At 43.6% G+C, this 66,268-nt stretch overlaps 2 protein-coding genes and 1 long non-coding RNA gene across 13 annotated transcripts in view; 2 read left to right on the top strand and 1 right to left on the bottom strand.

Moving 5' to 3' along the window:
• The first annotated feature begins 11,810 nt into the window (after positions 1 to 11,810).
• Positions 11,811 to 18,063, top strand: Fezf2 (FEZ family zinc finger 2). Of its 2 annotated transcripts, XM_005076390.4 has the most exons (7): positions 11,811 to 12,051; positions 13,272 to 13,483; positions 14,246 to 14,501; positions 14,852 to 15,739; positions 16,034 to 16,168; positions 16,339 to 16,471; positions 17,402 to 18,063. In XM_005076390.4, exons 4-7 carry the CDS (start codon positions 14,903 to 14,905, stop codon positions 17,662 to 17,664), a joined length of 1,368 nt encoding a protein of 455 aa, XP_005076447.1. In that variant the 5' UTR covers positions 11,811 to 12,051; positions 13,272 to 13,483; positions 14,246 to 14,501; positions 14,852 to 14,902; the 3' UTR covers positions 17,665 to 18,063. The 2 variants fall into 2 exon arrangements, with proteins under 2 accessions (XP_005076447.1, XP_040603512.1); XM_040747578.1 differs by having other exon boundaries at positions 13,272 to 14,501.
• A 6,920-nt stretch (positions 18,064 to 24,983) lies between these two features.
• Positions 24,984 to 37,554, top strand: LOC110342080. Of its 4 annotated transcripts, none has more exons than XR_002384072.1 (5): positions 24,984 to 25,151; positions 32,832 to 33,056; positions 34,308 to 34,418; positions 35,338 to 35,403; positions 37,287 to 37,554. It is a non-coding gene; the product is annotated as an uncharacterized LOC110342080 (long non-coding RNA). The 4 variants fall into 4 exon arrangements; XR_002384071.1 differs by having other exon boundaries at positions 24,984 to 25,413; XR_002384069.2 differs by lacking the exon at positions 32,832 to 33,056.
• A 24,150-nt stretch (positions 37,555 to 61,704) lies between these two features.
• Positions 61,705 to 66,268, bottom strand: part of CUNH3orf14 (chromosome unknown C3orf14 homolog) — an 18,010-nt gene continuing 13,446 nt past the window's right edge. For 6 of the 7 annotated variants that reach the window (XM_040747575.1, XM_040747572.1, XM_040747576.1 and 3 more), the window contains 2 exons: positions 63,275 to 63,397; positions 61,705 to 62,990 (listed from right to left, as the gene is read on the bottom strand). In XM_040747575.1, the coding sequence (XP_040603509.1) occupies positions 62,802 to 62,990; positions 63,275 to 63,397 (312 nt within the window). In that variant the 3' untranslated portion in view covers positions 61,705 to 62,801. Of the gene's footprint in view, positions 63,398 to 66,268 lie in introns of all 7 variants that reach the window. The other variant, XM_013117990.3, reaches the window with a different exon arrangement.

Here is a 66,268-nt window from a genome sequence, read left to right as displayed (position 1 = left end):
TCAGGAAGGAAAAAAAAAAAAAAACAAATTTTAGGCCACCAAGGCAATATACTGAGACTATGCTCCCCTCCTCACCAAAAAAAGTAGCTAAAAAATTGGTTGTTAAAGCATCTCCATAACAATAACATCTGGACAAGAAAAAATGTGTACTTAAAGGGCAAGTACTAGCATCAAATACAGGAGTGAAAGTAAACTATTATCCTTCAACCTCTGTATGTGTCTGTCTACCAGGGAGACAGTATTATCCAGTAGTGTTTAGTTAAAATAGTTAAAACTTAAGAGGCCTTGCGCTTGAGTGGAAGAAGGGAAGTAGAAAAATCACACAAGGATTCTTAGTATTTGTGACTTTGGTAGTAATAGAAATCACAGACATTTTCAGAACTTTACAGTTGCAGTGTGACCTTTGATGTGATAGCCCAACACTCATTAGTGTTTCTCAGTTACCATCCTTAGTATACCTCTCACTGGATCTCATTTAGTGTATAAAGAACGAAGCACACCAAACAGATATCTGCATGCCATGCTCAGCACTATTCACAGTGGCCAAGATATGGAAACAACCTTAGTACCCATGAGTGAGTGAATAAAGAACATGCAGTGTGTGTGTGTGTGTGTGTGTGTGTGTGTCTGTCTGTGTGTGTGTGTAGCACCATTCAAACATAAAGAAAATTTTGTCATTGTCTATAATTAATAGACCCTAAGTACATGATGTTATGTAAAATAAGCTAGGGAGATATGCATTCTAAAACCTCACTATATGTTAAATCTAAAGAGCTAAACTCATTGAAGAAGAAAGTAAATGGATGGTGACAGGGTGAGAAAATGGGGAGATATTGCTCAAAAAAAAACAAATTTTTCAGATAAAAAGAACGAATACATTCTAAAAGTCTAATTTTTTTCTTTCCAAAAAGCAGCTCATGTGCCACACATTGTCCACTATGGCACACATTTAGTTTCCTGACTTAACATCCATATCAATGTGATTGGTTCCACACACTTTTATTTCTCTAAGAGTTTAACAGTTATATCAATATGATGTCTTTTGGAATTTTGCTATTTTATTGTTTTTCAATTATTATTCTGAGATGAAATCCACAGTCTTACCAAACTCCCAAAGGGATCCATGATGAAGTAGCAGATAACTACACACACACACACACACACACACACACACACACACACACAGAAACATCTATCAAAGACATTTCTTTTCCTCATCACAATCCTTGCTGTAGCCAATGACTCTTTTCTTTTTTCTTTTTATAATTTTTATTTAGAAACAATCTTATTTTACATATCAATCCCCCATTCCCTCTTCCTCCCATCCTCCTATGCCCCCACCAATCCTCCCAACCCACCCCCCACCAATGACTATTTTCTTAATTCCCTTATGTATACTTTGCCTTTCTGTAAAGAAATATCAAACCATCAAACTGGCCAAGCTATTTCAGCAAATCATAGTTTACAGTTTATTTTAGAGAATAATTATAGAATATATTTTTGTGTTTCTAGTTGGAGTAAGATAGTTAGCAGCCAGGGTAAGAGGTCTCAATTCACCAGCTTCAAGTTTCCACTACACCATTTCACTGCAAGTGACCAAAGAAAATCACTAATACCCACCAAATCTGATTCAGGCTACGTGAAGACATAGCTAACTGGTCTACCTACCTTATATGACTACATTGCTGACATGATCATAATAACAATTGCTAAAAATTACTAAGTTCCTATAGTAGACAGCTGTTAACACTTTCTGGAAAAGAACATTCCAAAAATTTATGGGACAGAGAAGCTAAACATTTTTAAATAGTATATTATGTTGTTGAACTTACATGTTGTTATTTACGATTATTACATCCAAAAAGCTAAAACAAAGCACTGATCTCATAAGCCTGTAGTTGACTAGTATTAAGTGACTTATTCCTTTATGCTTTCTAGGTGAACTTCACAAACACTGAGCAAAAGAGGATGGCAGTCATGCCCAAGCATGCTAAATGAGCAGATGCTTGGATTTAACTTAACAGTAGGGATAGAGTCTCACTGCTGTGGTTCCTCTTTCATTCCCTAGTAAGTTCCTATTTATAGGACGTGAGATTCCTCCTCTGTATCACTTGATACCACATCAATCCCCACCCTAAGTAATCTGTGGAGGTGGAGGTGGCAGGGAGAAAGGTAGAGGATGCTCTAAAGGCAAATGCCTTTGTAAAAGCCAAGGAATAGACAGTCTGAAAACTTCACTTGACAACTGTGGAGCAAAGGGAAGCACCACGGTACATTCTGGAATTTTAGAAAAGGAAAAGTCAGCCTACCTGTTCACTAGTCAATAGCTGAGAATCACAGCTTCTGCTAGGCAATGTCTGGAAAGTATTGGGGAAAAGGTCTGTTTTGGGGAATAGCAGATGTATGATGTGTATACACGTGTATATACACTCATGCAAGCACTCAGAGACCAAAGGATATTGTATTCTTCTCTCACTCTCCATGTGTTTTTTCCTATTTCTTAAAAAAGATTTATTTTATTTTAGAGTATCATTGAGCAATACTATTTTAAGGTGTATGACTTTTGTTTATGCTGCAATTGTTTAACTCTGTGAAGTTGTGTTACTGTGCCTGTCTAAAACACCTGATGGTCCTAATAAGGAGCTGAATGGCCAATAGTGAGGCAGGAGAAAGAACAGGCAGGCCTGGCAGGCAGAGTGTAAATAGAAGGAGAACAGAAGAGCAAAAGAACAAGGAGAGGAGGACTTCAGGGGTCAACCACCCAGTCATCCAGCTACCCAGCAATCCACTGAATAAGAGTGAAATTTACAGAAGTAAGACAACAGGAAAAGCCCAAAGGCAAAAGGTAGACATCCATCCAGCCCCAAGATCTAAATTTTTAAACCAATGGGAGTCCTGCCCAGTTCTTAGACACTAAATACACATGGGTGTGTAGGAAACCAAAAGAAGCAACACAAAATACAGTGCTACAGAGATTAAAAGTGTGAATGCCAAAAGAATAAAGAAGAGAGAGGGCCTGGGAGGTAGCTCTATTGTAAAGTCTTCACATTGCATGTATGAGGACCTGAGTTTGATCTCCCAACTCACATTTAAAAAACTAGACATGGTGAGCTGCACACCTATAATCTCAATGCTGAGGGAACAGAGACAGATGAATCCCTGGGGCTCGTTGACCAGAAAGCCTAGCCTACTTGATGAGTTCCATGTTCATTGAGAGATCCTGTCTCAAAAAAACAAAGGTAGATGGCTTCTGAGGAACAACAGCGGAGGGTGTCTTCAGGTCTCCACATGCATGTGTGTTAACGCATGTTCACACATGTACATGAACAAACACACTAAAAGAACATAATTATTTCAATCATTTTATCCTTCAGCAAACTAAGTACTCTTTACACAGGTATTGGGTACAACATCAGGGTCCAAGGCTGAACATGAAAAACCCTTGCACTCAAAGGGTGCATAGGCCAGGGTCCTTAAAACACAAGGAATTACTGTTGAGAAAATATTGAAGGAAGAAAGACAGCATCCTAAGAAGTGGGTCTTTAAAATCATCTGCACCACAAAAAATTTGTCATCCAAGCACAGACTATGGGAAACACTATGGAACCAAACAACAACATTCTTTAAAGCAGTAAATTTCAAAGGAGAAAAGAAATGGAGCTGAACCTCTAAGTTAGAAATGACCGTGAGTGTGGTGGATGGCTTGCAAGTATAACACCAGCACTCAAAAGGTCAAGGCCAGAGGGTCACTGTGAATTCTGGGCCTGTCTCAAAAAATGTAGGAAACTGAAGAAATTTCTCATTCAGTGGGTGAAATGCTTCACACTCAAATATGGTGACCTGAGTTTAATCCCTGAATCCATGTAAAACCAGACATGGTAACAAATATCATCTCAAGTTTCCAGAGTAAGATGGAAGGTGGACTCAGGACAATAGTCTCCAGAAGCTTCTGAGGTGGCAAACAACAAAGAGACCTTATCTCAAACAAAGTGGAAAATAAGGAACAACATCCAAATAAGTACTCTGAATGCCATATACACAGTATGGTTACACAGGCCAACACACATACAGACACACATACACACACACACACACTATACAAATGTGAATCACACAAAGACTTATACACACACAAAGATTTGTTTTCACAAAAGAAGGAACACACCAAAACTAGGTAGATAATAGAGATAGAGAGATGATAGATAGATAGATAAATAGAAAGACAGACAGACTTGAAAGTCAAGACTATTAATTATAATTTATGATGATCTTTCCAAGGTAGTGATTTAAACAAAGGACTTTTTAATATTACATGTACAAAAAAATTAGAAAACTGAACACTGTTAATATTAAAGAATTCCTGCTAGTACTTTAAGAGTCCTTAAATTATATTTGGATGGCACAGTACTACACCTGGAACTTGCATTAGAATAAAAATGAGCCAGAAGAGGGTGTGGGTATCTACCAATGGGTCTAACTGGAGCCAGATGAGACTATGGTTTCTTTATGTGACTGTCTATTGTTTGGTGAATGTTGATATGATTTGATTATTTTTTTAACCACCAGGAGAGACTGGGCGGTTTCTAAAAGGTCACGAAAGCATATCGTTCTCTGGCTAAGAAGGAGCTCAAATTCAGGAAGAAGTTGACCTACTATAAGAAAGAAAATTCTCCTATGCACTTTCTCATCTGTCTGTGCAGTGTGGGTAAGACCCACTTCTCATTCCCGCTACTTCTTAACCTCCTTCCAGTCATGGTGTGAGGCTTGAGCCAACCTGGCGGTTCTTATTCCTGTATCCCTCCAGGACAGCCAGAATGCACTTGTCTGACTGAGCTAGAGTATAGCTGGGAGTCCTTTGGAAGAACACCTTGACTTCATCAGCTTCAGGTTCCTTTTCGCCAGACTAAAGTCACAGATTAGCACATACGTGCAAGACCTAGGACCAAAGGTCTGGATGAAGGAGCCAGTTCAGCAGCCACTGCTAACAAATGGGATGATGACACTTCACCAGAGCTGCTTGAAGTGTGTAGCAATCTGGAACCTTGTGGATATCAAGAAAAATGACTGTGCTCCCTTTCTCTGGGACACCCTTTCCCATACGTCTTCCTCTTTTCTGTCACCTTGGTCTGCAACATCATTCCAAGTTCTCATGAGTTTGGCAACCAAGACTGCCCTGGGAAGAACACGAAGGAAGAAATAGCAATGGGATACCATGTGATTTCTACCAGATTAGTAAAATGTTTTAAATGATTATGCTGAGTGTTAGTAAAGGTTCTGAGAAAGGACTGTCACGTCCTGCTGGTTGGAATGGAGATAAATATGTATCCCTTCAATAAAGGGCATTTTGTCAGTTTGTATCTAAAGCTTTTAAAATATAGATATCACTCGCCATAGTAATTCTACTTCTGGGAATTTGTCCTATGGGAATTAGCTATGCATAGAATTCATGTGTGAGAATGTTCCTGACGAAACCATTGCAGAAAAAAATTATAAATAACCTAAATATCCAAAAGAAAAGGACTATTTAACTCATGTTGAAGACGCATAGTAAACTTCTAGAAACATTAAAAATGTGTCTTATTAGCATATTTAAGACAGAAAAATGTTCGTGCTATGTCAAATGAAAAAGATTGTAGAGATGCACATATCATCTGATGCCAATCTTTTAAAGGCATAGAAAGAACAGACACCAAAGAATTGTCAGAGATTTGGGGAAAATAAAATTATGTGCAACTTTAATTTCCTTCTATCTTCTTTTCCAAAAGCATCATAAATTAATTTTTAATCATAAAAGAAACAATTACCTTAATCACAAAATAAGAGAGCAGAATAAGGAAGTTTGACTTGTTTCCATTGACCAGTGGCCAGTGGTCAGCGACTTCTGTGGAAATTCTCATTTAGTCTTCACAGAGTTGTGCTGAGACAGGTGCTCCTCTCCTGATGGGCATGAGCACACTGGCTCTCCAGAAGTTAGACATTTGCCTGTGGACACACAGTCAACTGCTGAGCCAGTTTCTAACGTCATGTGATTTGAGAGCCATTATCTAAAAGGCACCTGTCCCGGTGGATTCCAGAAGAGGTTTTCAGCTTGAATCATTTAGTCCTAGGAGACATGAGTCTACCCAAAACATGGTTTCTTCTCTACAAAAGAACCAGGTTGTGGGCAGAGGAAAAGTGAATCTACTTATCCATAGTGAAGATGTCTGAAGAAAAGGTCTTGGATCATGTCAGACTGTAACCTGCTGAAGAAGTTTCTTAGATATTTTTTCTTCATGTAGGGAATTCTTTAGTTGCCCTTTTCTGGCCAACTTCACCATTTAGGACTCTCGTATCACTCTAGCCACACTCATTATTCATTCCTCCAGACTTAGCATTTCATCTGGTATTTATGCATGCTAACTGATTGGATGACAGAGACCCACATGAAGGAAGGAGATCAGGACCTCTAGGTAAGCATTGTTCCCATGACACATTTTCAGTGTGGCAAGTTTCCAGACAAATGTGCTTGGCTGACTAAGAAAGGAATTCTACTGCCTTTAAATTTTTCTGGACAAGAAAGTTATCTTCTTAGTCTTCCTGAAAAGGGTACCTGTTTGCTTCTTCCTTGTCCCTATGTAAGTTCAACAGGTATTGGGTACTGACATCCATTTTGAAATGATGACATCAGATTTGCAGCTCATGCATCTGGCAGAATCCACCATGAATCGCTACAGGAGTGGGCGGTTAAAAAGTACTTTGTTTGGTTTCTGTATTCCAAAGCTTTTTTTTCCTTCTAAAATAAACTTCCCCATCCTCCCTGAGAGTAAAACTGCTCATTCTGCTAACTGGGTCACTTGCCAGAGAGCCAAGATTCTGTCTGTTTTTTCTCTGGCCTTGTGTAGGGCCAAACCCCAGTTAGTTGGGCTCTATAGACTTGCCAAGGCTCTCTATTAATGTTAGTTCCTACAAATTCCCCATCATCCAGTGTTCTCTTACAGTCACCTTATTCTTCCACCTCTGCAGGCAAACTGCCAGGGCATCTATGGAAAGTCTGAGGCAGTCCCTAGCCTAAGCAGGCACCTGGAGCCCTAGACGAGAAGAAGGTCAAGATTACAGCTACCATCTCCTGCTGAAGCTGGGGGTGAAGAAGAAACATTTTGAATGAACACCTCAGGTTCAGCATGCTTAGGCACTCAGCAAGTTCCATGGAAGGATGGGTCATAACCCAACTCCAAAGACAACCATGACAGAATCGAATACCGCTGACTTGTGTAAGTTGGTATACAAACCAAGTAGCTGATACGATGTTCTGGTCTAGAGGAAGAAACTAAAGAAACGTTAGTTGAGAGGCAGGACTTTTTTGGAAAATTGGGAACTGAGAGCTATCAGACAAATTCGTCATGATTTTTTTTAGCAGACACACAAATGTGATAAGTATGTATAGAAATGTAAACAAATATATGATTTAACAGATATGTCAAAGTATAAAATACTTAAAGAGAAGCAGAAAGTTCCATATATACTATCTGGTAAATATTCATAAACCAGCAAGCACCTTGGTCAAGAAACAGGATCTTTATCAGCACCCCAGAGCCCCTTCATATCCTCAACTTTTGCTTATTTCAAAAATTTTTAAGTTAAGTGTTTGGATCCAGCCTCTTTTGCATAACATGTATTTGTGAGATCATTCATGCCATTAGATATTTCAGTACCTAGTCATTCTTAGTGATGTATACTATTTTGTTTTGTGACTATGCCACTACTTGACTATGGGTTCTTCTGATAATAGTTATTCACACTATTTCCAATTTAGGGCTGCAACAAATTTTGCTTACATGAACCTTTGTAGTGCATGTCTCTTAGTGGCTGCAGATTCACATTTCTGTTGGGTTCACAGGTAGGCATGCAACTGATAGATCATAAGTAATACAAATAGGTAACCTTGATAGACACTACTAAGCAGTTCTCCAAAATGCTTTATCCCAATTTACATCCTCCAGCAGTACTGACTTGCTCATCTTTTGGAGTTGTTTGTTGCTTGTTTTTTTTCATGCTTTTCATGAGTTCAGGCTTCTCAAAGAACCTCTTAGCCAGCTATGTGAACTTGTTCTCGTTAAATTGCCTCCAGGAATCTCAACTTCTGTATCTTTATGATGAGGTTGGGATTAAAGACGTTGATTTCATGGGTGCTATGAGAACTGACTGGCATGGATGCCTAACGTAGTGCTGCATATGACAAAGGACAACAGTCCTAACTAATTATCTACTCACTGTTATCTTGACATCATACCCAAAGAGGTGGGTCTCTGTAACAGGGACAAGGATGGAAGAGGAAACAGGTTCATTCTGGGCGGACCTCTATTCAGGGTTTCCAATCTCTCTCTGTGTAAGTCAGACCACAAATGCCCAGCAAAGCAGAAAACAGGTGTGGAAAAACTAGGGTAGGGTTAAACATGTGAGAAACAGAAAAGAACTTTTCCTTTTGAATGTGAACCTAGGAAGTTAAAGACAGAGAGAGAGAGAGAGAGAGAGAGAGAGAGAGAGAGAGAGGAGCAAGGCACCAGCTAGTTAGGCAAAATCGGCTGAGGTCCCTGTGCAGTATGGCATCAAGTTCTGTCCACACAACCTTGTGAAGCATAGAAGTTTGAGGAACTCTAAAATCCCTTCCTCTTATCCTTTGCTCCCTTAAGTTGCTTAACTCCTGCTCTTAGCTCTTAACGCTAATACTTTTGGGCAGGCTCCACCGAGAAGTTTAACCAGCTGCCAAGTTAAATAACTAAAGGGGGGATCCTAAGTCATCTTCCCAGGGTGCAAATCCACATCTTCCGACTACACTGGGCCTGTCACTCACCAGACATTTTTTTAATTTCATGTATGAGTACACATATGTGTCTATAATGCATTTAAAATATATCATAGTTGTTGTTCATAAGTTTTTATTTCCTTTGGCTTGCATAGCAAAATCAAGTCTTTAGAAAACTCAGGTGTAAAAGGAACGTTCCTTTGCTGTGCCTAGAAAAATGACACGTCCGCTTGCAAAATGCTGTGCCAAGTACTGGATTAGATTCCTAATCAAATGGCATTTCTAGAATGTTGGTAGAATATACACACGCATGCATATACACGATATGCATGCATATGCATGTATATGATATGCATATATATGTTTGTGATTATATATGCATCCAGGGCAGAGAGGAGAGTGCACCAAACCTACACATAGCAACTACAGATACGCTCTTAGGGGAGATTCCCTCTGGCCTGGAAGTGCCCAGATTTCAGAAGACAAGAAAATGTCTTCGGCTGTGATCACCAAGGTGTTGGAAGGATCCTGGAAACCCACATAGGTTTGTAACACTGCTTCACGCCCACTATCTGCCTCAGGCCGAAAGCCGGGAGAGCCCTGGCTAACCTGCAGGACTCCCGGGGTCTAAAGTAGAAACTGTCCGTGGGTATATTGAAATGTGAAGGCCAGGCTTTAAGCGCTGCTAAACAGCTGTTGGGTGCAGAGGACCGGGTGTTGTGGCACTCTAACTCAGCACGGTAGCACCCAAAGGGGGAGAGCAGTTAGACACCGCAGCAGCCTATCCTTGGTGGCCCAGGCCTGGGACTGTGGGACACCTGGTACCCGGGAGCTCTCCAGATACTCAGGCCCTGTCTTTCTAGGCCAGGGCACCTAGGGCTCTTTGTCTCTCAAGACTGAGAACAAACGCTCACGAAGGCGGAGGCCCCAGCGCCTTGCACAAGGCAGCCACCGGCAAGCCTGTTCAAATGTTTTCAATAAGATGCTCCCTGGGGTGAAAAGGAGGAGAGCAGAACAGTTTCCTTCAAAAGATAATGTATTTTAAGCAGCGGTTAACACTGGTCACCATGTAAACCATATTTTAAATGGAGGGAAGGAAGGAAAGAGAAAGGGGTGGGGAACTAGGGAGTGAAACACTAAGTTTTTAAGGTTTGGGTTCGCTAAATAAATACGAGAGCGGAGCAATGACGGCATCAAATCTGCTCTGCTCTGCTCAGAGCATTTCCTCAAACTCAGTACGCCCCCCAGAGTGTGTTGCCCTAGTGTGAGGTAACTTACTGCGACCTGTTAAGTTTTGCAGTCACTGGAGAAAATAGTATTAATAATTTGAAAAGTAAGTGTCCCTTGCTGTCCAGAACCAAGAGACACCAGCCACCTAGACTAGATTTGCAGCACCTTTTCGGAATGCATTCTCTTTCTAGGCGCCAGAAGCGGTGTGAACGTGTGAGCTTCTATACAAGAAAGGGATTTTCCTCTGAGGTTGCCTGCATTCCGGGAAGGCATCTGCTAAGTGATTTGTCCTAAAGTGTGGGCGATTTCTGGCATTGATTTTTCTTTCTTAAACAGAAGTAATTATTACAGTGGTCCAAGTTAGTGACCATAAAATGGCAGAGGGAAGGTGCGGAAGGACAGGCAAAGCCTGTCATATTTAATATTCTTCCTACCAGAGAAGCTCCTGTAAAATCAATAGGTAGCAGCCAGCTGTGCTTAAGCCTGCGATTTCAATTAAAACACTGCATTTGGACTTTGGAGTTGGGCACACATCCCTAGTCAGTAGAGTGCACATCGCAAAGCTTGGCCCCGGGGTGTGGCATCATCACATGACCTGAGATTTCTCAGTCAGACAGAGGCTATGGAAGGTCCCATAGCGCTGGAGAGGTATTGGGCTTCTGGATCGGTTATGAAAAACCGATGTGCCCTAGGCCTCACCCTGGGGTTTCCTTAGTAGTGCCTAAGCAAGACCAGATGGCAAAGAAGCAAGAGCTGAGGCCTTCCACTGGGCAAAACCCTGTTGGTCCAAGAGCTGTGTGTGTGGTGGGCTGGTTCACTGGCTGCAGGCCTTCTGGAACCTCGTGAATCCAGTCCCTGGGGCCAAGAAAGTAATGCCAACATGTACATCTTTCAGAGGTCCAGATAGACCTCCTCCTGGTTAGGTATCTGCAGCCTCTCTCTTGCTCCCTTGGTACCAACAGTGGAGCTTGTGACCTATCTGGATTTGAAAAGCATGGTAAACCTAAAGTCACCCCTTATTGAGAAACTGTCGTTTCCAAGAAAAGGTTTTTTTTTTTTTTTAAGTACGAAGTTTCCCCAGATTGTTTTACTGGCATGGAACAACAAGCTTGATCAATATGCTTAGACCTGCGACCTCCTATAGAGCTCACATAGAGTTATGGGGAATCCTCCCCTACACAGAAAACCTGTAGGTTAAAAAGATCATCCCTAATCTCACAAAACTTCACCAACTCGCTAAAATTCTGAACCTTTAATTTCTATAGTTGTCTCAGCTTTCCTAAAAGAAAATCAGTCCTTTAAAAACTGGCATGTCCTGGGAAAATGAATTTGGAGGCTTGGGGGCAGCAAGAATCTCAGCACCCCCTCCACCATGCATGACATTTCCCCATTCTATTATCCTGCCTGAAATCATCTCGTTTACAGAAAATATTTGTTTGCACTATTAGTTGGTACTGGAGCTAATTACTCGATGTGTTAACGTGAAGTAATATGTATAAAAGTAGGATCAGTGTTTATTGTGTGGGTGAGCTGTTGAGCGGTGCTTGAATAAACTGCAATTAGGGTTAGATAGAGATTAATTAACATGTGAGTGGCAAGGTGTAAAATAGTTTCCAACCCTCCACTTCAATATAATCTGCAGGCAAGGGAAGAAGTTTGTGGAAGCTAATTAAATACTTTCAAGAAAGCCAGTGTATTCACCCAACATTTGGAAAGAAAGGCACATTAAGGGCAACTTGTTTTTACCCAAATGTTTTCTTTCTGTGGAGGTAGCACTGCTTTGTGATGCTGGGAAGAGAGAGAGAGATGGCTTATGCGGCCACAAAAAGCAGGAGGGATGATGGCGAGGCAGGTTCTCGGGAAGCCCTTGGAAGCCTTTCAGCCTGATGGAGTGTTCATACCAGCATATCTTTCAGCTGCTGCAGAGACCAACAATTGCCCAGTTTGGGAAACGGGTTGAGGTGCAAGGCTGGTGGCGAGCAGGATTCCACAGGAAAGTCGGGGTAGAAATTCAGGGTTGAGAGACTGCAGGTGCTGGGGTGAGTGGTTTACTGGGGGAAGGGGGGAGGAGGGTTATCTATAAGCTTGTCACTTACATAAAGATGGGGGACATTGGGTGTGGAATGGAGTCTCTGTGAAATGTCTTAAATTACATGGGCTATTTTAAAATATTCTTCTCTAGTTGGGCAAGACTCTAGCTTTGATATCTGGAAGTTTCAGATGTGTGTGTGTGTGTGTGTGTGTGTGTGTGTAGGGTAATATTTAAAGGACAGACTCATAAGTGCTGAATTTAGGAGCAGTTTCAGAATTTGACAGGATGAGATTATTAGTCTACCATAGTTCCCTTCCACTGTCACTTTTTCTTTGAGGCTTTTTTTTTTTTTTTTGTCCCCTGTTTCCCTACTACATTTTTCCTTTCTCTTTCTGCCACAACCGCACCTGGTCTGAAATGGCCGTCAGAGGGACCACAGTTGGATAGGTGGGTGGGTGGAAGGAAAGAGAAGTTCTTGGACGAAAGGGATATTATCTGTCTGTAGTCTAAACTAAAGCTTTGCCCTTGGGCCCTTGACGGGCAGTTTTCCCTGGGGCTGAGGGGCCTGGAGTCAGATGGGTACTCTGGGGCAAAGTCTGCCTGGAACAGAGAAGGAGATGGTTTGCCTTCACTGGCACTTTCCCTGCCTCCGCTGATGGTGTATCTCTGGAGATGGAATTGACTATCAAACCCTCAACCCTGTTTGCTCATATTATACCCACCGTAATCCTCTTAAACTGCCGTTGCGGCTACAAAGCTCTTGGTCTTGCAAAAGCCGGCCGGCAAGATATAATTGTCCCACGAACAAAAACAGCCAAAAGTTTTCAAAAACCCCATGCACTCCCCCCTCTCCTCCCCTAAACCTAATTCTCTCCTTCTCTAGCTAGTCACCCGCCCCCCCCCATCAGAACCCTCAGCCTCGACCACTTTTGTTGTCGCCAAGAGCACCCGGCCTGTTGAAAGTGCCGGAGCGTCTCTGAGCAGTTTGTTGTGATACGCAGGTGGAATGGTCTGCAAACATGAATTCAGCCCCTCCAAACCCAGCGCGGAGCGCTCTGCTTTTGTGCGCTAGGCACAAAAACGCTGAATTCCTCCGAACTTACTTGGGGCCTGTCTAGAAAAGGGCCTTTTCTTCCCTCTGCTTATACCTCTGGCCACACTAAGTCTTTGCCCGCCCGCTTCAGGCCCCCTCCCTCTCCCCTCTGATAATCCTTCTCTTTATTTTAGAAAAACACAAAACCCGGTTCCACGCGGTGCTTTAGTGGCTAAAAGTGAAAGAGCTGCCTTGGCAGAATTCAGCTCTATGAATCACTTCGGAAAATTGGTTCGACTGAATGGCCTTAGGAGGAAAAACGTTTTAATAGGATCCAGGGGAGGTTCTGCTGTTTCAATCTGCTCCTTAAACAGGTGGAGATTGGACCTTCTCAATTATACAAACAGTAAGTACCCAACAGCGGGAGAGCTGCCCTCCGAATCCTCCCCGCACGCAGCCCCAAACCAGGCGCCGAGCCCGGCTTTGCCTCGCAAACCCGATCACAAATCAGCAATTCGGATCGATTAGCTTCTCAAACAGCCCTAGGGCTCTCGGGGCAAGTCTCCCCACCCCCAGCCACAGGCAAGAAGCGGGCCAGAGGGCTGCCAGCGCACCCACCCTTCCCCAGGTCCTCGGGATCCCCGGAGCGCCGCCTTGCCCTTCCGGACTCTTCGAGGTCGTCCTTAGGCGGCAGGGAGCTCTCTTTCGACCTCCGACGCCAGCCAAGGCGAGCTCGTTGCTTTTGCATAAATTAATATTTCCCCATTAACAAGTTCCCCCCTCCAAACGCGACGCCCGCGTCCATGCGCCACATCCTAATGAGGTAATTATCATTTGCGCGTGTTCGGGGCTGGCGCCGGCTCCGTAGGTAAATGGCAGTTTATTAGCACAGTGCCCAGCTCAGCAGAGCAGGGCTAAGGGATACTTCAGTGATTAGACGGACACTCAGGGGCCTTTTGAGATAGTGCGTCCGGGACACCCCGCCTTCCCCGAGTACCCTAAACCTGTAGGCCCCCCAAAGTTGTGAATCACGCAAGGAACTCTGCCTAGGTTTGGGTTTGGGCTCCCCCCACCTCCTTCCACCGGCAAAACCATCACGATTCTTCCCCTTCCCCCCTCCCTCTCTTCCCTCCTTCCCGATTCGCAAACCGCTCGCACTTTCCCGAAGGGAGCGCGGGCGCCAGTTGCCTCCTTTAAAGTTTGAGGGGCGGTGGCGGCGGCCGGCAGGCGCGGGGGAACGCAGGGTCCTCAACAGGAGTCGCGCCGCCGCCCATGTCATTCCACTTCAAGTGACTTCATGTGATGTCAGCTGAATGTAAAAGACAGTGATCTCACGCGGAGGGGAAGATGTTTGCCATCAAAATGTGACAGAAGAGACACGCTGCATGGCTCGGAACGCATCTCCTTGGAGGTGGGGGAAAGAGGTAAAAGCGAGGAGGCTCTCCCGGTCCGCTTTAACTTTGCCCTTTCAGTGCCCAGCTCCCCGCACGCGTGGCAGAGGCCTGGATCCAGGGAAGGGTTGGGGAGTGTTAATTTGAGACTCCTTTCTTCTGCCCCCTGTTCCTTCCTTTGTACAGCCTCCCCCTTCTTCCCCCTTTCAGAGTCCCAGGGCAGGGGCTGGTGGGTTCCTTTGCGCGCCGGGTTAATGGGAGGTAATTTGGTACCCTTGGGTGCATTTTGTTCTGCCTCTGTTCATTTGAATGCAAATGGGTGACCCGGGCCGACTAGGTGCTTATTAAATTGCGGTTTCCCCCCTGCCTTTTCCGGAATGCAGACTTAGAGGAGAGGCTGTGCCCTGGCCCAGCCTGGCTCAGCCTCGCGCGCCATGGCCAGCTCAGCTTCCCTGGAGACCATGGTGCCCCCGGCCTGCCCGCGCGCTGGAGCGTCACCAGCCACTTCTAAAACACTAGCCTTCTCCATCGAGCGCATCATGGCCAAGACGTCCGAGCCCCGAGCGCCTTTTGAGCCCCGGCCTGCTGCACTGGAGGCCGACAGCAGCCAGAGCAAGAAACTGCTCAACCTCTGCTCGCCGCTGCCCTGTATGATCCCCCTCCAGCCTCTAGGCTACGAGGTGCCGTCCAAGACACTGCTCAGTTACTCGGAGTTCTGGAAAAGCAGCCTCCGGGCGGGCGGCGGTGGAGGAGGCGGCAGCGGCGGGGGGGCCCCAGTGTGCGGCGCCAGCGGCTTGTGCAAAACCAACTGTGGCGTGTGCTGCAAGGCCGAACTGGGCCTTGCGCCGTCTGCGCTGCCGGCCGGCAGGGTCATCAAGCCGCAGGTCATCAACCAGGCGGTGGGGCTGCCGGCCAGCGGCTCGCTCTACTACTTCAACTACCTGGACTCCACTGCTTACCCACCATCGGAGCTCCTCGGCAGCCACCTTTTCCCTTCTGGCCTCCTCAACGCACAGGCCCCCACTTCCCTGGCTGCTCACCCCAAGCTTTTTCTGCTGGAGAACGCCAAACTGGCCAGCCTGACTGCGGACAAGTTCCCCCATCCAGCTCCCTATCCCCATAAGGAGCGCTTGCCGGCGCCGCTGGAGCAAGTGCTGAAGGAGAACTCAGCCTTGACCGCCGACCGAGGAGGAGTCAAGAGCCACAACAAACTACCAGGGGGCTCTACTGACAGCAAACCCAAAAACTTCACCTGCGAGGTGTGCGGCAAGGTGAGGCCTAAGGTTCTGGGGGAGGGAGATAGTAGCCACCTGGTTTCTGGGGCGGCCTTGGGCATCTTGTTCTCAAGCTCAGGAGCTTACCTATAGCTGCGTACTCCATTGGATACCTAGTTGAGCCTCAGTTTCCTCTCCTGAAAAATGGGGTTGTTGTCAGTCTCACCCAGTTGACAAAAGGACTCGGGATTCGGTTGGGGTGGTTGGTTGGGGGAGGTAAATTATGGCCTCCCGAGCTGATTCTAGGCCCTTGGCAGACTCAACACAAGTTCCGCTCTCATCCTTCCTTAGGTGTTTAATGCTCACTATAACCTCACCCGCCACATGCCTGTCCACACCGGAGCTAGACCGTTTGTGTGCAAAGTCTGTGGCAAAGGCTTCCGCCAGGCCAGCACTCTCTGCAGACACAAAATTATCCACACCCAGGTACGTGGCCCCTAGGTCAGGCCCGGTCGGTGTGCACCCTCCGCCCTAGTCTGAGCGATGATGGATAATGCTGGATTCTCCTTACCCTTGGTGGGGGGGGGGGGGCTGCTCAGTCCCTTCAAGGTGTTGCCGACGTCTCGGCCTTACAGTACACACGCCCCTCTCCGCAGGAAAAACCACATAAGTGTAACCAGTGCGGCAAAGCCTTCAATCGCAGCTCCACACTCAACACGCACATCCGCATCCACGCGGGCTACAAGCCCTTCGTCTGCGAATTTTGCGGCAAAGGCTTTCACCAAAAAGGTAAGGCACTAGGTTAGGCACTCCTTCATTTCACCTCGAGGGCTGAGAGGGTCACAGGGGCGGGGATGGCATGGTGGGGGGGGAGCTGAGAGAGAGGTGGGTAGTTAGAGGCGGCACAAAAGCCCCAGGCTGGAGCGCGGCAGTTCTTTGGAATCGGGTTGTGCCGGATGTAGGTAGAGGCTCTCCCGGCTAGGTTAGTAGATTAAGGCTTGACAGGGGGTGGGAGTGGGCGAAATTTGGAGCTGGAAATTACGGAAAGGGGCAAAAGGAAACGAAGTAGAAAACGTAGAGAATATTGCCTTTCAGTACGAATTTCCTTTTGTAAGCAGTATTTCCCTTTCCAAAAAAAAAAAGAAAGAAAAGAAAAGAAAGAAAGAAAAGAATCTAAGCAGCATCTTCCTCCTGGGAACAATTTAAGATGAGGGGGGGAGCAGGTTGCTAGTGCTCCCAGAGACTGGGACTCCACCCAATTTCCAAGGTACCTTGGGGTCTTCAGATAGTAAATGGGGTTTGGGAGTGAGGGGACTAAGAACTGAGCTACAGAGCCTAGATGTTTATGGGGATTTCTTGGAGCCAGGCATCAGCTGGAAGAACCCGCTGCTGCCTCTTTAGGCTGCACAAAAGTTTCCCAGGCAGCAGAGCTCGGCGGGAGGGTCGCCTCGAGGGCCTCTATACAGAGCTGGGCAGGGGCTCGGGCAGCCTGGATAAGACTGGCCCACCGTCCTTTACTGAGCGGCTGGGCCTTGATGCAGACGAAGTTTGACAACTTCTTAGTTTGGAGAGGTCGCGCCCGCCTGGTCAAGCATCGCCTTCAGAGCCACTGCAGGGACCGAGGGGTGGGAGACAAGGGGTGGGAGTTGGCCAGAGGCGGGACGCCTCACTCCATGACAAGCCCCTACTTTTTTTGTTTCTGTTTTTGCTCTCCTGTAGGGAACTATAAGAACCACAAGCTCACCCACAGCGGCGAGAAGCAGTACAAATGCACCATCTGCAATAAGGCCTTCCACCAGGTCTACAACCTCACCTTTCACATGCACACCCACAACGACAAGAAGCCCTTCACGTGCGCCACTTGCGGCAAAGGTTTTTGCAGAAACTTTGACTTAAAGAAACATGTGCGCAAACTTCATGACAGCGTGGGTCCCACCACCGCCCCCTCTGCAAAGGACCTGGCCAGGACAGTTCAGAGCTGAGAGCTCCTGCCTTGCCTTTCCTTCCTGCCCTGTACCAACCCAAGCAAATCACACGTATAAACTTATTTCTAAAATTAAAAGAAAAAAACTATAGCAGAGAGGCTAAAATCTATTTATCGAAACCAGCATATTTTTTGGGAAAGTTAAACGTGTCCTCGATGATCAGCAGCAAATGCGTGGCTCCCACCTTTGTACATTCAGGAAACGTATTTAAATGCAGTGAGCTGAAACCTATTTAATTCCAGGCCTCGGCTTCTCCAGGCAGCCGGTTTTTAATCCCAGCCTGTCACCGTGAGCGCCTAGAAGAGCGTGATGCCCCAGCCGTCTTCACACAACCTTGTAATCTCTCCTGTACAAGCGAACACGGATTATTACACATATATGACTCAATAAACAGAACCATTAGTGCGCGTTTTCTTTTCCCCACCCCCTCGCCACGAAGTCAGCTCAGCAAATCCAAAGAAGGAGGTGGAAGTAGGCATTCATAGCTTTTCCTTTCCCAAGTGTGACTTCCTTGGGACACCAGGGCCAAGCTAAAGCTAACCCCGTACTCCTGATAGTCTGATATATTAAAGCACCCAGGAGCATGGGCCAAAAGACCTCCATCAAGAGCCCAAGGTTTTATTTGGTGACTGAGCAGATACTTGGGCTTCTTATGTGGGTGAGAAAAAGAAAATGGAAGGGTTCAAAGTGTCTGGCTGCCGTGGAGTGGCAGTTGGGTATTCCGAACTCAGCAACACGAAGTGCAGGGAAAAAGCCAGGGCTTGAGGAGCGCTGACACTATCCGAGCCTCGCCTGGAAGCGGCAGCTAGACGCTGTCCAGCCTTGGGCGAGCTCTTGGTGTCCCTTGCCTGCGCTCCAGGTCCGGGCTAGCAATGCGGCACGCACGCGACACCCTGCCGCGGGAGGGCGCGCCCAGCTCTCGGAGCTGGCCACCGTGTCCTCCCCGGTCCTGATTACCACGCAGTTAGCCCACTTCCTCAATAGCTATCTCTGCCGCCATGCACACTGATGAAATGATCTCACGCTTGCTTTCTAAGTAATGACCCAAATTAAGAGAGAAAACAGAGACCCTTCAAACAGCATTACATTAATCATCTAATCATTCCCAGGAGGGGGCCGGCCGCCACCGCCCCGTTTGATCCGAATCTAGATAATCAAGAGCTCGGATTACTGGCGCGTCGCGCCTGGCCTCCTCCCTCCACCCTCACTCCCCTCCACACTTTTAATATCAGCGCGGTGATTCAGCCCACGTCTTCTGGAACATTGTTCTGCTACACCAGAGAAAACAAGGCGCGGGGCCCGGGAGTGCTCTTCCACGCAGCCGCCGCGTTGAGGGGGGCGAGGACTGCTGAGTGCTGACCCCACCCAGATTTCCACCGCGGTGGCGGCTATTTGGAGGGAAGGATGGTTACTGCAAAGGGCAATCTCAGGTAACTCTGACAGTGAAGAGAGAAGGTTAGCCCAACGTGTTGTATACAGTAGGCACTCATTACTGAGACCACCAGTGACTTCTACCAGGAGAGAAAGAAGGAAAAAAAATCCTCTTATTTCCAGGGCTTTCTTTCCCAACCAGCAGCTTTAGCAACAATTTGCAAGCTGGTGTGTGAGAGTGTGTGTGTGTGCGTGTGTGTGTGTGTGTGTGTGTGTGTGTGTATTATTTCCACTCTACGGAGAAAGAAATAGAGGCAAAGACCATCTAAACGATATGCCCAGGGTTCCAGGGGGAGGTAGGGCTTGGATCCAAAGTCCGGGCTTCTAAGAGACCATCGCTTCCTTCAGTTTTCATTGATGGAAAGCAGTCTCAGGATTGTGGCCTGGAGAAGCTCCTGGCCAGGGTGAAGATCTATCCTGGTCGCAGCCAACCCTTCTGTCCCAATCCGAAGACCCATTGCGCTGAGAAGGAGAATTGTCGATTTTGTTTGCACAGAGGACAGCGACAGCTTCCTCAGGCTGTCACAGGGGTATTTTTAGTACCTCCGATTCAGAAATAGGAACGCGTACATTAGAATTCCATTTCCTGAAAGGAGAGCGTCCTCGTTTTTTTGTATTCCTCCCCTTCCTCCTCCCTCAAGTCTGGGAAGGCGCAGCCAGGGGAGGGGGACGAGGAAGCCAGAGGGAATTTAAATGTTATCTTGTTCTGGCTGCAGTTCCCTGAGAAGAGATCGGGACCCACAGGAGCAGGCAGATTTAACTTCCAACTCTCTATGCTTGCGATAAATCCCAGGAAACCCCGAAGAGGTGAAAAGGACTTGGCCACAGAGAAAATGAACTTTGCTCCTGGAGACTGCTTGAGTTTGAGAAGTCAACTCCCCCAATTCTTCTCAAAGTGTTTGGTTAACATTGCTTGACATTCTTACACCCCACTCAGTTCCTGACCATCCGAGTGCTCTGTAACAGTCATTTCCATCAAAACTCTTCTTCTTCTTCTTCTTCTTCTTCTTCTTCTTCTTCTTCTTCTTCTTCTTCTTCTTCTTCTTCTTCTTCTTCTTCTTCTTCTTCTTCTTCTTCTTCTTCTTCTTCTTCTTCTTCTTCTTCTCATCCTCCTTCCCTCCCTCCTGCTCCTCTTTCTTCCTTCCCCTCCTGTTCTTCTGTTTTCACATGAGCCTGTCCTGTCTCGTCAAACACATCTTCTTAAATACCTCAGGAAATTTTTTACACAAAGGCAGATAGATGCTTGATGTAGAGGGTGAGGGGTGGGGGTTGCCCTGCAGGCAGCAATCATGGTCAAGTGTTGTCTTAAGAAAAACTGCTAAATTAAAGAGGGAGCATGGCATCCAGAAGGCAAGCTTTTTAACCACCAAGCAATAGAACCTTGAGAAAGTCTTCTGTTCTAACTTTTCACAAAAGGATCTCCCATCTTACAAACTGGAGAAATGTGTTTTCAGGTTTTGGCAGTGTTGTAGTGCTATGGAGATTGTTTCCTTGCAAACTCTGAAGAAATGAAATACAACTCAGGTGGAGATGGCATTTCCCTCCTGCCAGGAAGAGGTACCCTGACTCTAGGTGAATCTGTGGGGTTTCCCCTCACATTCTGAGCCCCCTGAGGTGGTTTCTCTTAACTTGATTGCTACTTAACCTTCACACCAGCTCCTGTCACTCGCAGGCACCTGAGAAGGTGGTATTTCACATCTGACGGTAATTGTAGGTAAACAGTTGTTCTGAATCCAGGATCAGCTCTGCCTTCCTCCAGCTGGGAGTCGTTCCCTGGTTGAAGAGGTCAGTTAGTTTGGGTGTGGAATGTGGAATCCAGGAAAGGATTCCTTCACCTCAAAAGAGAAGACCCTTCTGAGTTACTAAGCACCTTCCACGGACAGCCCCTGCTGTGTAGCCAGCCCCTGGCTCCCCCTGTGACCATCTTAGCCTGCTTCCTTCTTAGCTTCATGCATCGGAATTGGTGGGTGACAGGCTGTTTGCTCTCATTTTTTTCTCCTTAATATTAAATTGTTTGCATGACTTGGAGTTTTCAATATTAATAAATGACTTAAACAAGGTATATTTGCATATTAATATCCTAACCTTGATTAAATTGAAGAGGCCACCCAGAAAAAAATATTTTAAAAAAACCAAATTGCGGGGGAAGGGAATCCTGTCATAGACACAAAAAAGACTCCAATTATCTTTTCCCCTACAAGATGTTTGTTCTGTCCATGACTGCTCACACTTCAGCAATCTTGCCAGCAAGACTCAAAAAAAAAAAAAAAAGCCTTCTTCCAAAGCCACAGCCTTGTACATAACAGATTGTACAGTCCTATTGCCTTAGGCGGGTTAGAGGTTCCTCTCCACAAAGAGCGACACAGAGAAGTGCCAGCATCCAGATACATTTTGGGGGGTACTCTGCATGCGCTTGCCTTGGCTACAAAAAAGGGTTTACATGGGGCCCCAATTTGCTGTTTGGCTCACAAGAAAGCAGCGGGCTGCCTGAGCCAGACCTTAGAGCAGTAGGATGTCAGGTGTGCCTGTGGTAAATGGGCTGGGGAAGGGAAGAGCGGGGAGGGGGGGTGCTGCCAGAGAGGGTACCAGAGTCTTGAGAAAACGCTGGGAAATAAACAACCTCAAGGCAGCTGCGTTGCCCTTTTCCCTGCACTTCCCTCTCAAACGTCTGAGCAACCAGTTTGCTCCCAGAAACATGTTAATTGCCAACGGAGCTCATTAAGGCATGCACATGCAAAACACAGCAAGGAAGATTAAGTGGACAAAAGCGCAATAATGAACTGTCAACAATCGGGCCCATCTACAGAACCAGGATCACTCAAGAACGAGGCATTTAGAGGCAACAAAGGATTGTCTGGGACAGGAAGAAAAGACGACCTAGACTTTTGTTTAGTCAACACAATTGATTACAAATGAGAGATTAACAGGATAGCTTCAGATTTTTTTTAAAAGAGGCAGAAAAGAAAAGTCCAATTAAGTCCACCGAATGTTAACTACATTGCGTTCCATGCCTAGCCCCAAAGAAATTCTCATTAAACCATCCCTGGCGATCCCTTTTGGAAAGTAATTTGTCTCCCTGATGGAGCAGAGAAAGAGAGTCGTGTAAAAGAAAGCGTTAGTTCTTGGCACAATGAGCTTAGGAGACACACTAGAAAGAGCCAAAGGGGGAGTTAATGAGCATCTGACGAGCCGCTTGGATTCCGGCCTAGAGAACAGCGATGAAAAGATGAAATTGGCCAACAACTATTCTTTATATCAAACATAAAAAGGCCAATCTGAAATGGGGCTGCTCAAAACTGGATCAAAGTGCGTAGCTCCAGAAAAGGGAGCCACGGCCAGGCCCCTTGCTGGACAGTGGACAGACAGTCTGAAGAACCCAACAGGCCAAGAGTTAGGAAATTGAGTGAAAAGGAGGCTCGCCACAGAAGAGAACCTCCCCTCAGGGACCTTTGCAGGTGCTAAGCTAAACCTCTTGCTGCCCATCCCCCACTCTGTCTATTTCTTCTGGGAGTGAGAATGTAACCGGCCTGCCTTGAGGGGTACCTCCCAAAGTTCTTTTAATTTGATAATTAGCTCCTGACATTTACCTCCCTCTTTAAGATCCCGCTTGGCCTCTGGGGGTATCTTCCATTACAGAAGCATGTTAAGGTGACCTACATCCCTTTCCCCTAGCAGTCATTCAGAATTCTCAGTCCTATTGACAGGCTTCCCGATTCTGCCTGAGGAAGACGTCCTCACACTTGGCTTTGTGGAGTAGGTCTTGGAGTGTTTAAAACCAAATCTCGTCCTTGTTTATCGGACTTACGAAACTGTCTTATTTTAATGCTTCCTGATTTGAACAAAGTAGGTCAAGGATATATGTTTGTATGAGACAGGATACATGTTCACTAACATGGGCAACATCCAGGCACTCCTTAGCGCAGGAATGCTTGAAGGTTCTTTACACCGTGTTTAGCAGAGCCAGAACAGAATCCACAGGTGAGAAGGGGTTCTCAGGGTGGCCTCGCAGCAAGCACCCCAGAGCAAAGCCTGTGCTTCCCATCTCTGACTAGGATGGGTGCCACCCCAGATACTAGAGTGCAGCGTTTTGATCTTGAATCTAGGTTTGTTACTTTCCTTCAGATCCTTGGTAACAGCTATCACATTTCTAAGGGCTTGGCTTGCACCTCAGGTTTTGCTCATGCTTCATGGAGAGAAATACATTGGTGTCTAGAAGCAAGGAATATAGCAATTCAAAATAAAAACAGTCAAAGCACAGAGGTGTTACAGAACCTAGAGGGTACGCTAGGAGCAAAAAAGAAAGGGGACTCTCAGCTGTAGCCAGACCAAGTTTCGGATAAACTGTTCTTTTTACTGAGCTACAGATCTGACCACTGGCCTTGCATCCTTTCCTTCTTTAATCCTTTTAAATCAGAGGTCTCATTTGGACCTTTTCGTATTCAAAGAGTTTTCTTTACTGTGCCTCCTAATGGTTAGTGAATTTCCTAGGGGATTGTGCACTATTATTTCTAAGGAGAAAGTACTGTATACAGTTAGGAGCCTTGGAACTGATGCCAAAGTGATGGAGACATCAAAATAGCTGAGTTTGAATCCTGCCTCAGCTGCACAACCAGATTATGACTTTTTAAAAATACCTGTTTCTGTATCTGCAGAACGGGCATGTTGAGGGCTGCCAAGCCCAATGGCCCAGCTTGATCCCTGGAAACTGCACTTTGGAAGAGAGAACTGAATCCTGCCAGCTGTCCTCTGACCTTCCCTCATACACCCTAGAACATGTGAGCAGGCACATGCACACAAAACAAATGCGAGCAGTGCAAAACTTGAAATGGACATATTAAGGACACCTGTCTCCCAGGTCTGTGGTAAGGACAAAATGGTTAGACACATGATAGGATCTTCATAACAGCACCCAGCTGGTGCACACCGGGCATTCTACAGGCATGCTACCAGAAATGACTCCAATGGTAAAACCCCAGCATTTTATAAGGAAACCACATGGGTCAATGTGCTGACTCCTCACTAGACATAGTAGCTTTTGTTTTTGCCTCTTGTTTACTTATCAACTAATTTATTTATGAAGATCAGTGCACTCTAAGCATGTGCCCTACCACTCAAGTGTACACATACTTCTTAACCCCATATTAAAGAGCAGCAAACTGAGGTGTTCAACAGGTATGTGACCCCCTCCCCCACTCTAGCTCACATAGCCAGAATGCAATGGAGATGAGATTTACTCTCATACGGTGCCAGGGTTCTAACACACATGTACATAAAAAACACACATAGTTTTTGCTACACTTGCCTCCACGTTATTTACTGAGATGCCCAGTTAAGCCAGTGTTGCTGGTGGCCTAGGCATCCGCATTTTGCTCTGGTGCAGGAGGTTTCCCAGGCTCCAGTTTGAAAACCAGTGATTTAGCATCTGTGTTCTTTCTCCCAACTCACCCTGATGCTGCCTCCAAAAGGAGATAGCGACAACTCCTTTGAAATTAATACATTTGATCATTCATTCAGTAAACCAGGTTAGACTGCTTCTTATGCTTCTAGTTTTCTACTGGGTTCTAAGTTTACAAAGAAGAGGGTTCAGCCTCCGACCTGAACGAGTTTATAGTTTAGTAGAGGAGAAAAACACATGCAACAAAAATCCCCACCCATTACGTGGTTATGAAGACAAAATTGGGCATTGAATGCAGTCTGGGTTGGTGTGTGTAGTGGGCATCTGTTATTTTTGCCTGCTGATCATCATTCTCCCGTCTGGTAACAACATCCAACATTTCCTTTGGAGAAGTCACCCCTCCCCCCACTCTCAGTCCATATGGTTAAGGTGGGAGCTATTCCATCCGGCCACGCTTGGCATGTGACCCAGGCTTGGCCAATCAGAGCACAGCAACCCACAGGCAATGGCTCAAGACTGAGCAGCTGGCCAAAGGGGGCCAGTGAGAGAGTCCTATCCAGGACTTTTCCCTCGGCAGACACTTTATACTTGGGTTGCTTGCTACATTGTTAGGGAAGATCTTCCTGAATTGAGAGAGTACTAGAAGCGAAGAGGAGAGGTGGGTAATCAAGATCTGATGCAGCACCTCCTTAGACCTTGGTGTAACTAACCGGGTAGACTTCTCAAGTATTTAATAGTGTCTCTAAACTCGAAGAGCCCTGAGAAAACCAAAAGAGTGGCTCCTGAGATGTTAAAGAGAAACAGGTGTTAACTCCAGAGGAAAGGAGATTTTAAAAAACAAAAACAAACAAACAAAACAAAAACCCCTTAGGCAGAGAGAGTGAAAGCACTGAGCTCGAAAGGCCCCATGTTTCTTATAGGTAAGTGTGGTTGTGTATTTGTATCAGTTTATCTGACTGGGAAGCCTAGTTTTCTGTGCCTGCAGGACTGTGAGCTAGAGGCTTGCCTGCCCTAAGACCTGGGCTTCTGTTGTGTAAAAGGAGTACGGTTACACCCACCAAACCAGAATGCATGGGGACAGGGAAACCATTGCAGACCCTAATTCCGGTTATTATCACTGGGAGCTGAAGAATCTCCAGAGTTAGTGACTGGTTTGTATTTGAGATCCATGAACGTCTACAGGTAGTTCTTCTGGAGTTAGAAAAGTCTTGAGACCAATGGATGTACCCTACCAACTGTGACCTGGCTTCCCAGCCTACCTCCAGCCTACCTGTTTGCAGGGGTAGGGACAGTCCTGGGCTGTGGGCTTCCACAGATCAGCTGATTTAAACACTCATCAGCTTCTTATGATACCAGCTGTGGGTGATTTTTCAGAACATACCAAAGACGTGGTTGCTTTGTCTTTCCAATATTTAATATTCAGAAGGCCGTATGATTGAAATGCCATAAAATGTGGAAAGCGCCTGGCATGTGGCTAGCGAAACAATGGCAGCTCTTACCCTCACACTAATTATGGCTACTATTATTACCACTCAAATATTGGGATACTTGGTCATTGAAGCAAGTAGGACTACAGTGTTGCTTAGCAAATAAAGTACAAGAGCAGATCCTTCTCCACTGGGTTGACCGCTCTATGCCAATGCTTATGGGAGCAGATAGCCCTGAAGTGAAAACGTGTGCTGTTATTACTGATTCTGTTATGCAACCCTGGCTGACTAAGCTCACTGTGTATAACCCTGCCTGTGTGCCACCATAGCTGGCTTTTGCTCCTTCCTAACAGCTGTATGGCTGCCCAATCCAGTCTTGCAAGCAATCACCCTGTAGGAATTCAGTCATAAAACAAGTATTTCTGAAAGGCCTACTGTATGCCAGGCATGGTGGGAAAGACTGATTTCAATTTTGTTGATTGTCGTCCTGATGGCGGGAGATGGGTGGAAAACCAGGAAACGTGAAGTGATTTCAGAGTTTGATGAACACCAGGAAGACAAGAAAATATGGTGGCCAGGTGGAATGTGCCCTGGGATAGGCTATTTGAAATAGGTGGTACCATCTATTCTGGTGCAATTAAAGCCCCTGGTGTACCTCAGAACTAAGACACATCAGACCAACTTCCAATTATCCCCGCAAATTGACCCACTTGCATTTAATTTTGAAAGCAACTCTCCCTCCCCCACAATCCAACTTGCCCATTGATGGGTCCAACTTAAATGTTCTTGGAATTCAGAAAAGGATTTTTCTAAGGAATTCCAACAAAAAGCAATGAACACCCCTGGGCAGCTGGTGGCGTAGGCCTTTGACCCACATACGATTTTCCTATCAAATGGAATGGTAATTGATCAAAGTGAAAAATGTTATAGAAAGAGATATTGCTGCCATGTTTTCCAACCATGCATTTCCCAGCCAAGTCTCCAGATGGAATCACCGAAGCAACACATCCTTGACTTAAATGTGACTGTTTAACAGTTATATTGGGTAGGCCATATTTTCCACAAGGAGGTGGTTGCTTGTCTTAGGAACTTGAGACTCTTAACAGACTTTTGGGTGAGAGCTTTCCAGGATACCACTCTTTCCCTCACACTTCCTGCAGTCACAGAAGTCAGAGACCTAGCTGTGGTGTCAGGGGAGAGGGACCGTATAGTGAACTGTTACACAAGCTCCTTGTGCTGGCTTGAGAGTGTCTGAGTTCAGTAGCTGTCAGGATGGCTTCCTTGTTTTGTGTTTGCCTGTCCAGCCTCCAGTGTCCCTTCTTCTGGCTTTTGAGCATTCTGGTTTTGCTTGATTGCCCTTCTCACTGAACACAGGGTATTGTCACTGTGTGGCAAAGCCCTCTTATTCCATTCTCATGGGCCGGGGAAGGAGGTGAGACTCTAAGTAGGTCAGGTAGATGCTTTATCAGAATTGAACCCTTGAGTAGAGTGATTAACTGTAAATAACTGAAGGTAAGTTGTTCCAAGGAGACATGGAGCAGCCTGTCACTCATACTCGCTGACTTCCAAATCTGCTATTGCCATTTTTCCCTTGTCTTCTCAAGCAACCTTATGCCATTCCACGGAATTTTCTAGAACAGTTATCCTGAGGTTTTTGTTTGTTTGTTTGTTTGTTTGCCTTAAAATGAAAGATTTGAAACAGGCATCTGTATAGCTATGACTCATCTTCTTGTTATTGTCCTTTGAAATGGGACATATAAAACTTAGGATCACAGTTTGGGGCTGAGGAAGCAGCTCAACAGGTAGGAGGACAAGCAAGAGGGCATGCGCTTAAATCAGGCTTGCTGTGATCCTTTGTCAGCCAGCATAGGCAAAATGTTGGGCCTCCCATCCAGTGAGGGACCTTGTCTGGAGGCAATAAGGTGAAGAGTGATAGAGGAAGATGCTCAGGGTCTTGCTCTAACTTGCATTTTTTACAGACACTTGTACCTGCATGCTCACATGCAAGCATCACACACATGCTACATACACACTTCACACATATACACCTCTCGCCCTCCCCATCACACCATACACACACACTTCATACACTCATACCACACACACACACACACCTTCCCAACATTTTCTGCAGAGCTGAATCATATCTGGGGATCTTCAGGGATGCAGAACTTACACTTTCCATGTTTCTTACATGTGTTTATTTGGCTTTGGGAGGTATGATGGTTTGAAAGAAAATGGCCCTCAAAGGGAGTGGCACTAATTAGGAGGCATGGCCTTCTTGGAGGAAGTGTGTCATCGTGGAGGCGGGCTTTGAGGTCCCTTTTGCTCATAGACTCTGGAAGTAATCGAATGGCATCAAACCCTGAAGTCTGTCTGGTTTCAGGGGTTGATACTAAAAGCCTTTTGTTTGTTTTATTTTATATTTTTGGGGGCCCACAAAAGAATTGAATCCAGGACCTTGTACAGTTGAACAGTCTGTGTCTGAGCCACAATCTCAGCCTTTTTGCTTTTATTTTTTCCAAGCTGTGCTAAGTTTCCCAGGCTGGCCTTGAACACACTATGTAGCCCAGGCTGGTCTTGAACTTGTAATGTTCTTTCTTATCAGTCTCCTGAATACCTGAAATTTTAGGCATGCACCCTTGTGCGTAGCTTTTTGCTTTGATTATTGAAGAGTACACATTTGGAGTAAGAAGCTTTATCCTTTCTGCTTTACAAAAATGCATTTCCTCAGTACCTCTCAGAACACACTCATTCCATAAGCTTATCCATACAAACAGGGAATCAAAGGCAGCAATAGGAGAAACATACTAACTAAAGTGGTTATCAAGGGAAGAAAGGCTTTAGGTCCACAAACACTGAAATTCCTGATAGCTAAGGCTCTAAAGCAAGGACAATACACTACATTGTCCTGTTGTTATTCAAGAGACATTGGGAAATAAAAACAACAGCTTCTTGAATTAGACTTCTTTCAGAGTTTCTTTCCAGTTACTTCTTCAACCTTGAACATTGTGAAGTGTGCTCATTCCTCTTCAGATGGTCTCGCAGACCTTACCCTACAGGATCCATCCTTTACAGGTTAGCACCAGCTGGGTTGTGTTATAACAGCTAGCAGGTGCTGTTAAGTTCAGCGCCAGCACAGTTTACAGGGGAAAGATGCAGGAAGCTGAAGTTGCCTGATGCTTGTGTCTGACTCATGAAAATGCATGGCTTCAGTAGAATCTTCCTCTTGACCGCACTTTTCTCTCACATAAATTTCCCGTATCTTACACATCTATAATAAAGTGTGTGGGGTTTCTCCAGGGATAAGAGCTGGAGCAGAGTCGGCTGTTCGAGTGAGGCAGAGTAAACATGGGATTTAAATTGTAGGTCTAGGATTATGTTGAGAAGGTACACAGAGTCTCTATGGTTTTCTTTCAAATCTATAAAATTGACATAAGACTACTGACTATCTCCTGCAAAGAAATACTGTGATGGAACAATGGACTGATGTTTGCAATGACATCCCAGGAGGCAAGCTTTGTAGAACTCATGAGTGGCTATGAGCTTACGGCAGTTCCATTGCATGACTTCTGGGGAGATAGTGGGGGATGAATAGCCTTGGATCTAGGCGTGTAAGTTCTACCTCTGGGAACTTATGTGTCTGCTACGGAGGAGACATTTGGGAGTTCACTTCCCATGAGGCTGTTTGTTTTGTTTTTACATAAGGTCTTTTCTAATATGTAAGCCAGGCAGACCTCAAGCTTCAGATCCTCTTCCCTCAGCTACCTCAGGGCTGGATAGATGACCACTAACCTTCATACCTGGCTCTCTGAGTCCTAAGTTCTTACTGAGTTTGAATCTGCTAACTGCTGCTATTTTGTATATACCATTTTCTTTGCTCTGCCCTAACATCCTTCTCTCTCCTCCTCTCCTTCTTGTGGCTGCCTCCTGCTCTGCTTGTTTTATAAAAGACTTTCCTAGAAATGACAGAGTTGAATAACACTGTTGAGTAGCTCTTGGCCCAGATTTGGCTTTTAAAGACCTTTGGGGAGACTGGGCTCTTATTTCTCCCCCTTACAAGCTGTGTTACAGTTCCTTGGTTCTTCTCTGCCTTTATCATGGTCTATGTTCTTGTTTCGTTTGTACTATTATAGGCAATGTATCTCCTTGTTCTTTCCTAATTTGCTCCCCAAGAATGTGTTGTGAATAACATGGTAATGTAAGGGTGTGCTGTCATTAGAGTGTCAAGTGTCAAGTTCTGTGCCTGGCACATTATAGACACTGAACAATTCTAAGGTATGAATAAAATAAAGTTTCTCTTCTTTGGAAAAAAATCTTGAGTTGCAAATGATAAGCAAAGTTCAAAGTGGAGATGATACATGCCCTGTGCTCTCGACTGGGGAGTAGAAACTGAAATGAACAGAATATATATTTATCATGATAATTGTAGTTTACTTGGCATTTGCTATGTTCATGGACTACGATGAATGTTATTTTTAATTTTCCCAACCTTCTAGGCACACGCCATATTTCAACAGGGAAAACAGAGCTTCCCAGCGAGTTCTTATTGGCCTGATCTATGACTGGCTGAGCAGCCTCCTGAAGGTCACTGAACTCCATGTCTTGCTCTGTCCTCCTCCCTGTGATGTCTTCTCCCCTTGTCGACCTTGCCAGACATGGAATTTGGTTCTGCCGCCTTTCAGTGGGACTTGTTTTTCTCCGAAATGAACGCTTTTTCATCTGCATGCCTTCTTTGGTGGCTGACATTTTTTCTGTCTTGGGTCACCAGTCTCATATTTCAGTCTCTTTGGCAGCCCAGCCCGTCTCCAGCCCCTGGCTCCAGTCTCTTGCCTCCTACTCCTCATCTGCACTGAGATTTAGCCACGCTGTTGGCTTCAGTCCTTGCAACAAGCCGCATCCCTTTGTTTCTGCCTGATGTTCTCGTCCCTCTCCCACCCTCTGACTCTGCATTTAGCTCCTCTGCATTCTTTAATGCTTCTATCAAATGTTACCTCCATCTGTGAACGCCTGCGGGATGTAAACTTGCCCATGTATTCTTCTCACCTAATCTTTTAGGGTTCAAGTACTTAGGCTTTTTCTTGTTTTTCCCTCTTTCCTTCTTGTACATGATACTCGTTAAATACTTGTTAGAAAGATTGGATCTCATCATTTCACTGCTCAAAAGCCTCCAGAGTGTTACTCTTGATAACTCAGGGCAAACCTCTTACTGGTCCTTACAAAGCCCTTCCCCATCCCTTCACATTGTGAAGTTCTTGTGAGTTTACCCACTTACTTCTCTTCACTCCATTCCACTCCAACTATTCTGGCTTCCTTGGCTTCGTTGGTAGTAAGCAAGTACCTGCCTCAGGACCTTTGTGTGAGCCTTGTTTTGTTTTCCTCTAGACCCCTTTCTCATCTTCTTCAGGTGTTTGCTTATATCTCACCCTCTACCTCAACTATGACACTTTCCTAGAAAATAAACAAATCATCTTTCCACCTTTTCCTCTGCTTCTTCCTCCCACAAATGCTCCCCACTACCCTCTGTGGCTTTACTTATTGTCTACCTCTCTGCATCAAACTGATGTATAAAGTTCATTAGGGCATGAAGATCTTTGGGAAGATGGAGCCTTCGACTCTTTGCTCCTTCCTGCTTCACTCTTGGATCCCAGGATACTGTCTCACATGTATGTGTACTGAATGAAAGGCTGTGTCATCCCTTCTGACATGCTTCACCGCTCTTCCTGGCCCCTTGAGTCCCAGCAAGCCTCCACCGAGTCTCTCAGCAAGGAATGAGAAGACCTAAATGAAGATACTAAATACAGCCCCGTTGAAAAGTGTACTAGACTCCTGCCATCAAATCTTAGATCCCTGGGGACTCTCAGAGGGTACTTACCCCCGAGAAACCTACTGCTGGGCTGTAGCCTTTTATTGATGCTGCTGATGAATCTAACAATTAAACAAAATAATGTCTTTTCCTGCAGTCTCCCTCCTCTTCCGACTCGAGGCTTCTGTCTCAGGCTATGGAGCCAGCTTCTCAAAGTAGGGCAGTTCTTGCAATCCCTGAACTGTATGAGCCTTCAATTTTTCTCCATTCTTAAGAAAGGAAATCAGAAAGCAATCAGAAAGAATTGGAGAGGTTGAATTGATTTGGGTTTTTGAACCTTATGCACCTAAAGCAAAAGCTGCAGTTCAGGTTTATGATGATGAATATGGCTCTTGTCTTTCTTTTGCATATATACATATATGTGTGTGTATTTGTATATTATGTATATACACACATATATATGCACATACACACACACACAGGTATACATGGTTCTGCTGTGTAGCCTAGGCTGACCTCAGACTTATGATCCTCTCTCCTACAGCCCCCTAGAGATGGGATTACACATGGGAACTACCATTCCCAGAATGTGCAGCTGCAATAAGGTTGCCAGGTGTGAATGGAGTCTGCCTCTGTGCTAGCTGGGTTCAACGACTGCTCCACATTTCTCAGCTTTCTGAGGCCTGGGATCGTGCCTGCTTTTGTGTTGAAGCAGGCCCTCTTTGAGTACATGAGAGTCCTCCTCCTTTTCTACCAACCCAGCATTCTCCGCTGTCTTCTGAAGCACCTGCAGGGTTTCTGCATCACTCTGCCCAGGAGGCCTTCTTGTTCACCCTCCAGTGGTGGACATCAGCACACGGGAAGCAGAGCTTAACACAATTCATTGAAAAGAGTAAAATGTGAAAATAATGTGCTTCCCCCCAGTTCATTAGAGCTTGGGATGCTAATGTCTCTTTGGCCTAAATATGAGTTATACCCCAACTACACTTGTTCATACTTAATATGCATGCAATGTCTTATTTCCATTTTTTCTACAGAAATATAGTTGTTTTTTTAAAGTCAGTAGAATCTGTACTTATTAATTATCCTGATGTTTGCTTCACAGACAGCTAGATGTCAGCATAACCTTGACACCTCAGCGGAGCACTGGTTAGGGACCGCATGAAAATTCCATTATTCTCGAGGCTTCAAAGAATCTGTAACTTCTGGGAAACAAACAAACACAACCGACCTTTTGTTCATCGTGAATGACCCTTAAGCCAATATTTGCTCAGTCTGGCTCCAGGATTTGCTTCTGCTCAGCACTTAGACTGATCAATTTTCAGAAATTGTAAGAGAAGAAAATAAATTCTGTCTCCAAACGATGTTTATAATTTCATATCTAAATTAAAACATGTCGATTCCACAGCAATAGTCACTATGGAAATAGAAACATATAGGCCTCGATTCTAAATCAAGAGAGTGTTTAGCTGGGTGGTATATATTTTCCATCATGTTTTTAAAAAATCTGTTACACTGTATGCATTTTCAAAGACTTGGATTTGATAAGCCTTTTAAGAAATAGTACTTGTGTGGGTCAGAGTAAAATGAAATGTACTTTGTATGGTTTCAGATGGGCCTTGTAACGTCTTTTCTATTAATGAAAGTTACATTGAATTATTAGAATTACTACAAGATTTTAAAAAAATGAAACAAAAAAATCTATGAAATAAGTCCATGGAAGCTTCCATAGCAAGCAACTATGCCTAACTACCTCCACTCAGATTCTTCTAAAATTCAAATGTTGTATTAAGAATACTGGCAAGTATAGAATGGATTTCAGAGTTTAAATAGAATTGCCACTCACATCTCAATTTACACGTAATTATCAAGCTTAATTTAGCTGTAGAAACTGCTTTAAAATATATTTGCCAGTCCAAAAAAATTGTTAGCTTAAAAAAGTCAGACAATAATAGAAGGTAATTTATTCTAATGTTGCAGCATGCAAAAAGATTTTAAACTTACATGGAAGTTTTGGAAGAGAGAAAGGGCTTTTTCTCCCTATTCAGATGAATAAATAAGAAATGCCTTCCTCCTTTTAAACACCACCCCCAGCTACGAGTTAACAATACTTCTTTTTTAAAAAATTTATTTAACTTTATTTTATGTGTTGGTGTGAAGGTATCAGAGATCCTCTGGAACTGGAGTTACAGACAGTTGTGAACTGCCATGTGGGTGCTGGGAATTGAACGCGGGTCCTCTGGAAGAACAGCCAGTTCTCTTAACTGCTGAGCCATCTCTCCAGCCTAACAATACTACTTCAACCAGTCCCTGCATGCCTACTGTGTGCTGGGCCATGTTCAGAAATTAAATGTTACTCTCCAGATCACTTTAAACAAACATATGCTGTGATCATTTTGCTGTAAATATCACATGCCAAGCATATAACTCTTTTACACAAAATATATCATTATTCTCATTTAAAAATTATAAAGTCCCTCTCTTTTGAAGAGCTCAGATGTTTTCAGAGTTAAAACACATTATCTTCACATTACTCCTCTGACGATGGAAACTGAGTCAGTCCTACTTTTTCTCTGTCCAGGTATGCCTTCTAAAACTTAGAAGTGGAAAGAAGATAAAAAGTGAAACAACCAGGATGCTACATCCTTGCCCACTGATGGTAACATGAAAGGGTCATATTCTCACCTTTATGGTAAGAAGATCTATTGTTGAAGGTAGTTCCTTGCCCATTTCAGGTATGAAATTTGATTAGGGTCTCCTTACCGATATATCTAACCTCAAAGTCATTTGCTTATATGCACCATGCGGGACCATGTCATGAAATATATAGGTCAGCCCAGCTAGGGGATGTGTTTAGAGCTTTAGTAATTTGGACAGCCTTTCTAAGAGTACAGCTTGTCTCATAATTAAGCAGAGTCTGAAGATCTTTTCTTGGTAGCAGCTGACATCTTCTAGTCATGCCACCAAATGCAGTGGGGATAATTATGTGTAAAACTGAGATGTGTGATGGCTCCCCTCCCTTCCTTCTAATAGGTAACCAAGGCACAGTCATCTACATTTCTTGCTTTTTTTCTCTTCAGCCCTTTTCACTGTAATACCTCTGACTTTCCAGACATTTGAACCGTTAGGATCCTTTGACATCATATCAAGTGTTGCCTGATTTAATGTCAATGATGAGCTGTTTTAGGAGAGTCACACTTATCTTCTGTCAATGTTATAAATGGCTTATAAATAATAGATTGGGAGGTTCACCTGAATTTCTGTCCAGACAATGTGACACTGAGAGCTCTTAGCTGCAAGTAACTTGAAAGGGCCTAAAATGTCAACATTAAGTGTTCAGTATTTTAAGAAACCATGAAGCCGGGCATTGCTGGCACATGCCTTTAATCCCAGCACTCGGGAGGCAGAGGCAGGTGGATCTCTGTGAGTTTGAGGCCAGCCTGGTCTACAGAGCGAGTTCCAGGACAGCCTCCAAAACAATACAGAGAAACCTTGTCTCAAAAAACAACAACAACAAAACAAAACAAAAAAAGAAACCATGAGCTAAAAGGGGTGTGAGGGGGGCCCAAATCTGATAAGATTATGTTAGGTTGATGTTCTTTGCTTTACAGGTTCCCTTCAGGCTAAAGAAAGTACCTCAGGCCCAAGCTCATGTGCCATTCCAAAGTCAATCAACGGTGAGAAGACTGGCATGGCTGGTTAAGATCAACAGCATTTCTGGTTACTAGTAGTGGTGGGGCCACTCCCCTGAAGGCACAGTAGTTTTTTTGTTTTTTGTTTTTTTACGAGACAGGGTTTCTCTGTATTGTTTTGGAGGCTGTGGTCCAGCCTGGCCTCGAACTCACAGAGATCCGACTGCCTCTGTCTCCCAAGTTTTGTGATTAAAGGCATGCGCCACCACTGCCCGGTGGCACAGTGGTTTTTAAAAGATGATACCTGATTGAAATCAAGCTGCACTGAAGGAAAGAGTATGTGTGATATAAATGTCAGGATGCAGCCAAAGGTGTCTGTTATACAAGATCTGGAAAAGGAACACAAGGACCTTAAATCATGACATCAGAAGGGTGTGTGGGAGTTGATGGGTATCTTATAGGTTAGTAAAAGGAAGATAGAGGGATATATAGCTTTCAGATGGCAACATTTAAAATTTATATATACTTGCATAATAAAAACGCTATAGTTTTATTTAATGTTAGAAATTTACACTTAGTACCAAAATAGAAATTGTCTTACTTTTTTTCCTCATGTATGCAGTCAACATGCTTTGTAAATTAGCCACTCCAAGTAACAGCAGACATTAAGCACTTAACATTCTTTCTGTCTAAAGTTCAAAATATTATCAGTGGAGAAAATTAATTAGCTGAAGTCATCTAAATAAACTTTATAATTTGTTTTCCTTTAAGTTTGATTTGACATTTAGATTAAACCCAGATTTGGGGAAATGTTTTTGATGCTACTTGGCATGCTTTTGAAATACATTATGTGTTGCTGCAGAATTTACACGATCAACATTTAGATGTCACCAGAGAGACATGCATCCTTGCACTGTGACAGACATTATCAGGCACTCCCAAAGTAGCGGCAGCTATTCACATTGAACTTCAAGAGGCAACAGAAGAAATGTCAAGAAGCACGGAATTTTCAGAAGTCAGAGGCACAGGCGACTTGGGCTTTCCATTTGAATTTGTATCAAGTGACCAGCAGAAGTTTTACAAGCAAGATTCCACACACACAGAGAAGATGTGGAAGCTGGCGGCTTGCTCCAGTGATCGCCAGCTTAGTGATCTAGAGATCACAGCTTGACTTTGGGCTCATCCTCACTTAGACCACTCCCTTCTATTATTTAGATTAACCACTCCCTTCTATTATTTAGTTTAAAAAGTTGAACTGAATTTTTAACTTTTTTTTTTTTTTTTGGTTTTTTGAGACAGGGTTTCTCTGTGGCTTTGGAGGCTGTCCCGGAACTAGCTCTTATAGACCAGGCTGGTCTCTAACACACAGAGATCTGCCTGCCTCTGCCTCCCAAGTGCTGGGATTAAAGGGGTGCGCCACCACTGCCCGGTGTTGCTTTGTTTTTTAAAGAAAGAGTCTCCTATATCCCAGTGTTGTTTTCTCCTTGCTGCAGAACATGACCAAGGACTTAGAACCTCTGGTCCTCCCAGTCCCACCACCTCAGTGCTGGGATTAGAGCTGTGCTGGGGACCGAACATGCACCGTCAGCAAGTACTCTACCTACTGAGATATGTTCCCCAGCTCTTAATATGTTCATTGTGAAAAAAAACCTAAAGCACACAGAACAGTAAACAGCACAGGCTAGCATCTTTAATTTGAAAAGCCCAAGTGCTCCCGAATCTGAAGCTTCTCTGGGTGCTGACAGAATGTCACCTGCTCTTACATGATGGAACACAGTTTCATAGACCCACCTGCACACTCAGCAGCTACATGAGAGGCAGAGATACATGTTCTTATTTAGATGTGGGTACATTACTTATATGTAAATATCCTAGAATAAAAACAAGGCTGGAGCCATGGTGATCTGAGACATTCATTTCTTGTGCAGGTTTCCAGCCAGAGTCTTGAACCCTTGCCTGCCCAGATGCAGCAGTGAGGTCCTGACTGACTTCCTTGGACCTTCACACTGGCTTTTCACTGAAATGGCAGCTGTTTGTTGAAATATCATAAAGCAAGTTCAAGAAATGACTTTATCTTCCCCAGTATACTTCAGTGTATTTCAGTTTCAATATGACCTTTCCATTTATGTACGTGGCAATATGCACCTCTGCCCTTGAAATTCATTTTTAAATTAAAGTTATAAAATTTGAATTACATCTTTTAAAAAGATATAGGCTTTTTCTTTCAAAACATTTACAACACCATTTGGTATTATCACTCACAAAAACAGTAAGCTTGCAAGGTTATGTAATAGTAAATCCATGTATCCCAACTCTCCTAGTTGATTCAAAAAATCACCTTTTAATAATTTCTTTGAAACAAAACCTGTTCTCTCTCTCTCTCTGTCTCTCTCTCTCTCTCTCTGTCTCTCTCTCTCTCTCTCTCTCTCTCTCTCTCTCTCCCTCCCCCCTCTCCCCCTTTGGTGTGAGATGTGTGTATTGTGTGGTATGTGTGTGTATACATACCCATGTGGTACACACCGGATGAGTCTCCACCTCATTGCCTTGAGACAGGATTTCTTGAACTGGAAGCTCAGGGTCAGCTAGGCTGGCTGGCCAGCATGCTCTCAGGGTCTGCCTGTCTCCACCTCACCATGCTGGGGTTGTAGACATGTGTGGTTGTGCAGCTTTTGATGTGGAGCTGAGGAACTGACCGCGGACCCTCATGCAGTACAGGAGCTCCTACTCCCCCAGCCATCTTCCCAGCTCTCCATAGTGTGAGATGTATTTATTTTGGAGCTAAGAAGTGAACCCAGGACTTTGAGCTAGTACTCAAGCATTCTATCACCGAATTACAGTCTCAGGCCTGAAATTCATTAAAATTTTTAAGTTAGCATACATAATGAATATCATTATGACCTTTTCATTCATTAATAGTATTGTACTTTTTCATATTCACCTCCCCCTTGTAGTACATTTTTAAATTAAAAAAATTGTATTGTTGCGTGTGTGCATGTTATGTGTGTTCCTGCAAGCACATGTGTGCCACAGTGCATATGTGGAGGTCATAGGATGAGTCTGTGGCATCAGTTCTCTTTCATGTTGTTTATGTGTATTCTTTATGTATGCTTCATATTTATGTGCATTCTTCATGTATGTTTCATGTTTATGTGTATTCTTTATTCTTCATGTATAGTTCCTCTTTATTGTGACCTAGGTTGTCAGGATGCGTGCCAAGCTCTTTACCCCCTGAGCTGTCTCACCTGCCCCACACTCATGTCTTCATGTGAGCCACAGTCAAAAACACATTGGGGGGACACTGCCAAGGGTGCTCACAAGTTTGGGTTAGACAGTAAGGAGCCAACTTTCCTAGTTAGCAGATTCTTTTTATTTTTAAAATTTATTCTTTGTCTTTCACATCATGCCTCTGAATCCCAACCATCTCCCTCCCCACCCCAACATAAAACAAAATGTATTTAAGAGAAAAAGGAAGAAGTGGGAAATCTCCTCACGGAAGCCACAGTGTGGCCTAGTGAGTCACACAGCAAACCCCTTTGTCCATTTTTCTTTCTTTTTTTTACATCTAAGCATTCATCATCACATCTGGTTCAAGGCCCCAGTCTCTGCTACACCATGGATGCTGGGCCTCACTGGGCCTTTTTCTGGACATCTTGCGGCTGTCCTCTGTCATGGAGATCCTGAAGCCCTGGATCCACAGGACTGACCCTCCCCCCCACACACACCTGTGCCCCAGCAGATCACAGATGGGGTGGATGCTGGGGTAGTTCTGGATCTGGGTACTGGCAGGGTGGTCAGCCTGCCAGCTCTCCCCTGTCTTTGGTCAGGAGTTTCTGTACATGCAAAAAAAAGGAACAGTACTGTTGAATCGTTGCTGGAGAGATGGCTTCAGCCATTGTGAGCATGCGCTGCTCCTAAGACAGAGATTGTCAACCTTCCTAATGCTATGATCCTTCAATTCTTCATGTAATTTTGCTACTGTTATGAATCATAATGTAAATATCTGTGTTTTTGTATGGTATCTTGACTACAAACATGGGGGAAGAAGCCAAAAAGGAGTACAGGACATGTGATATGTAAGCTGACCCCTTGACATGGGTACAGTTTTAAGATGAGATGAGACATGATAAATATTGTTGACTACAGAGTCCTTGCGACTTATTACATGCCATCCTTTCACATGGCATTGATAGAGGTTTATATTACAGTTTGATTATACAGTCCTAATGAACTTATAAAGTTGACAGATGCCTTTTACCAGCTCAGACATAAAAAACAAAAATCATCTTGAACTGACTTGTGTACACCACACATTTTATACTGTGTTAATGCAGATACATATATATATATATATATATATATATATATATCTTACCTTTGAAAGTTTATGTGTTTTCAGAGCAGAGACTAGACACCAGGTTATCCAGCATCTCAGAGTGCCTCTGTTGCAATTTTCTCAGAGTTTTGCATCCAGAACATCAAGGCTGATGGCTGAGATGGTCCAGCCTCACAGACTACTCTAGCCAGGACTTCAGATAAGCCTTGAACTTTCTAATTGCACAGAAACTAGACAACAAATAATACAGCTAAATCTCCTTGGACTTGACCATTATCTCAATTTCCGCAGGGTCTCCTAAAGATGCCAGTGCCCCCAGACAACAAGAAGCAGTCTGGAGAACATGATACCCACATTCCCAAGAGATAGGGTGGATGGCTTTTGGTCATTTGATGGGTTATAGATGTTTGTCATCATTTAAGGAGGTTGGTTACAAGTTATTATTGATCATGGTCATGGAAAAAGCTAAACAAAGGAGTTAGGTTCAAGGATCTCTTTCTGAAGGTAAAAAGGGGGCTATAGTATAGAAACAATGAGATAAAAGGGTGAATTGTTGATTCTACTTTTATTTTTTTAATGTAATTTATTTTTATTTTATGTGCATTGGTGTTCTGCCATGGGTGTTGGGTCCCCTGGAACTGTGATTATAGACAGTTGTGAGCTGCCATGATGGTGCTGGGAATTGAACCCGAGTCCTACAGAAGAGCAGCCAATGCTCTTAACTACTGAGCCATCCCTCCAGCCCCTGATTCTACTTTTAAATAACCACCAGTCTCAAATATTTTACCTTGGTATGGGTTTTTGTATATTGTATATTAGGGTTATTTTGTTATACTGTATATATGTTTCTACTCTTGTTTAAGGCATTGTACCTATGTAGAGCATTTAAAAGTTTATGTAAAGCTTTAGTATTTGAAACCTATTTAGGATAATAAATACAGGTTAATAGTTAATTATCTATAACTATAAAAATACCTAAGTTACGTATGTTTTCAAGAGCATACAGAGATATATTTTAGATAGGTGATCTTCAAGAACTTCAAAGACCTACAGAACATGGCATTTAAAATGTTTTTAGTAGCCAGGCGGTGGTGGCGCACGCCTTTAATCCCAGCACTCGGGAGGCAGAGGCAGGTGGATCTCTGTGAGTTCGAGGCCGGGCTGGACCGATAACCTCCAAAACAATACCGAGAAACCCTGTCTCATAAAAAAAAGAGCAAAATGTTTTTAATAACTTAAGGTCTTTCAAGAATGTGGGACACTTCTGCTCCTGACAGCACCAATTTACTTCAAATAAAGATGATGGGCATCGAAGAATCTCCATATAGAGTTTTCTTTCTTTATGACAAGAAAGTGCCCTTTCCTTGACTGCTGACATTATGTTGTTCAAACTGGACCAGCAGGACACAAAGAAAAGTGACTGCTGAACTTTGCCTAACAGGGTTAAGACAGTCTTTCAAAAATTTCGGACTCACAGAAAAGTCTGTCAGATATTCTAGACCTGTAAATTGAAGATGGATGCCCCAACATTGCAGAGGAAAACTGGGTGACTATCCAGGCAGCCAGTTGTTTCTTTCAGTTTTGGAATTTGCTTGCTCTGCACTTTCTTTTTTTTTTTTTGCCATTTCATCATTTATCTGACTCTCAGTCACGGCACACGCTTTACATGGGGGTTTGGAAGCTGAGACAGATGAGCGCTAGACGGCAGTGCGTGGACACAAACAAGGATAAGATGAAAACGCTACTGTTGTGGTCAGGGGCAAATCAGAGTAGGCCTTGGCCCAGGGTTACATTCACAGCTCAGGGTAAGTGCAAATGAATGGAATGTCAAGACTGAGCTCAGAGGGCTGCTCCCTTCTAAGCACAGGGCCTCAGAGAGGAGGACTGGAGCCAGAGCCGTGGCCACCCTCTCCTCACTATATCCTCCTGACCCTAAGAAGCCCCTGCCCCTCCCAGAGGGACTGGGTTCCAGGAGCCAGTGCTCAACTCCAGACAAGACCAGCAGTCTCACCTCCTGCAGATCTTACAACCTGGAAGGGGCAGAACTTGCAAATAAAGTGTTAAGGCAATAAATAAAAAAATTCCCAGCTCAGGCTGACAGGACCCTGCAGCTGCCATGACAAATGCTTACAGGACCCTGGGTGCAGCAGCCCTGAGGTGGCTCTATGCTGCTCTGCAGCCTCAAAGTGTGTGTGCGCGGAGCTGAAGGCAAAGTCCAGCTCCTTGTGTGTGTGTGGGGGGGGTGGTGGGGGGGCTGTGCATCCTCTGTCACCCTCTGCCCTCCCTGTCATGGTTCCCAGGCCCTCACTTCTAGAACATCAGATAGTAACACAGGTGACAGGCCATTGTGAGCTCTGGTGAGAGCCCTCAGCTGGAGCCTGGCGATGCCCAGGAAGTTCCAGGCTCACGGGGGAACGGGAAGGGCCCAGTCCCACCTCCTCCATCTTTGGTGGTGTCAGAGGTGGGATAAAAACAGAGTCTTTGGCAGGGTGTGGGGATGTGAGGGGACAGGGCCCTGGTTGGTGCCTGGGTTTCTGAAGGGCACAGGTGGGGCCAGCTCACCTCTGGATGGCCCAGATGGGGCTTTCCATACCAGCCAGAAGCCTGGGTTCTGGCTCCTACCCCAGGATCCGGTGACTGTCACCACATAGCCCCACATGTCCTATTCCTCACCGATCACCTCCTTGCCCTCTGTCTGCAGCTCAGAGGGGACTGAGGCCCTGTGGCCATATCTCTTCACCACCTTCCTCTCTCACCATCTTCCCCTTGTTACACCTTACTGTCCCTGGCTTGTCCCTGCTGCCCAGGCAACCCTGAGGGCATCTGGATAGGCACCTAGTGGTTCCTCTCCATAGAAATTTGTCCTCTGGGTATTGGGATTCCCAGGTAAGGAGGTGCGGCAGGCTCAGAGACAATGGCCCTTGGCCACCTGGCCCTTGGATGCCACCCGAAGGAAGGGAGGGACAGCCTTCTTTCTCCTGTCACTCTTGTGAATGAGGCTCAAGCAGCCACCTCCCCTCCAGCCTGTGTCCCCATTATTGCAGCTCTTCCAGGGGCCCATTCTCTCGAGGCAGTGGCCCATTCAGCCCAGTGCTACTGGCCACTGGTGTCCCGAGGTAGCCCAACAGGATCTCGCTCCGGCGCCGGGACAACTGTAGGATGTCGTCTGCCAGGGCTGGCACTGATGTATAGCGCACGTTGTCCAGGTCGAACATGTCCCTCAGGTACTGCACAATCTGGTTCTTGAAGAAAGCACAGACTTCCGCAAGTTGGGGCTTGGGTCCGAGGAAGCCAAAGGCCAGCACAGGACTGACATGCTCCGATACGGAGTAGAAATGGGAGATGAAGCCATCGGGCACCATTAGGAGCCTCCTCTTGGCTTTTAGGACAGACCAGCACTTTCTGCTTACTCAGATAATATTATATCCTTCTGGGGTCTTCGATGGAATTGAAGGCCAGATGGTTATAGTTTTCATTAGTTATGACAGAAAGTAAATTAGGTACAGAGCTTTGGACTCATCAAGGTAAAATAAATAATGGAGTATTTTCTCCAAATATGTCAAATGCATATGGACTGGACACTGTAAATGTAATTCTTACCAGATAATTGTTCTTATTGTTTATAGATTTTTATTTTAGAATTAAAATCTCTCCTTTTTATTTAGACAACAAGGGAAGTGTAGGATAATCTTTTTTAAACTATGAAGATTTGTCACTCAGATTGATTCAATAAAAAGTTGAATTGCCAATAGCTAGGTAGGATTTTTGGGACTGAGAGGATGCTGGGAAGGAGAAGAGTGGAGACACAGGGAGTAGCCAGCCAGGCATAGAGGAAACAGGATGGGGAGTACAGAGTGAAGGTAACCAAATCACTTAAAAGGACACAGATTAAAGATATGTGTTAATATAAGTTATAAGAACTAGTTATGAACAAGCCCAAACTAAGGCTGAGCTTTCATAATTAATAAGAAGTCTCTGTATGTGTGTTTATTTAGGAGCCAGCAGATAGTACAAAAAATCCACTTACAGAGACTCCTGCCAGGGAAGTGCAGGGCTGACTGCAGATCCACTCCTCTTCCTGTTTCTCCAGACAGGGCCACCCAGTGTCACCCTGCATCTACAAGAGAGTACCTGCCTGTGCAGTTTTCCCTTCCTCTGCACTTCATCTGCCGTGGATCCTACAGCTCTTCCCTCCTCGCCTCCCCACTTGTTGTTTTATCCCAACCCTAGTCCCAGCAGGTACCTCCTGCTAACCCACAGGCCACTCCTGACAGGTTGACTGAAGACCATCACCCCCCTTTCAGTCTCATCTCCAGGTCAGTAGCAGAGCACCTGCTGTGGTCAGTCTCCCTTTCCTCTCGGATCCCCATCCCAACTGATAACAGAGATCCTCTCCTCCAACCTTCCTTCCTCCAACTCATCCATTATCCCAGCCTCCAACACCAACAGGCATTCCCTGGGAACACACCAGCTGAGCAGGCCAGGGAAACAGATGCCTAGATACCAACGTAAAAACACAATTAATAACAGCCAGGACAATATGCTACCACTAGAGGCCAGCAACCCTATAATAGCAGGCCCTGAATATTCCAACATAGCTGAAGCACAGGAAAAAAGATCTTAAAACAGTCTGTGTAAAATTATAGAGGTCCTTGAGGAGATGAATAAATGTCTTTTTCAAATTAATTTTTATTTAAATGAAAAACAATCTTATTTTACATACTAATCCCAGTTCCCTCTCCCATCCTCTCATTTCCCCTGCAACCCCCATCCCCCACTTGCCCAGCCCATCCACTCCTCAGGGAGGGTGAGGTGAGGCCTCCCACAGGGAATCATCAAAGTCTGTCACATCATTTGGGACAGGGAACCCCCCCCCATATCTAGGCTGTGAGAGTATCCCTCCATAGGGAATGGACTCCCAAAGTCCATTTGTGCACTAGGGATAAATTTACTGGTTCCACTGCCAGAGACCCCATAGACTGCCCAGGCCTGCCAACTGATAACTCACATTCAGGGGCCTGGTTTGGGCCTATGTTGGTTCCCTATCTGTCAGACTGGGGTCCTTGAGCTCCCACTTGCTCAGGTCAGCTTTCTGTTTCCCCAGCATGGTCTTGACCCTTTTGCTCATCACTCCTCCCTCTCTACAACTGGATTCTAGGAGTTCAGCTCAGTGTTTGGCTCTGAATGTCTGCTTCTGCTTCCATCACTTACTGGATGAAGGCTTTATGATGACATTTAAGGTAGTCATCAATCTCATTACAGGGGAAGGGCATTTAAGGTAGCCTCTCCACTATTGCTTACATTCTTAATTGGGGTCATCTTTGTGGATCCCTGAAGATTTCTCTAGTGCCAGATTTCATTTTGAACCTAAAATGGTTTCCTCTATTAAGGTATCTCTTTTCTTGCTCTCTTTCTCTGTTATTTCCCCAACTCAACCTTCCTGATCCCTCATGTTCTCCTCCCCCCTTCTCTTCTCTTTTTCCTACCCCCCTCTCATGTTCCCAATTTGCTCAGGAGATCTTGTCCCTTTCTTCTTCTCTGGGGGTTCATTATGTCTCTCTTAGGGTCCTCCTGTTTCCTAGCTTCTCTGGGTTTGTGGATTGTAGGCTGGTTATCCTTTGTTCTATGTATACTATCCACTTATGAGTGAGTATATATCAAGTTTTTCTTTCTGTGTCTGGGTTACTTCATTCAGGATGGTTTCTTCTAGTTCCATCCATTTGTCTGTGGATTTCAAGATTTTTTTGTGCTGAGTAGTATTCCATGTGTAAATGTACCACATTTTCTTTATCTGTTCTTCGGTTGAATTTTTCTTTAAGAAATCCAGGAAAACACAAACAGTGGAAGGAAATGAATAAAACTGTTCAAGACCTTAAAACAGAAATAGAATCAATAAAGAAAACCCAAACTGAGGGAATTCTGGAAGTGAAAAATTTGGAATTTAAACAAATACAAGCAACACCAACGGAATACAAGAGATGGAATAGAATCTCAGGCACTGAAGGTACAACAGAAGAAATAGATACATTTGTCAAAGAAAATATTAAATCTTAAAACCTCCTGACACAAAAAATCCAGGAAATCTGGGACACTATGAAAAGACCAAATCTAAGAATAATAGAAATAGAGAAAGGAGAGAAACATAAATCAAAGGCCCAGAAAGTGTTTTCAATAATCTGATAGAATTTTTCCTCACCTAAAGAAGATGTCTTTAAAAGTACAAGAAGCTTACAGAACAACAGATACACTGAACTAGAAAAATGAGGAGTCGAGGAGTCAGCATATAAAAATCAAAACACTAAACATACAAAGCAAAGAAAGAATATAAAAGCTGCAAGGGAAAAAGAGAAAGAAACATGTAAAGGCAGACCCATTAGAGTAACACTGGACTTCTCAATGGAGCCTTTACAAGTCAGAAGGGCCTAAACAGATATGCTGCAGACTCTAAGAGACCACAGATGCCAGCACAGACTACTATACCCAGCAAAACTTTCAATCACCAAGGATCTAGAAAATAAGACATTCCATGATAAATCCAAATTTAAGCAATATTTATCTACAAATCCAGCCCTATAGAAAGTATTAGAAGGAGAACTTCAACTGAAAGAGGTTAACTACAACTATGAAAACACAGGAAATAATAGTCTTATACCAGCAAAACCAAAAGAAGGGAGGAGTGCACACACACACACACACACACACACACACACACACACACCACCACCACCACCATCACCACCACCACCACTTCCATTGCCAACAACAACAAAATAACAGGAATCAACAATCACTGGCCATTGACATCTTTCAACATCAACAGTCTTAATTCCCCAATAAATAGACAAATACTAACAGAATGGATTTGAAAACAGGATTTATTCTTCTACTACATCCAAGCAACACACCTTATCATCAAGGACAGACATCATCTCAGGATAAAGGATTGGAAAAAGATATTCTAAACAAATAGACTTAAGTAGCAAGCTGGTGTAGACATTTAATATCTAACAAAATAGACTTAAAACCAAAGCTAATCAGAAAAAATAGGGAAGGACACTACATACTTATCAAAGAAAAAAAATCCATCAAGATGACATTCCATTTTTTAACATCTATGCCCCAAACACAAGGACACCCAAGTTGTAAAAGAAACATGAGTATAGCTTAAATCACAGTTTGATCCGCACACACTGATAGTGGGAGACTCCTTCTGATCAATAGGCAGGTCATGTAGACAAAAACTAAACAGAGAAATTCTGGAGCTAACAGACATTATAAAATAAAATGGACCTAATAAATATATACTGAAATTTTCAGTCAAACATTAAAGAATATACCTATTCTCTGAAGCTTATCACACTTTCTCCAAAACTTACCACATACCCAGTCTCAACAGATGCAAGAAAGTTGAAATAACTCCCTGTATCATATCAGAGCTCTAGGAATTAAAGTTAGATATTAACAATAACAAACAAAAGAAAGCTTACAAACTCATAGAAACTGAACAACTTTCTACTGAATGAAAAATAGATCAAGACAGAAATTAAAGAATTTCTAGAATTGAGTGAAAAATATACAACATACCTAAACTTATGGGACACAATGAATGGGCTTCTAAGTACCTACATTAAAACAAACAACAAAAAAGCCTGGTGAGATCTCATTCTAGCAATGTAACACCTGAAAGCTCTAGAAAAAAAAAGAAGAAATCACACCCCAAAGGAAAAGATGATGAGAAATAATCAAACTCAGAGTTGAAATCAATAAAATAGAAACAAAGAAAACAATACAAAGAATCAATGAAATAGTTGTTTCTCTTAGAAAATCAGTAAGATTGGCAAATCATCATCCAAATTAACTATAAGGCATAGAGAGAATATCAAATATCCAAAATCAGAAATGAAAACGGAGACATAACATAAATCAAAGAAATCCAGAGAATCATAAGGACATACTTTAAAAAATTTGTACTCTACCAAAATTGGAAAAAGAAATGGATAATTTTCTTGATAGATCACTTACCACAGTTAAGTCAATTTAAACAGACATATAATTCCTAAGGAAATAGAAGTAGTCATTAAAAGTCTCCCAACCAAAGGAAAAAAAGGCACGGGGCCAGATGGTTTTAACAAAAAATTCTACCAGACTTTCAAAGAAGAGTTATTGCCAATACTTCTCAAATTATCCCACAAGATAGAAACAGAAGGAACATTGCGCAATTAATTTTGTAAGGCCATAGTTAAAAACTTAACAAAAGAAAAAGAATTACAGACCAATTTCCCTTATGAACATAACTGCTAAAATACTTAATTAAATACTTCCAAACCAAATCTCAGAAACCACCAAAAAGATCATCCACCATGATCTAGTAGGTTTTATCCTAGAGATGCAGAGATGGTTCAATATAGAAAAATATGTAATCCACCATATAAACAAACTGAAGGACATAAACCAAATGATCATCTCATTAGATGCTGAAAAGTCCTTTGACAGAATCCAAGTTATGGAAAGATTAGGGATACCATGAACATACCTAAACATAATAAAGGCAGTTTACAGAAAGCCCATGGCCAACATCAAATTAAATGGAGAGAAACTCAAAGTAATTCCATTAAAATCTGGAACAAAATAAGTTTGTCCACTCTCTTCATATCTATTCACTATAGAACTTGAAGTCATAGATAGAGCAATAAAACAACCAGAGGTGATTATGTGGATATACAAACTGGAAGGATAAGTCAATGTATCTTTATTTGAAAATATGACAGCATACACAAGTGACCATAAAAATTCAACATGGTAACTCATATAGGTGATAAATACATACAGCAAAGTAGCTGGATACAAAATTAACTCACAATTATCAGTAGCTTTCCTATACAAAAATTACAAACAGACTGAGAAAGAAATCAGGAAAACAACACTTTTCACAATAGCCTCAAATAATATAAAATATCTTGGGATAACTCTTACCAAGCAAGTGAAAACCTTGTATGATAAAATATCAGACATTGAAGGAAGAAATGAAGAATATATCAGAAGATGAAAAGATCTCTCATGCTCATGGACCCATAGGATTAATATAGTAAAAATGGCCATCCTACCAAATGCAGTCTACAGCTTCAATGCAATCCTTATCCAAATTCTAACACAATTCTTTATGAAAGCTAAAACAAGTCAGAATAATAAAAGAACTACTGGAGATACCACTGTCCCTGATTTCAAGCTACACTTCAGAGCTGTTAGTAATAAAAACAGCACAACAATGGACACACTGCTCAATTGAATAGATTGAAGACCCAGACATAAATCCACATTTTATGAACACCTGGTTTTTTGAAAAAGCCAGAAATACACATTGGAAAAAAGACAGTCTCTTCAACAAATTGTGCTGGTCAAGCTGGATGACTATTTGTGGACTGCAAATAGATCCATATTTATTACCCTGCACAAAATTCAAGTCCAAATGGACCAAAAACCTCAACATAAAATCAGAAACACTGAGCCTGATAGAAGAGAAAGAAGAAGAGCCCTGAATTCATTGGCACAGGAGAAGATTTTCTGAACAGAACACTGTTAGTGCAGGTACTAAGATCAACAATTAATAAATGGTACCTCATGAAACTGAAAATCGTTTGTAAGGCAAAGGACATTGTCATTCAGACAAAATGGCAGGCTACAGAATAGTAAAATATTTTTACCAATTCTACATCTGATTAGGACTAACATCCAAAGTATATAAATAATTTAAAAAACTAGATATCCAAAAGCAAATAATCCAGTTAAAAAATGGGGCACCGATCCAAACAGAATTCTCAATAGAGGAATCTCAAATGACTGAGAAACAAAGAAATGTTCAGGTATAGAGGAAGGGACTAGGTAGGATGCATGGATCTCCCTGGGAAGAGATTTTCTGGGTGGACTGTGGGTTGGGGAGGGGAGAATTGGTTGAGGTAAGGGAATGGAGAGAGAGCCAGAACCGAGGTACATTTGAGGGGTGCTTGCTGCACACCTAACAATTGGAGTTCAATCCCCATAGAGTGCATGGTGGAAGGAAAGTGACAACTCCTGCTGGCTGCCTACACACACACACACACACACACACACACACACACACACACACACGCACACACACACACACACCTCTTTATAGACATGATTTATTAAATACGTGTCTTGGAGAGGTGTACATTTTATCACATGTAGCTATGCTTTGTAACTTTTAAGTATCTCACTGTGTGGCTAAATGAAGGCTTTACTCATTCTTTCTACTGAGATTATTTAAACTCATATTTCTTAAGTATTATGAAGCAAGCTTCTGTACACATTCTTATATCTGCCCAACCAATCATTTCTTTAGGATAAATACCAATGTTGGCTCATAGTGAAGGTGCCTCCTGGGTTTTGTAGACAGCAATCTCTTCTTATCTGCAGGTGCACATTCTCCCAGTGGATGCCTGAAACTGGACATAGTTCTAAGCAATATATATATATGTATATATATACATGTATGTTTTGTATATATATGTATATATATGCATACATTGTTTTTCTCATAAATTCATTACCTATAATAAAGTTCAATTCATAAATTAGACAAAATAAGGCCAACATTTGTCAGGTCAGCTGTTTCTGGGGGCAAACCAGCCCAGTCTTAATCCCTTTGGTCATCAGTCCTCCCTCTCTGTTACTGGCTTTCTTGAGTTCAGCTCAGTACTTAACCGAGGGAGTCGGCCTCCAGCATGGGACTGATCAAGACCCCCTGAATGTGAGTGCCAGTGAGGAGGCCTAGGTAATCTATTGAGCCTTGGGCAGCAGATCAGTACCCATCCCGAGTATACACACGGACTTTGGACTCCCATCCAACAATGTGAGGTGCACTCTCACCCTGAACTCTTGGGGGGAGGGTCTAGGCCCTGCCCTATATGAAATGACAGACTATGGACACCCCCATGGAGGGCCTCACCCTCCCTGGGGAAATGAGGGGATAATGGGGGGGGTTGCGGGAAGGGCATGGGAGGAGGGGGAGGGAAAGGAAGAGGGACCTGGAACTGACTTGTGAAGCAACCTTGTTTCTTATCTAAATTTAAACTGAAAAATAAATTTAAAAAATAAGGTCAACAACAAAACTTAATAATAAAACATAATGGGCTATAATAGAGATTATAAAATGTGAAATGTCAGTTTGTAACATATTCCCCCTTGTGATGAAGTGAGATGCTAAACTTTGTACATGAGATGCCATGAGGTAAATGCCATAGGTGTCCTGACCATATTTGCTACTTTGTAAGGAATATCCGCTTATCACACTGCAATGATGTGTCAGTCAATCTGACAACCAAATGGGTTCCTAGGTAGTACATATAATTATGCATATTCTGGATATGGGGGTGATTGACATCTCAGGCAGGATGGAATGAGGTGATATGAGATTTGAATATTTTCAAAATAGCATATCATTAAAACTATGAATTGTTTTGTTTCTAGGACAGTGGCTCTCAACTTTCCTAATTCTATGACCCTTTAATACAGTTATTCATGTTGTGGTAACCCCCAGCCACAAAATTATTTTCATTGCTACTTCATAACTGTAATTTTACTTTTGTTATTAATCGTAAAGCAAACATCTGTTTTTTCAATGGTCTTAGGTGACCCTTGTGAGAGGGTCATTCAGCTCCAAATATTTCGTGACCGACAGGTTGAGAGTCAATGTTCCAGGGCATTTCATTTAATAGTTTTTGACTGTTGTCCAGGGAAATTATGGGAAGTAAAATTTGTCTGAGGAACATATGAAAGGACATTTCTCCAATCTACTTCACAATGCTTGATATTACACTGTTCATTTTTTCCTAATGTGATAGGGAAAAATGATTTCTGGAGATTATTTCTGCTTTCCTTGATGTTCCTAAGAGTCAGCACATTTCTCATCTTGTTTGACTGCTGGGGTATCTTGTGGGTTTTGTGTGGATGGGGTACATGTGTGTTTTTGTGTGGATGGGGTACATGTGTTTTTTTGTGTGGATGGGTGTGGACATACTAGCTAGAGGACAACCTTGGTGTCATTCTTCAGGAGTTGTCCTTGTTTTTTCAGATGGGGCTCTCGCTGGGCTTTGCATTCACCAAGCAGGCTAGGTTGAGTAGCCAGAAAGTCTGGGGATGCCCCTGTCCCTTCCTACCAGTACTTGGTTTTACAAGCAAACACCACCACACCTGAATTTTTATTTGTGTGATGGGAATCAAACCCAGACCTCAGCAGCTATAGAGCAAGCATGTTACTGATAGAGGCATCTTCCAGCTTCCGCTATTTTCTATTTTGGGTCCAGCTCACCTGCTTCTCGCTTGGTGCTGAACCACTGCCGTGGCTGGCTTCTTAGTTCTCGCTCCTTTTGGCTCTCTGATCTCTCTGATATTTCTTTTCATATTTTTTCCTGTGTAATTTACTTAAAATATAGTTAGTGAGTACCCTTAGTACGCCAGACAGTGGAGGGGTTGATATGGTGGTAACACAACGGAGTCTTCCCTATCCCAGAGCTTAAGATTCAGAGGGAGAAACAGGCAATGTAGTATAAATGAGCATGCACTAAAATGCTGTGCACCATGAACACACCGCAGGGAAGATGATTGCAATCTAGGGCACAAATGTGCTGTGCTTTACTTTAGAAGAGGCCACCAGGGAAGACCTGCACTAGCAGGTGAGATCTGAAGGGAGGCCTGCAGAAAGTATCAAAGAACAGAGCCTCCTGTGCAAGAGAGTTAACACTCACGATGGTGCCGAGATAAGGAGGGGCAAGTAAAGGAGGGAAGAAAGCAGCTGTGGCTGAAGCTCAGAGGTCAAGGTGCAGAGTGGTGGAAAACCATGGTGAGGGGCACAGAGAAAGAGTTGAGGGAAACTCCAGGATGTCTACTTCAGTTGGTAGAGAAGACTAAGGGAAGACAGGAAGGATTAAAGGGAGATGACTTGAGTTCAGGCGTGGCAGTGTTAACTTTCAGGCATTTACTAGGTCAGTTTGAATGAAGATCTCTGATTCAGTGAGAAACCCTGTCTGAAAGCAGTAAGGCAGTGACTGGGGAAGATGCTGACTTCCTGACACCAGTACCCTCACACGCACGCACCATCTACACACCTGTACACTCACACACATGCACACACCATCTACACACCTGTACACTCACACACATGCACACACCATCTACACACCTGTACACTCACACACATGCATGCACCATCTACACACCTGTACAATCGCACACATGCACCACCTACACACCTGTACACTCACACGCACACACCATCTACACACCAGTACACTCACACACATGCACCATCTACACAACTGTACACTCACACGCACACACTATCTACACACCTGTACACTCACACACATGCACCACCTACACACCTGTACATTCACATGCATGCACCATCTACACACCTGTACACTCACACACATGCACCACCTACACACCTGTACATTCACACGCACGTGCATGCACCATCTACACACCTGTACACTCACACGCACGCACCATCTACACACCTATCCACTCACACGCACGCACTACCTACACACCTGTACACTCACACGCACGCACCACCTACACACCTGTACACTCACACGCACACACCATCAACACACCTGTACACTCACACGCATGCACCATCTACACACCTGTACACTCACATGCATGCACCATCTACACAACTGTACACTCACACGCACACACCATCAACACACCTGTACACTCACATGCATGCACCATCTACACACCTGTACACTCACACGCACGCACCATCTACACACCTATCCACTCACACGCACGCACTACCTACACACCTGTACACTCACACGCACGCACCACCTACACACCTGTACACTCACACGCACGCACCACCTACACACCTGTACACTCACACGCACGCACCACCTACACACCTGTACACTCACACGCACGCACCATCAACACACCTGTACACTCACATGCACGCACCACCTACACACCTGTACACTCACATGCACGCACCACCTACACACCTGTACACTCACACGCACGCACCACCTACACACCTGTACACTCACACGCACGCACCATCAACACACCTGTACACTCACATGCACGCACCACCTACACACCTGTACACTCACATGCACGCACCACCTACACACCTGTACACTCACATGCATGCATCATCTACACACCTGTACACTCACATGCACGCACCACCTACACACCTGTACACTCACATGCATGCACCATCTACACAACTGGACACTCACATGCATGCACCATCTACACACCTGTACACTCACACGCACACACCATCTACACACCTGTACACTCACATGCACGCACCATCTACACAACTGGACACTCACATGCATGCACCATCTACACACCTGTACACTCACATGCACGCACCACCTACACACCTGTACACTCACACGCACGCACCATCTACACACCTGTACACTCACACGCACGCACCATCTACACACCTGTACACTCACACGCATGCACCATCTACACACCTGTACACTCACACGCACGCACCACCTACACACCTGTACACTCACATGCACGCACCATCAACACACCTGTACACTCACATGCATGCACCATCTACACACCTGTACACTCACATGCACGCACCACCTACACACCTGTACACTCACATGTACGCACCACCTACACACCTGTACACTCACACGCACGCACCACCTACACACCTGTACACTCACATGCATGCATCATCTACACACCTGTACACTCACATGCACGCACCATCTACACAACTGGACACTCACATGCATGCACCATCTACACACCTGTACACTCACACGCACACACCATCTACACACCTGTACACTCACATGCATGCACCATCTACACAACTGGACACTCACACGCATGCACCACCTACACACCTGTACACTCACACGCACGCACCATCTACACACCTGTACACTCACACGCACGCACCATCTACACACCTGTACACTCACACGCACGCACCACCTACACACCTGTACACTCACACGCACGCACCATCTACACACCTGTACACTCACACACATGCACCATCTACACACCTGTACACTCACACGCACGCACCATCTACACACCTGTACACTCACATGCATGCACCATCTACACACCTGTACACTCACATGCATGCACCATCAACACACCTGTACACTCATTGCATGCACCATCTACACAACTGGACACTCACATGCATGCACCATCTACACACCTGTACACTCACACGCACACACCATCTACACACCTGTACACTCACATGCATGCACCATCTACACACCTGTACATTCACACGCACGCGCATGCACCATCTACACACCTGTACACTCACACGCACGCACCATCTACACACCTGTACACTCACACGCACGCACCACCTACACACCTGTACACTCACACGCACGCACCACCTACACACCTGTACACTGACATGCATGCACCATCTACACACCTGTACACTCACATGCATGCACCATCTACACACCTGTACACTCACATGCATGCACCATCTACACAACTGGACACTCACATGCATGCACCATCTACACACCTGTACACTCACATGCACGCACCATCTACACACCTGTACACTCACATGCACGCACCACCTACACACCTGTACACTCACACGCACGCGCATGCACCATCTACACACCTGTACACTCACACGCACGCACCATCTACACACCTGTACACTCACATGCACGTTCCGTCTACACACCTGTACACTCACATGCATGCACCATCTACACACCTGTACACTCACATGCATGCACCACCTACACACCTGTACACTCACACCACCCACCATCAACACACCTGTACACTCACATGCATGCACCATCTACACACCTGTACACTCACATGCACGCACCACCTACACACCTGTACACTCACATGCACGCATCATCTACACACCTGTACACTCACACGCACGCACCATCAACACACCTGTACACTCACATGCATGCACCATCTACACACCTGTACACTCACATGCACGCACCACCTACACACCTGTACACTCACATGCATGCACCATCTACACACCTGTACACTCACATGCATGCATCATCTACACACCTGTACACTCACACGCACACATTATCTACACACCTGTACACTCACAAGCACACACCATAACACACCTGTACACTCACATGCATGCACCATCTACACACCTGTACACTCACACACACGCACCATCTACACTTATCACCCACACATTGTGTAGGGAGAGAACAGAAAGGGAAGGGTATTAATTCTTTTCAATGGTTGATATAATGGTCTTTGTGAAAGCCGTGCTTCCTTTCAACCTGTTTTAAATGGTAATTGCTTCTCCCTGGTTGCTTTGGAGCACCTGTTGGTGTGGTGTTGGAGCAGGAGAGAAGGAAAACTAAGACCCCTGAGTTCCCAGGTAAAAGAAAGGAGGGAATCACTGGTGTGACTTCCACAGTCACTTAATGTCACACTGCTCCCATACTGCCATCTATAATTTGATGATTTTATTTAGGGCTCAGCAGTAGAGCACTTGCCTGGCGTGTGTGAGGCCCTAGGTTTAATTTCCAGTATCGCAGAAAACATCAGAAAAAGCTAAAACCCACAGTATACATTTCCTGTGGAAGACACTCAGCAAGCATTAGCACTATACTCAGAGGTTTCCAAGGTTCTTTGAGAAAAAGCAAACCTATGATTTTACTACTCGGCTTCTTTTTATCTTGTGTGTATTTGACAAATGCCTAATTATTTTATATGGCTACAGCCTCCTGCTGTGTCACCTGTAATGAATGTTCTTATCAAGCGTCAAGAGGGGTATGGTAGTACATGCCTGTTTTTCTAGCACTTGAGAGGAAGAAGCAGGGGGATGGTTACACGTTCTAGGACATCTAAAGTTGTATACATGGTAAGACTCTGTCTTAAAACAAGAATCTGCTTGAATTGTAAATCTTCTTACTATTCATCTAATGCCTGACATCTAGGCATCAAGCTTGGACTTGGGATTCTAAAAATGAACACAGGTCTGACTGTAACTCTAAAGACACAATTCTTAGAAACACCTACTACTTAACAGGCTGGGGAGATCACTAGGTAGAGTTCTTGCCGGCTGTACAAAGCTCTAGATTTGATAATTAGCACAATATAAACTGGGCATTTTGGTGTATGGCTGTAATTCCAGCACTAAGGATTTGCACAGATGAGAACAGGAAGTTTAAGGTCATACTTGGCTACCTAGTAAATTAGAAGCCAGCCTAGAATACATGACATCCTTCTTAAAAAACCAAACCGGGGGCTGGAGAGATGGCTCAGTGGTTGAGAGCACTGACTGTTCTTCCAGAGGACCTGTCTGTAACTCCGGTTCCAGGGAATCCGGCATCCTTACACCAATGCACATAAAATAAAGTTCAATGAAGTATTTAAAAAATGAAAGTAAAATAAAATACCAACAATAAAACCACTACCCATTAGCTCCTCACAATTTTTCTTTTCCATTCTTTGGAAGTGAAGCTTGAAAATCTCAATTATTTATCTAGTTTCCCCCCCACAAATTTATTAGTTATTGGCTTTATAATTACATAATAGAGTTGTTAAATAATTACAAAGTTAGGCTCAGAATTGCAAAAGCACTTAGGAAATGTCTAGTTTAATGGTGCTCAGTGTAATATGTAAGTCACAGGTAAAATTTTGAATTTTCTAGGGGATACTTGATAAAAAGTTTTTGTTGTTTTTTGTTTTTGTTTTTTCCAAGACAGGGTTTCTCTGTATACCCCTGGCTGTCCTGGAATTAGCTCTGTAGCTTCTGCCTTCTGAGTGCTGGGACTAAAGGCATACACCACCACTGCACAGTGATTAAAGTTTTTTTTGTTTGTTTAAGGTAAAATTATCTTGGTAATTTGTTCCATTAAGAATAGTTCAATGTGCAATCAATAAAAAATTAACCAGCATATTATCATGCTTATACAGCTTTTGAACTCTAGTATGTATCTTATACTTGTAGCAGACTCCATCAAAAGCCACGTTTTCATTAGTGGTAGTTTTATAAGATTTAGTTGAAAAAGTACTTAATTTTCATTAACAGTTCTTAAAATAATAGGTGAAAGTCAAATATGCATGAGACATATCTCCAGTGCTCAGGAGCCATGCAGGACCAGGTGTTGCGATACTGGACACAGCTGAGTTTAGCATCCTCAGCATTGTAGAAGGCTCTGCAGGACACTGCAGCTCTAACTCAGCTCACCCAGGAATTGTTGGTGGCAGACCCGGGACAAGAGACTTTGAAGGAGTTTTTAGACATGTCTACAACACCAGCCTTTTAAAAGCAGGATTGCTTAAACTGCCACACTTTGCTCAGCGATGGTGCTGTGTCAGACTATTTAGTTGTGTGAGGATCAAGGAGTATGCCTCCACACACCTAGATGGTTTAGCCTCCTACCCTCTAGGCTATATGATACATGTGTAGGGTAGCCTATGGCCATGATAAATGAATCCCATGACGAACATGGGATTAATCTGGCCCATGAGCAAATGAGGCAATGAGGAGTAGTAAACATGAGATGCATAAGGGAATACCATCATGGATGCGATCCATTAGCCACTGAAACCTATGTTGGGCAATACTTGCCTGTACTTCACTCTAGAAGGCATGAACCTTGCTTATGTGTATTTGGTTTTTACTAATGAAGTAAGCATTTCAAAGGGCTCAGGGTCTTTAGCATCTTTGTCTGTGACAGCGCACTCTAGTACCAAATGTGTTATAGACTTTTTAAGTATCTGGAATCAGATGTGAAAAATAATTACATGGTATTGGGAGATGAGATTAAAATAGATATATGCTAAACAAAAGACACAAATGGAATCTTTTTTTAACTTCCCTTTTGGCTATATTGTTTCTAAAGTTGCGTTCTGTAAAATATCAAAAAAAAATTTCTACTTTAATGACAGACTCTGATATCCCCTATGTGGAAGGAAATGGCAATAGGGTGGGAGGGTGAGGGGAAAGGGGAGTGGGGGAGGAGGGGAGGGAGAGGGAACTGGGATTGACATGTAAAACAAGCTCTTTAAAATAAAAACAAATTGAAAAAAATTTCTACTTTAAGGAAAACTAAAGGAGGAATAATGAAAAACACGTTGAACCTGAGAGTAGAGGTTAAATGACCACTATTCCTAAGACTGAAGTGTTAAGTGCCACTTCCTCAGATAAGTATATTTTAGGATTTTCTCTCAGTACCACAGTTTTTACTGCAGTTAAACTACATGCTATTAATACTTTCACAGAGCCTTCCTCTCTGCCTTTGTCTGATAGACGAATTCGAGTTTCCAGAAATGCAAGAGCCCCTCATCACTGTAACTTAAGAGGAAGCAGGAAACTCAACTCTATGGTTAGATGACGTCCGGAAATATTCTTAGCCTCTGGCTTTGTGGGAGCTGCTTTCCTTTCTTGGATTTTGGTAAGGATATGATCTCAGTTCCATTAGAGAGGGTGCTCACAAAGCCAGCTGTCAAATCCCCACATCAATCCTCTCCTGAATTGCCAAAGGTTGACACATCTGCATGTTCCTTTCAAAAAACTCTTTATTAGCAATGAGGAATTGAATTTCCCATGTAGCCAAATTAACTTCTAAACTAAATGGGATACAAACACCACACAGAGGGGTAGGGTGGAGCCCTCTCACTCCAGCCCAAAGCTTTGCCAAAAAGCATCTTTCCTTTTCTGTTTCCTCAGTCTCTTCCACTCCTGCTGGCATCACCACCTGGTTATTACCTACTCAGAATGGCAGATTTGCTCTGCAACTCTTAAAGCTATCTCGGTATCACAATTAAAGAAGAACAATACAGGTGATTTCTAGAAAGTGTTTAAAAGCCGCTTTGGGCAATTCTTGAAAGTAGGAAAAATCGGAAGGGTGAGCTGAAAACTTGGTTTTGTTTTAAGTAAAAGACTTCCTTAAATAGATTAAATGATATGAATTGGCTTGGAGTAAATTAATATAGCAGGGAAGGAAAGTGAAGATTCTGTCTTGTAAAGAAGCCAGCTTCATGGTCTTCTATGTTAAGTTTTATGTATCAGAATGTGTGTCACACAGATTTTCAAGTCTGGTCCTTACTTCTGAAGTTGGTAACTTTATACACACACAGCTCCAGTCACACAAGAAGTGATAAAATAGAAGTTTAAATTTTATTCAAGCATAAATATGTCCCCATGCTCACTTTATTTATTCTAACGGGTGGGTCAGAAGAATGAGGCAGAGGCCAAGATTGGAAACAAAGTCAAGTTTCTCCATAAGCTGAGAAGTTAAAGCATCCCTGCGGTGGCAGAGGCAGAACTGTGTCCAGGAGACTGCCACCAGCCACTGCTCTCTTGACAGAGGACCAGATGCCTAGTCCTCTAGTATTCTAAACACTAGTATTCTAAAAATAAACAGAAACCAACAATGAAAAAGCAAATCCATTATGTTATATTCATGGAGAATTCTATTTTGATTAAGATATTGATTTGGTATTTTTCCTTGTATTTATAATTCACGAGCTTTCTTTTAGATTTACTCATTTTGTCTTTTGTGTATGGGTGTTTTGCCTGAACACAAGTATGTGCACCACATTCATGGCTGGTGCCTGTGGAGGTCGGAAGAGACATCGGATTCTCTGAACCAGGAGTCATGCTTAGTTAATGAGCCACTATGTGGGTGCTGGGAACCAAACCCAGGCCTTCTGCAAGAGCAACAAGTGTTCTTAACTGCTGAGCCATCTCTCCAACCCCATTTTTTTTGGTTTTTCGAGACAGGGTTTCTCTGTGGCTTTGGAGGCTGTCCTGGAACTCACTTTGTAGACCAGGCTGGCCTCGAACTCACAGAGATCCGCCTGCCTCTGCCTCCCGAGTGCTGGGATTAAAGGCGTGCGCCACCAACTCCCGGCTCTCCAACTCCATTTTTTTTAAGTATGAAGAAACTATAAAGTTCCTTTTGATTTTAGCATTTTATAGTTTGGCGATTTCATAACCAGAAATATCCCAGCAGAAAGTGAGCTTTGAATATCTATGCTGCAAACAAGCCTAGAAAGGCTTTGAGGGAACTCTCTGATCTTTAAGGAAAAATACATTAATGGCCAACAATTTCCCTGTAAACACTAGTATTCTAATAATAAACAGAAACCAACAACAAAAAACCAAATCCATTATGTTCATGGAGAATTCTATTCTGATTAAGATATTAATTTGGTTGGCTGAAACATGGCTCAGCAGTTCAGAGGGCCTACTGCTTTTGCAAAAGACCAGAATTCTTTTCTGAGCACCCATGTTGGGCAGATCTTGTAACTGCCTGTAACTCTAGCTCCAAGGGGTGGGGGGTCCAAGGTCTCTGACCTACTTGGCACCTGCACACATGCACCCCCTCCCACATACACATAACTAAAATAAAAATCTAAAAAGCATTGATCTGGGGGAGGAAGGTATGAGTAGATGTCTCCTCTTATAACAGTTCCTAGCTGTAGAAAGAGATACATTGTATGTAGCATCTCTTCCTTCCTCCCACTAAATGATGTTTGGAAATTCCTGTGTTAAGCTAATTTGCCATGAGAAATATAAAGCCCTTGAATGGGATATCCAGAACCCACGGGATTTTTTTTAACAGACACCATGTGGTGCAATCTGTTACAGTCTCCAAGGCAGGGTGGGCTGGGTGGCTCAGCAAGGGACAAGAATAAAGTCATCTGTGGGAATTTATGAAGTATTAACCAAAATGGGAAACGGTTCAGCTGCTGTCCTAAACACCTTCTTCTTGCCCTAACTTGTGTAAGGGTTATTAGCTTATCTAAAAACAAAACAAACAAACAAAAAATCCTACACCAAACTAGCCAGTCAGTCAATGTAGGGAGAACCAACAGAGCCTTTCTGGGAGGGTTATGTTGCCACTCATTTTGTATTTTAATTCAACCTACTGGTGATTTAATTTACAGATCTCAAAGGAAGTGTACACTCAAATATGTGAGGACGGTAATGTATCAACCACTGTTTAATTTTGGAATGCTCCTACTTACTTGACACAATATTTTACTAGCTAACAAATGTTTAGCCTTTTTTTCACTTGACTAAGAGAAATAAGTTTCACATTGCTTCATTCACCTTCTTATGTGCATATGCTGGGAGACTGGATTTTTTTTTTTAAAAAACCTTCCTCATGTTCCTTCCTACATTTAAATCTGTTTACCAATTTGGAGCTGCTAAGAAACCTGCATTTTTCTGCTAAATCAACTGGATGGCTGGAGCCCAAACTGTAATGTAACAGAAAAAATTATCAATTTGTTTTCATGACAGTCTTGAGAATGTATAAAATTGTCTGGCCGCTAAGTCAGCCTTCCTATTTCCCCCTTCCTCTGTCTTCTCTCTTAAAGATGCCTTCAGCTTTAAGCCGGTACTTTTCATAGCTATATAACAGCTCTAATATTTTGTGACATTTTGTATTGTGACACTATAGATGAAATTGTCATCGGACTGACACCCTGTGCTGTTTATTCCTTAATTACAACTGTTAACACTGCAGAGAAGTGTGCTAATCTGCCAGCACATATTATGAAAACAATGTTATTGTTACCCACACCAACCCCCACTCAACAGGACTTCCCAAGATGGCAGTGAACAAGGGGCGTGTTGCACAGTAGATGCATGACTAGATTTTTGTTATAGTGAGGGCTTGTGTGAGTTTTAACTCAGCCCATTGTCTACTTTAAAAATACACGTGACCTGAGTGTGGGGGCTCATACCTGTAATCTCAGTGCTCAGAAGCTGAAGCAGGAGGATGGCTGTGACTTTAAGACCAGCTTGGGCTATAGAGTGAAACTCTGTCTTAAAGACAACACAAAATATAAGGAAGAATAATCTTTGAGACATGACAACAAAACCACAGGTTTGCAATTCAGAATAGTTCACTGCAGTACCTCCCCAGAAGCTGCCTCCACAGTTAGAATATTTTTACATTTAAAGAGAATGTTGGTAGAAAGGAGAGGGGAGGGCAAGTTGAGAAATAACACTGATGGTGAGGTTATTTGTTTTCACAAGGATGGGAGTCTTCAAGTCAGTCAGAGTTCAGTAGCCATTTCCAGCTATCATAGGTCTTTTTAAAAACCATACAGAGCAGTCCTGAAACCGACCATATATTGAATCCTTTGTAGATAAAAATCTCAGAGGAGGAACCCAGTCCTGTGGATCCATTTTCTGATAACCATACCGGACAGGAACAGCTAAACAAGGCAGACTTTTATCCCTGTAAGCGAACTAGACAAGGGTGTAATAAGGGTAAATGTTTTAAACACACACAACACTGATCTAATACATCATTAACAAACACTCTATCTTAGCATTTGTTTTTAACACTTTCATTGGCATATCTAAACCCTGAACTAGTCTAACCTGAGACTTTTCAGTGGAATCTCACACTGACATTGCAATGAAACAAAGCACATTTATTCCCTAAAGTCCCTGCCGTGACTAGTTTTATCAGATAGTTATCTTTTATTTTTTGTTTTCTGAGCAACATAATGAAGAAGTTATCACTTTGCCTTGTTTTGAATGGTGTATCCTGCCTCATTTTGATTTTCACCACCAATTGGATATGGTGCTCTTCCTAAAAGGAACTGTTCCCACTTGGGGACATGTTCTTCTACTGATGCCCAGTAACGAATCTGGAAAAAAAAACCAACAACAAAACAAAGTAAGAAAGCATAGCAAGCCTTTCAACTAGGCTCTCCATCATAATCTAAATGTTTATTATCTTCAGTGTGTATGTGTGCATGTATGTACTCTCACATACATATATGTAGAATACATTTCCTCTGCAGAACATTTTATGCTAATTTTAAGGAAAAAAAGAACCCTGGCTACTTACCAGGGTTAATTTTTAAATTTCTCAGCAAACCAGAGCCTGGTAGAATTAAGGTTTTAAGTTTTATTGTGATTTTACACGCCCTCTTGTGGCCAGCTTTGTGATTATTAACAGTACTGTCATTTTTAGTACCTGTTATTAAATATTTTGCTTACTCTTCTAGATTCCATAACCTGGATTATCCATATGGAAATGACCACAAAAGAACTCACAGGGGATGCTATGACCTGGATCCAAGAATAGAAATGTAACTAAAATGTACAGAGCTCCTAAGTTGGCTTCTCGGGTGCATGGGATGTTATATATCCACCTATCTTTTAAAAGAATACTTGACATGACAAATAGTCATTTTTCTTAAAGTTGTGTGCATGTGTACAAATGTGGTGTATGTGTGTGCTGTACGTGCACATGTATGCCCACACAGGAGGCCCCCTCTATCACTCTCTGCCTTATTCCTTTGAGACAGCGCCTCTCTGGTCCTGAACTTAGTCTGGCAGCCAGCAAACCTCAGTGGTGATCCTCCCATATCTCACCCCTGCAACTCTAGGTTACAGGCATGCAGGGCTTTTTAGGTGGGTGCTGGGATTCAAACTTAGGTCTTCATGCGTCTGCAGCAAGTGCTCTCCAGCTCTTCAGACTTTTAAGTGAGAAAATAGCTAACACAGAGTACCCATCTTGATGGAATGATGGAAATGAAGTCGAGATGCTGTATATGTCTGTTGTGGTCTATAGGCTTTAGAAATTCAAGGAGTACTGCTACACTGTGTGGAGGAGCTTTGATGGGCTTGGAGTGACTGCCAAGGAGGCCAAAGTTTACACCACAGGATGCCATTTTCTGCTGGATCAACATGATCAGTTTTTTGGGGGTAATTCTGCTCTTAGTCAGATACAACAGGAATGCATACAGTGGTTCTGCTATTTGGACATGGTGTGAGAGACTCTAAATATCTATACATCTGTGCATGTGGTCTCAGAAACAGTCTGACATACTTAAGATAACGGTTATCCTGCTGTGCCAGAAAAACTCAGAATACATCCAAGGCCAGAGACAGGAGGGCTTCTGTGCCATTCACGGCTGAATTAACCACTATTGTGTGGACCCTGTATGTGCTAAAATAAGGCATTGGTGAATTCAACAAAGGAGGGCATACCCAATGCAGTTTTGTGCCAGAGTTTTTCTGCATTTGATCACTGCTTTTTCTTGTTACCCTAAATGACACAGAAAATTGAGGGGCAGATTCTCAGCCTCACTTTTGAATCTATTCTTATCCCCAGTTGGGCAAAAAGGAAAATGACATCTGAGAAAGCTCATTAGAAGTAGAAAATGAAACTATTCTATATGTAGTGGATTCCCACCCAACACAAACATCCATAAACTAAGTGTGGCTCCCTTTTGCTAACCATCTCCCCAATCTGCTTCTGGAAACTGAGCTAATAAAACTGTTTGCACTGTATGGTAAGCACGGTGATAAACATTTAGACATTTATTTCCTCCTTTTTTTAAATCTTCCTTTTTTAATTCTCTCGCTATGTAGACTCACAGAAGTCTCCTGCCTCAGTCTTCCACCGGTTGTACTAGTAATGCAGCTTTGGTCACATCTTAGGCAAGGGGCTCCTTATGTTTCCAACAAGCACTCCTTGGTTGGGCATGCTGTCACTCAGGAGTCACTGCATATTTAATAGGGCAGTTGTTTCAATGTGACAAGACAAGATATTTTATAACATTTCCATTCTATATTCCCTGAGCCTTGGTTAATACTGATGTCCCAGTTACGGATGAGCACTGAGTCTCTCATTCTCAGCACTGTGATCTGTCCTGCTTCTGCACTGACTGCTGCCCACTGCAGAAAGAAGTTTCTCTGACCAAGAATAACCACAGTCAAGGTCTACGGGTATATGAATAAATATTTGGAAGGCAATTTGACAACATTTAGTAAAATAACAATACTCTAGGGCCTATAACCTCCATAGTCATGGAGCTTTGACTAGGATTTTGGTATTAGGTGAGAAATTCCATCCTTTGGAGCAGGTCTCAAATCCAATCAGAAAGTAGTTAGCTGCCCCCGTAACAGCTGGACACTACTGCAGAAACAGGCACATCCTGCCTGGCAGATTGGTTCTGCAGCATGTAAGGTTCAGCCCTAGAGAAGACCATCCATGTCTTTTCTCTGCCAGCAGCCCGTGCAGCACCTTCTAACACTACAAAACCTCCCCAGCAGGGTTTGAAATTCATTCCTTTATGTCTAGAAACCAAGTGTATGGTGTCTTCAGCAACAGAGTCTTACCATGCACTTATGGTAGATAACCAAGTGTGATGGCAATAGTAATACGCTTTGTTGTCTTGCAGACCTCTCAGGCTTCCTTACCAATGACTCATAGGAAGCTACCCAATTTTCATTTAAAAACTCGTATGTCTTCTCGGGGTGACACTGTTTACCTCTGCAGGACAATTCCATTAGAAAAGGAGGCAGAAAGAATGTAGAAGTCAGAGCATGGCAATGGGTGCTCTGAAATGATGTCTTCTGGGCATGACATGACTATCACAGTCATGAGCACATAGCTGCTGTGGTTACCTACATAAGACCAAGCCAGCCAAAATCTTAGCATAGATGCCGTAGATGATCTCTAGGCCCCATGGTACACTTAAAAAAAAAAACTACTGTAGAGGGAG

The sequence above is a fragment of the Mesocricetus auratus genome, unplaced genomic scaffold, assembly GCF_017639785.1.
Source record: "Mesocricetus auratus isolate SY011 unplaced genomic scaffold, BCM_Maur_2.0 Super-Scaffold_100006, whole genome shotgun sequence".
In the NCBI taxonomy this organism is placed as follows: domain Eukaryota; kingdom Metazoa; phylum Chordata; class Mammalia; order Rodentia; family Cricetidae; genus Mesocricetus; species Mesocricetus auratus.
Note: the sequence above shows the minus strand (reverse complement) of the source record. Positions and strands in the feature narration are given on the sequence as shown.

Coding starts and splice junctions, on each gene's coding strand:
- Fezf2 (XM_005076390.4), top strand. CDS start 14,903: ATGGCCAGCTCAGCTTCCCTGGAGACCATGGTGCCCCCGGCCTGCCCG. Junction 16,169..16,338: donor ACAAAATTATCCACACCCAG/GTACGTGGCCCC, acceptor CCCTCTCCGCAG/GAAAAACCACATAAGTGTAA. Junction 16,472..17,401: donor CAAAGGCTTTCACCAAAAAG/GTAAGGCACTAG, acceptor GCTCTCCTGTAG/GGAACTATAAGAACCACAAG.